The 72089-nt window shown below is 41.4% G+C and overlaps 2 protein-coding genes and 1 long non-coding RNA gene across 6 annotated transcripts; 2 read left to right on the top strand and 1 right to left on the bottom strand.

The window, feature by feature from the left end:
- Window positions 1-15152: 15152 nt before the first annotated feature.
- LOC311122381 (NLR family CARD domain-containing protein 3-like) lies at window positions 15153-22031 on the top strand. Of its 4 annotated transcripts, XM_084196746.1 has the most exons (7): window positions 15153-15238; window positions 15422-15509; window positions 18820-18939; window positions 19546-19662; window positions 19946-20030; window positions 20160-20388; window positions 20780-22031. In XM_084196746.1, the coding sequence occupies exons 1-7, from the start codon at window positions 15217-15219 to the stop codon at window positions 21751-21753; spliced, it is 1635 nt and encodes a 544-aa protein (XP_084052872.1). In that variant the 5' UTR covers window positions 15153-15216; the 3' UTR covers window positions 21754-22031. The 4 variants fall into 4 exon arrangements, with proteins under 4 accessions (XP_084052872.1, XP_084052875.1, XP_084052874.1 ...); XM_084196748.1 differs by lacking the exons at window positions 15153-15238; window positions 15422-15509 and adding an exon at window positions 17425-17462; XM_084196747.1 differs by lacking the exons at window positions 15153-15238; window positions 15422-15509 and adding an exon at window positions 18564-18708.
- Window positions 22032-33099: 11068 nt separating this feature from the next.
- Window positions 33100-34559, top strand: LOC311122388. The gene is made up of 3 exons (XR_014612425.1): window positions 33100-33115; window positions 34090-34252; window positions 34344-34559. It is a non-coding gene; the product is annotated as an uncharacterized lncRNA (long non-coding RNA).
- A 24989-nt stretch (window positions 34560-59548) lies between these two features.
- LOC311122387 (NLR family CARD domain-containing protein 3-like) lies at window positions 59549-71010 on the bottom strand (the record flags this gene model as incomplete). The annotated part of the gene is made up of 6 exons (XM_084196754.1): window positions 70788-71010; window positions 62860-62976; window positions 62425-62498; window positions 60042-61797; window positions 59685-59776; window positions 59549-59571 (listed from the first exon to the last, which is right to left on the bottom strand). The coding sequence occupies exons 1-6, from the start codon at window positions 71003-71005 to the stop codon at window positions 59549-59551; spliced, it is 2280 nt and encodes a 759-aa protein (XP_084052880.1). The 5' UTR covers window positions 71006-71010.
- Between the last annotated feature and the right edge of the window lie 1079 nt (window positions 71011-72089).

Genomic DNA, 72089 nt, shown 5'->3' with positions numbered 1-72089 from the left:
ACTGATGGTTGCTGATAATGGGCCTCTGTACGCCTATGTAGATATTCCATAAAAAATCCGCCGTTTCCAGCTACAATAGCCATTTACAACATGAACAATGTCTACACTGTATTTCTGATCAATTTGATGTTATTTTAATGGACAACAAAATTGCTTTTCTTTCGAAAACAAGGAAATTCCTAGGTGACCCCAAACGTTTGAACGGTGGTGTATATTTTACCGAACAGGCACTCAGGGCACGTGCTCCGGAGTCGCTTACTACGACGGTTGGTTTACTGTCTCAATGTTAGGTCCATTAATACAAGGTTTGCTTTACTGTCTCAATGTTAGGTCCATTAATACAAGGTTTGGTTTACTGTCTCAATGTTAGGTCCATTAATACAAGGTTTGGTTTACTGTCTCAATGTTAGGTCCATTAATACAAGGTTTGGTTTACTGTCTCAATGTTAGGTCCATTAATACAAGGGTTGGTTTACTGTCTCAATGTTAGGTCCATTAATACAAGGTTTGGTTTACTGTCTCAATGTTAGGTCCCTTACTACGACGGTTGGTTTACTGTCTCAATGTTAGGTCCATTAATACAAGGTTTGGTTTACTGTCTCAATGTTAGGTCCCTTAATACAAGGGTTGGTTTACTGTCTCAATGTTAGGTCCCTTAATACGACGGTTGGTTTACTGTCTCAATGTTAGGTCCATTAATACAAGGTTTGGTTTACTGTCTCAATGTTAGGTCCATTAATACAAGGGTTGGTTTACTGTCTCAATGTTAGGTCCCTTAATACAAGGGTTGGTTTACTGTCTCAATGTTAGGTCCCTTAATACGACGGTTGGTTTACTGTCTCAATGTTACGTCCATTAATACAAGGTTTGGTTTACTGTCTCAATGTTACGTCCATTAATACAAGGTTTGGTTTACTGTCTCAATGTTAGGTCCCTTAATACGACGGTTGGTTTACTGTGTCAATGTTAGGTCCATTAATACAAGGGTTGGTTTACTGTCTTTAAAAAATAAGTGTATTTTGAACAGAAAAGGATTGAATCCCTATGATAAGGTCCAAAAATACACAAACCTCTTTGCAAAGGTATTTGGCCTTGGTAAAACATGGTGAGAGAGAGACCAACCATTTATCGCTTTCCCTACCGGAACTCTTAAAGGAGGAAGAGCATAGAGAGAGGCCTGCCCTGGTAATGCCTGGACCGGAGACCTTACAGGTTGAAGATCAAATACATGTTGAAGATAATGTTCTGCATGACATGTTGACACATGTTCCAGCACGTAACCGGAGAAATGTTAGATACATTATGAACAAAATAAAAGACTCACCAGTCGTGGGGTCTATGTCTTCCATAGAAGCTCCAGCAGTATCCTTGCTAAACAGCCCAGCGCTGAACTGTGTCTTCAAAGTGTCTTCGGAGTAGTTTAGTAAACATTCCAGGATAGCCCTGTAAGGATAGGTGGCACTGCTTTGACTGATAAGGCGTTCACCCAAAGTCACATCCACTTGGGAGAAGATGGTAGCCAAGGGGTAATTAACGAGGCTCACCTTGGCATCATTTGCGATATTGGTCCCATCTCTTTAGGCCACTCTGAGACGCAAAGGTAATAAGGTGTTGTTGAGGTCCAGGTAGTTGTCACCATGGCCTGGGATGAACAACTCTATAGGTCCATTGTCTGTGTTGTTGAGGTCCAGGTAGTTGTCACCATGGCCTGGGGTGAACAACTCTATAGGTCCATTGTCTGTGTTGTTGAGGTCCAGGTAGTTGTCACCATGGCCTGCGGTGAACAACTCTATAAGTCCATTGTCTGTGTTGTTGAGGTCCAGGTAGTTGTCACCATGGCCTGGGATGAACAACTCTATAGGTCCATTGTCTGTGTTGTTGAGGTCCAGGTAGTTGTCACCATGGCCTGGGATGAACAACTCTATAGGTCCATTGTCTGTGTTGTTGAGGTCCAGGTAGTTGTCACCATGGCCTGGGATGAACAACTCTATAGGTCCGTTGTCTGTGTTGTTGAGGTCCAGGTAGTTGTCACCATGGCCTGAGATGAACAACTCTATAGGTCCATTGTCTGTGTTGTTGAGGTCCAGGTAGTTGTCACCATGGCCTGAGATGAACAACTCTATAGGTCCATTGTCTGTGTTGTTGAGGTCCAGGTAGTTGTCACCATGGCCTGAGATGAACAACTCTATAGGTCCATTGTCTGTGTTGTTGAGGTCCAGGTAGTTGTCACCATGGCCTGGGATGAACAACTCTATAGGTCCATTGTCTGTGTTGTTGAGGTCCAGGTAGTTGTCACCATGGCCTGGGATGAACAACTCTATAGGTCCATTGTCTGTGTTGTTGAGGTCCAGGTAGTTGTCACCATGGCCTGGGATGAACAACTCTATAGGTCCATTGTCTGTGTTGTTGAGGTCCAGGTAGTTGTCACCATGGCCTGGGGTGAACAACTCTATAGGTCCATTGTCTGTGTTGTTGAGGTCCAGGTAGTTGTCACCATGGCCTGGGGTGAACAACTCTATAGGTCCATTGTCTGTGTTGTTGAGGTCCAGGTAGTTGTCACCATGGCCTGGGATGGACAACTCTATAGGTCCATTGTCTGTGTTGTTGAGGTCCAGGTAGTTGTCACCATGGCCTGGGATGGACAACTCTATAGGTCCATTGTCTGTGTTGTTGAGGTCCAGGTAGTTGTCACCATGGCCTGGGATGAACAACTCTATAGGTCCATTGTCTGTGTTGTTGAGGTCCAGGTAGTTGTCACCATGGCCTGGGATGGACAACTCTATAGGTCCATTGTCTGTAATGGCAGAGAGTGGGGCTATCTCCACATAACAGGACCTATCTATTGGAAACTGGGTTAAGGGGTCCGTGAAAAGATGGAGCTCTGTCTTTAGAGCTTCAGAGGACATGCGGTGTAAAAGAGACATGTTGATTGTTCTTTTAGCAGTTTTTGGTCGAGACCTCCTCACTTTACGTCGTCTTTGACTTACTGACTTTCTTCCAGCGGTTAACCTCCGCTTTTTAAGGGAGGACATACGTCTTCTACCCAGAGGTCTCTTTTTAAGGGAGGACATACGTCTTATACCCAGAGGTCTCTTTTTAAGGGAGGACATACGTCTTCTACCCAGAGGTCTCTTTTTAAGGGAGGACATACGTCTTCTACCCAGAGGTCTCTTTTTAAGGGAGGACATACGTCTTATACCCAGAGGTCTCTTTTTAAGGGAGGACATACGTCTTCTACCCAGAGGTCTCTTTTTAAGGGAGGACATACGTCTTCTACCCAGAGGTCTCTTTTTAAGGGAGGACATACGTCTTCTACCCAGAGGTCTCTTTTTAAGGGAGGACATACGTCTTCTACCCAGAGGTCTCTTTTTAAGGGAGGACATACGTCTTCTACCCAGAGGTCTTTTTTTAAGGGAGGACATACGTCTTCTACCCAGAGGTCTCTTTTTAAGGGAGGACATACGTCTTCTACCCAGAGGTCTCTTTTTAAGGGAGCACATACGTCTTCTACCCAGAGGTCTCTTTTTAAGGGAGGACATACGTCTTCTACCCAGAGGTCTCTTTTTTTAAAGGGAGCACATACGTCTTCTACCCAGAGGTCTCTTTTTAAGGGAGGACATACGTCTTCTACCCAGAGGTCTCTTTTTAAGGGAGGACATACGTCTTCTACCCCATACGTATGTTCTACCCAGAGGTCTCTTTTTAAGGGAGGCCATACGTCTTCTACCCAGAGGTCTCTTTTTAAGGGAGGACATACGTCTTCTACCCAGAGGTCTCTTTTTAAGGGAGGACATACGTCTTCTACCCAGAGGTCTCTTTTTAAGGGTGGGCATACGTCTTATACCCAGAGGTCTCTTTTTAAGGGAGGACATACGTCTTATACGCAGAGGTCTCTTTTTAAGGGAGGACATACGTCTTCTACCCAGAGGTCTCTTTTTAAGGGAGGACATACGTCTTATACCTAGAGGTCTCTTTTTAAGGGAGGACATACGTCTTATACCCAGAGGTCTCTTTTTAAGGGAGGACATACGTCTTATACCCAGAGGTCTCTTTTTAAGGGAGGACATACGTCTTCTACCCAGAGGCCTCTTTTTAAGGGAGGACATACGTCTTATACCCAGAGGTCTCTTTTTTGGTCTTTGAGACAACAGCATGAGGCCTGAGCCTTCTTGATGGTCAGGATCTTATGACCCACGTCTAGTCATAGCATTAGCCACCACTTCACTTACTATGTTTTTGGCTGCTGATTTTAAATGAGGTTTGGCTATGCTAATGCCTCTCTTCATAAAGGGTATAACCATCCTAAAGAGGTTACGATATATACCCCCTATCCCCGAACCATACATGGTCTGGGTTCCATAATAACCAGGAAATCCATTACCCACTTGATCAACATAGTATGATACATAGTGGTTAGGATCGAGATGGTATTTGTCTACCATAACCATTTTATTTTTGTATTGAAATATATATATTTTATTATTATTATTATTATTATTATTCTTTTTGTTTTTTATTAGATATGTAGAGAAGCTTTGACAGGTCTAAAGTGGAGTTTTACAATCACTTTTCCAGAAGTAAACTCTATATTTTTACACAGGAAGCGGCACAGGTCCTAATCCAGGCACTTGTCATCTCCCGTCTGGACTACTGCAACTCGCTGTTGGCTGGCCTCCCTGCCTGTGCCATTAAACCCCTACAACTCATCCAGAATGCCGCAGCCCGTCTGGTGTTCAACCTTCCCAAGTTCTCTCACGTCACCCCCCTCCTCCGCACACTCCACTGGCTTCCAGTTGAAGCTCGCATCCGTTATAAGACCATGGTGCTTGCCTATGGAGCAGTGAGGGGAACGGCACCTCTGTACCTTCGGGCTCTGATCAGTCCCTACACCCAAACGAGGGCATTGCGTTCATCCACCTCTGGCCTGCTGGCTCCCCTACCTCTACGGAAGCACAGTTCCCGCTCAGCCCAGTCAAAACTGTTCGCTGCTCTGGCACCCCAATGGTGGAACAAGTTCCCTCACGACGCCAGGACAGCGGAGTCACTCACCACCTTCCGGAGACATTTGAAACCCCACCTCTTTAAGGATTACCTGGGATAGGATAAAGTAATCCTTCTACCCCCCCCCCCCCCCAAAATTGTAAAGTGGTTTTCCCACTGGCTATAGGGTGAATGCACCAATTTGTGAGTCGCTCTGGATAAGAGCGTCTGCTAAATGACGTAAATGTGCCCTTGAGCAAGGCACTTAACCCTAATTGCTCCTGTAAGTCGCTCTGGATAAGAGCATCTGCTAAATGACTAAAATGTAAATGTAAATGTAATGTAAAATGTTCTGATCCGTTTTGATCTCAAGCTGAATGTTTTCAATATATTTCTTGCTTACAGGTACGTAGTGTGGCTTGTCATAGTTAACACTGACTACATCCCCATCCTTGCCATCTATATGAACTGTTCTCAGGAGGGGTACATAACTGTCTCCTACCCTTTGATAGGATATGATGTCGGTATGCACAAACATGGTGTAAAGCCCTGCATGTATATCCACAGGGTATGGGAATAATCTATCTGTCACAGCCACCCCTTTATTGGGCGTCGTCCCCAACATGGTGTAAAGCCCTGCATGTATATCCACAGGGTATGGGAATAATCTATCTGTCCCAGCCACCCCTTTATTGGGCGTCGTCCCCAACATGGTGTAAAGCCCTGCATGTATATCCACAGGGTATGGGAATAATCTATCTGTCACAGCCACCCCTTTATTGGGCGTCGTCCCCAACATGGTGTAAAGCCCTGCATGTATATCCACAGGGTATGGGAATAATCTATCTGTCCCAGCCACCCCTTTATTGGGCGTCGTCCCCAACATGGTGTAAAGCCCTGCATGTATATCCACAGGGTATGGGAATAATCTATCAGTCACAGCCACCCCTTTATTGGGCGTCGTCCCCAACATGGTGTAAAGCCCTGCATGTATATCCACAGGGTATGGGAATAATCTATCTGTCCCAGCCACCCCTTTATTGGGCGTCGTCCCCAACATGGTGTAAAGCCCTGCATGTATATCCACAGGGTATGGGAATAATCTATCTGTCCCAGCCACCCCTTTATTGGGCGTCGTCCCCAACATGGAGGATAAATGACCACTGGTCTGTATAGCTAGCTCATCACCCCCTGTGATTTATACACGTTGTTGAATAGGGTTGTAGGTCAACACTATTTTCATATGGTTCAGGGCTAGGAGGCCGTTCATCTCAAAGACCATCCTCTCTACAGTTCTACAGAATCCTTTTTTTTAAGCTTAACAGGTTTTTGGGGGTTCAGATATCTTTTAAAAATAAAAATCACAGTCTTTTTTCTTGACATTATACCAACTATGGGGGTATGTAATCTCGCTGAGACATACTTCCCAGGCCTCTGATAACTCGATAGGTTTTGGAAAATTGGTTGTAAAATCCAAACTTATGTTATTCCTATATATATCTGCAGACGAATTACTGGGGAGAGTCGGGTAAAATCCACTGTGCTCCATGATGCACTCCAGTGTACACTGGAATGGAAGTGTGTTTATCATGCGTGAGGGGTTAAGTTTACGCCCCCTGCCTCCACGACCTCTTCCTCTAAAACCCATGTTTTCCCCTTTTCTCTCTTTTGATCCAGAATCTTCTCCACATGAACGACTTTGTCTATACCCATCTTTACCTTCTGGAGTTCCTTCTCGTAAAAGGACCCCTCTATATGCTCCCCATCATAATCTTTTAACTTGTAGACAGGAGGTATACGGGGTGAAGATTCTGTAACTGTGAACAGCTCATCGCTGTAACCTTGCTCATATGTTTTGTCTAAAAACACCCCTCAACTTGGAGATACATACCAAGTCACCAACTATAACTTTAAAATCAATGTCTTTCTTACGGTGAAGGGGATCAACCCATACAGATTTTTAAAGACATGAAAAGAGTTATCCAAAGACACCTCATAGGGCTTCATACGGACACTCTTGTGGTAGCTGTAGTTATACCCCTTTACTAAATCTTGAACTATTGCCACATATCTACGGGTGTTGTGAGCCGTAAAGTATTTCCCCATCCTCTCCTTCAAAGTCCTATTAAAGCGGGTCTCCTCTGCCCCACTCTTATTTTTTAAGACCCTTACAAAAGCTATTTTAGAGTAAAACGTCTATAACCGTTAGCATGTATCGATCTCCATCATTTTTATCGGCAAGTGCCTGCATGTCACATAGATCAGCCTGAAACTGTGACAAGGGATGAATAGAAAAAAACTATATTTCGATGAAAATTGTTTTTCGCACAGGTTTATGCAAAGTGTAAGCATCCTGCTCTGCTAGCCAATCGGTCACTTGGTCATCGTTTAACCTGCGGCCTGTTTCTTCAGCTGTAGCTGTCTGGAACCTCTCCTTCCCACCCAAAGACCCTGGGTTAGAGGGGGTATAATACGTGACCCTGGGTTAGAGGGGGTATAATACATGACCCTGGGTTAGAGGGGGTATAATACATGACCCTGGGTTAGAGGGGGTATAATACATGACCCTGGGTTAGAGGGGGTATAATACATGGCCCTGGGTTAGAGGGGGTATAATACATGACCCTGGGTTAGAGGGGGTATAATACATGACCCTGGGTTAGAGGGGGTATAATACATGTTTTTAATCAACTGCTCAGCCATCCTTCTGGCCTCTTTGATAACCATAACAATAATTTACCCATTTCAAATAACGAGAACATTTCATTTGCATTTTTGCATTTTATTTTTGCGTACATTTTTATGTATTATCCTTATCCATCTCAGTACAATAAGCTCTCAACAAAGACTTAAGCGTTTGATGGAAACGTTCCAGTGCTCCTTGACTTTGGGCATGATAAGCGCTAGACAAGTTGTGTTTAATATGGAGTTGTTGGAGAACCTGTCCAAAGAGATTAGAGGTGAAATTAGATCCTTGATCACTTTGAATGACCTTAGGGATTCCAAACAGTGAGAAAAACTGAGTCAAAGCTTTTAACACAGACTTAGTCGTGATAGACCGGAGAGGATAGGCAGCAGGAAACCTAGTGGTCTGACACATCACAGTCAACAAATAATTACTACCCTTTCTGGAACGAGGCAGAGGACCAACACAGTCAATAATCAGATACTCAAAAGGTTTACTGAGTACAGGAATAGGGAACAGTGGTACCGGCTTAATAGCTTGATTAGGTTTACCAGTTAATTGACAGGTGTGACAAGTTTTGATGAAATCAGAAACATCCCTCTTTAATCTTGGCCAAAAGAAATGTCGTAATATGCGATTGTAGGTTTTTCTCACACCCATATGCCCAGCAACGTCGTTGTGAGAAGTTGTCAGCACCAACTCACGAAGCTTAACTGGTACCACAACCTGACTAATCGCCTCCCCCAGAAAACAACTACCATGAGACATCCACTTTCTCATCAGGACCTCCTCTTGGAGAAAATAGCCCTGTGCGACATCTCCCAACTGTTCCACAGGCACAATTTGGTCCCGCAACTCTTCTAATGTAGGGTCAGTCCGTTGCGCCTCGATTAAATCGGAACGGGATACAGATAACGGGATAACAGGGAAAACAGTAACAGACTTCTTTATGGTATTCTCGTTAGCCAGCTCCGTGACCAGGTCGTCATGGATCATAGAACGCGTCACTGCACACGCAGAAAACACCTCTGGGAAATTCTGCGCACTCTCATCAGGAATCCCTACAATTGTCGGCTTAGTGGAAACCACTAAAGATGGAGACACGATAGGCCACACACGCTCCCCAGCCAAGTTATTTCCAAGGATCACGTCAATACCCTCAATAGGCAATGAAGGACGCACCCCCACAACAACCTCACCTTTCACCAGTCCACAATCCAACATCAGTTTATGCAATGGAACTGACAGAGTGTTCAAACCTATTCCCCTAATTATAACACTATTCCCCGAATCAGTCTCCGCAGAGAAGGGTAACACAGATTCCAACACAAATGATTCAGAGGCACCTGTGTCTCTTAGGATCTTTACTGGCACTAGGTTCTTACTTCCTACCATAGACACAAAACCCTCCGTAACGAAAGGTAAATAGTCGGGATCAATATAACCCTTCACCTGGCTCCGGGCATGAGACAATGCGTCATGAGTGAACTGATGTGGAACAGGCGCGGCTAACGCTGCAGGCCTCGATTTACCATAAGCACCTGTACTGAATTTACCCCTAGACCTAAGAATCGGACATTCATTTTTCCAATGACCTAATTCTTGACAGTAGTGACACTCCTGACCAACGTCAGTTTTACCACGGGTATCAGGCTCAACCCTAGTTGAATGAAACTCTGCCCGGGAACCGAAGTATCTCGGCGAGCGAGGCCCAAATCTCTGCGAACGCCCCCACTCACTCCGAATACGGGGTTCTGCAAAAACATTTTTGTGAGTCAACACATATTCATCTGCCAAAACCGCAGCTTCAGCAACAGTCTTTATTTTTCGTTCGTTAATGTACGTCGCTATACGATCAGGGATTGTGTCCTTAAATTGTTCTAACATAATCAGATCACACAGCCCTTGAAAAGTCATAACTGCAGAGGCAGAACACCAGCGATTGAACTGTGAAGATAATATTTGCGCAAACTCAACATGAGTCTGCTGATCATCCCTTTTTAAAGTTCTAAATCGTTGGCGGTAAGCCTCAGGGACCAATTCGTAACTCTGTAACACAGCCGTTTTAACCTTCTCATAACTAACACTGTCTGCTACACTAAGAGCTGAATATGCTTCTTGCGCTTTACCAGTCAGCACACACTGCAACATCAAAGTGCGATCAGAATCAGGCCAACTCCTAGCGTCAGCAACACGCTCAAACAACGAAAATAATGTCTCCGGGTCCTTTTCATTAAACTGGGGCAACAACCGTAAATTCCCAACAATATCAAATGTGTCTGGATTACGACCAAAAGAGGAACGACCCCTAGGTAACTCTGGGTCACCTTCCCAGAGCAAACTCTCCCCTGAGAGCTTTCCTTCCCTAACCAACTCTAGTCGCTCTTGTTGCAGCTTGATTTTAGCATGCTCCATATCCTGTTTAAATTCCAATTCCCTTTCATATTTTACACGATCATGCTCCATTTTAGCTCTTTGTCCATTTTTTTCATGCTCTAGCTGTAACAGAAGCAGTTCTTTCTGCTGTTCAAAAAGAAGACCACTATGACTAACCGATGGAGCGGTCATTGTAACATATCGGGGAGACAACGTGTCCTCAGCAGAGGCTGCCCCAGTGGTAACATCCAGAATACCACTCTCCATCAAATTGGCCTTCAATATTAACCTAATAGAATTTTTTTGGCGTTTATCACTAATTTCAACCTTGTAGTGTTCAGCAACCTTCAACAGCTGTTCTTTAGTACATAATTCTAACAGTTCTTCTGATGGAAAGCGAATGAACTCGTCTACATTAGACGCCATAATCAGGAAAATAAATAAATATATATATATCATAGTAATTTTGCTCAACCCCTCTGCTGAACACACCAGACACCAGAGAAATGACAATCACACCGAGCACCACAGAAGAGAGCTGGGATATGGAGCTTCCCCAAAACCTACAATAACTCAACCCTAGTCTTCGTGCAGATTCGCGGTGGGTAATTACGCACTGTAGCCCGCTGGCAAGGAATGAAACCCCCCAGCACGCTGGTAGATTCCCCCAAGCCACGGATGTGCCCCCGAGACAACTGCTCAGTCCACAGACACCACACAAAAATAACAAACATTTAACCATGCCCAACGTATCCCAAAACAAAACACGTCACTAAGCCTATCAGGGGAAAAGCTATAGCTCCGGGTAGCAAATGTCACTACCCTACCCAATCTCCCACTGAGGTACACAGCCGATTGTACTCACCTCCTCAGCCCGATGTCCCAACAGCGAGTAGAGCAAGAGTTTCCAAGCTGGGCAGGGACTGGAAACTAACCAATGTATTCTCTCCAACGCAGTACACAACCCAAAGACAACCAATACTGGGCCTATCAAACTCAACCAAACTAACAAAATTTACCAAAAAAAAAACTACAGAATTGGACATTAACTCCACGTTCTCCCAAACACAACCAGTTCAATATCCCAGACGAGCCCCCACTTGTCACGAACCGGCTCAAGTTCGTAACAAAAGGGAGACACGTGGAGACAAGGAGTACTCAAAGTATATATTTATTAATTAAAGTAAACTAACTGAAATAACAATGGGGTGTGTAATCAGTAATCAGTAGTGTAAGTGAGTGTTTGCTTGCATAAATGTAATATAGAAAAGTGTTGAGAAGTGCAAAAGCAAACAACCCAAAAAGGCCACAAAAATATCACAACCAAAATCAAAGTATCTGCCTGGAGAGAGTTTTCTTAATGAATGTGGAAGAGGTCCATTTATGCTGGGACACACCCGGCCCAGGTGTTTCCCATGTAGCTGACGACCCTCCCAACTCCGCCCACCGGCATCCTAATAAGGAAACAAGAGCAAAGAGAGAATACGGCAGACAGAGTGGGAGGGTCGTCACAATTACGTATCCATTCAGTTTAGGTTGTAAAGACTTATCTAGGATGATCAATGGAAACAGGATGCATATGAGCTCAATTTCCAGTCTCAAAGCAAAGGGTCTGAATACATCTGTAAATAAGGCATTTCAGTTTTTATTTTTATACATTTGCAAACATTTCTAAAAACCTGTTTTCGCTTCATCATTATGGGGTATTGTGTGTAGATATATGATGATTTTTTTTTTTTTTTTTTTTATAAGGCTGTAATGTAACAAAATGTGGAAAAAGGGAAGAGGTCAGAATACTTTCCGAATGCACTGTTAATGGGAAATGCCATTTGGAAGATATATATTCTTGTTTTACTGAACTATCACAATAATACATAGAATGTTAGACCACACATTTTGGACATGCATGGACATTGTCCCAGGTCATTGAGAACGTTCCGTACATCACAGTTTCCTCCTGTGAATAGGCGAGTCTCCTCTTAAATATCTTAGTCTGGAATTAACATTGACATTACTGACATACACGTAATAACCAGTCATTGTACTCATAAATAAGGTAGCCTGTGTAATCACCTTGAAATAATATAATTATGAAATAGGCTGAATCAGATTGTGTTTACATATGTTTAAGACTCACACTTACCTCAGCCTGTTTCTTCCACTTCATGATCTGGGTATCATTGCCGACCCTCAACCTGTTAACATGTCCTCTAGTGCCATCAGAACATAGGCAGATGGCCATGGAGTTCAGAGTGATGAATATCTTCTCACAGCATCCTCCCCTCCACAGCTCCATCTCCAGGCATGTTGGTACAAACTTTTCATTTTATTTTGCCTGCTGGTGAACAAGGCCATTGACAGCACCATCCATGTCCCTCTGTCAAGGAGGTCTCTGAAAAGAGGAGACATTAGAAGGTTTCTTCTCTTAGTTTAGTCTTTTGTCTCGGACAAGGCTTACATGTCAGAGGCGTACTTACTTTACTAAGTTACTTGTAGAAACGGTACAACTATATACAACATGTCAATTGTGAAATGATTGATATTGGACATCTAGTGTTTGGATGATATTGGGTTAATCCTCACATTGTGGTGATTCCTTTGATGAGGTCTACTTTGAGGTTTCTGGCCTGGGGAAGGGTTGCCCTCTAACAGGTGGTCATCAAAGGTGCCTTCTCCTCTGCCCACGCCAGAGTCTCACTCCAGGAAAAGGTCTGAAAGACCTCTGTCTCCACCGGTTGGGACAAGGGACCATTTTTTTTCCTGCACTAACTCCTTTTCTCTGAAAGTACATAGAAATCACACAAACCTATGATCCTACATTGTAGATGTATGGTATGGCATATCAACTGAATTATAATCTCAAGTCTAAAAAACAATCACTCTTATCACATACTTCTACTACCTTCCCTCTTGATGATGACCTCTTTGTACCTCTTCACGTGTGACCTCATAAACAAAGCATGGAGGTATTGATGGCAATCCAGGAAATATCTGACCCTGGCAAGGGGACCAGACCCATAGACTGGAGGTGTCCTCTTCACCTCGGGGACAGGGGACTTTGTTGGTCTTCCAGACAATCTCACCTTCTTCACCTTAGCTGGTGTTTCAGCCAATCTCACCTTCTTCACCTTAGCTGGTGTAACAGCCAATCTCACCTTCTTCACCTTAGCTGGTGTAACAGCCAATCTCACCTTCTTCTCCTTAGCTGGTGTAACAGCCAATCTCACCTTCTTCTCCTTAGCTGGTGTAACAGCCAATCTCACCTTCTTCTCCTTAGCTGGTGTAACAGCCAATGTCCTCTTCTTACCCTTCTTCTGGGTCTTGGTTCTTAGTGTGGCCAAGCACGGCCGGCACAGAAATGAGGTTTTAGATGGAGACACAGGATCCAGTGGTCTGGCAGTAGGAGGACTGGTCAGGGACAAAACACTTGTCCTATTGTACCCTCCTCTGCCTTTAACTCATTCTAAACTACAACCTACATATTGATTCTCAGACATATTGTCCTCACAACTGTCTGTCTCTCCCTATCTCTCAATACTCTATGTATGTGTGTGTGTGTGTGTGTGTGTGTGTCTATATAGTAAATGCTATATATCTATTATATGGTTATATATTGATAATTATATATTATATTTATATAAATGACTGTAGTGTGTATATATATATAAATATAATGTGTAAAACTAGCAGTGTGAATGTTAAAACAATAAATGTTATAGAATAAGAGTTTACTGAAAATAATAAGTAATTTAGTGAATAATGGAACAAATGTAGTGAATGTGTCTGTTTGTAAATGAAACCTAGGCTATACGATTATTGTAATATGTAAAATAAACATATCTTTCTATGATTTATCTTTCCTGGTTGTTATTTCTCAGTGTCTCTGGACAGAAAATGTGCCAAGTCAATAAAGTTATGCGCTCAATTTTGTGTTTACTGACGCCTGTAATGATCTGCAAAATGTTGATTGGTTGACAGCCCATCTGTAGATTGTGTGATTTGATTGGACAACGAGTATTTGGAGCCCTTGGTCTAAGTCATTGGATATTCAATTGATACAGTTGCAAAAAAAAGGAGCAAAAAGTTGGTGGTTGCATTTCATTAACGTTTAATGAAAAAGTATGGATTTCAGCAAAAAAAGAAAGACACGCAACTACAGAGGACAAACATTTTATGATTCATTATTTTTTGAAGTATTGACCTTGGGAGAATAAATAGCCTTTTTAGTGTTTTTCAAAATTGTTATTAAACGACAAGTTCAAGCCAATTTTGTCTGCATTTTCTAATGATATATACTTATGTCTTCTGCCTTAATTGTAGTAGCGTAACTGTGTTGTGAGATTTTAACTAGAACAATAAGAAACTATTACTGGATATAGTCAATGGGATAGTTGTTGTCATGGTAGACTTTTAAAACTAATCATGTGGCTGGCCACCCCTTTACAACTCGGAAGGCATGGTTTTGCAGATAAATGAGTAAACGTGAACTACACTCTTAAAAGAAAAGCTTCCTGTAGGATCCTTTAGGATAATATAAGGTTAAAAAATATACCTTAAGATTAATTCCCAAGCCTATACTCTGCCATCAGCTCGTTGTTGAACCGTTGTAGACTTCAGGGGTTCTTTGAAGAAGCCTTTTCAAAAGAGGGGTTCGGTTTGGAACCAGCAGCGCCCTCGTGAGTAAAGGGCGCGCGAGCGCAGAATTCAAATTGAGACCGTTGGTCAAAAGACAACTGGAAGCGGGAAGCGCGCGGATGGTTGGAGAGACGCGACCAGTAAGAGATGACTTGCAACGGATTGACGTGAAAGGTGAGTGAACCTTAGCTATTCGCTAGCTAAGGTAATAATTCATCAAACTACTATCAAATAACTTAAAAACAATACATCATGTAATGTACTCCAAGCTACATAGCCTGTAATGTTAGCTGGTAATTGTTGTATAAATGTTGGTACGTTTTAGCTAACGTTAGCTACAGTAGCTAGCTAGTTAAAGTTACTGTAACGTTAGCTAACTTTAGCTAGCTAGACTCAATATTGAGGAATTGTAGTCATTTAAACCCATGATATACTTTCTCACCATCTCCTTCCATCCTCCTCCCTTTAGTACCTGGCTTATCCTGCCCCTGTCCAGTTAAGTGGTGGAGAGTTTGGGAGCTGTGAGCTCTGATAGAGAAATGTATCAACCACCACGAACAGGTAAGACACACACACACACACACACACACACACACACACACACACACACAGATGACCCAATGTAGATTATGTTCGACTTGACAAAAAGAAGAATACATAAAGCAGATCAGATTAGTTAGATGCATTTGATATTGAATACTCATGTTGTTTATGTTGTGTTTGTGTCTAATTGATGTCTTTCAGGTTGGTGTATTGGGGCGGATTGTTCTGTCCTCTGTATTTCAGACCAAAGCAAGACAACGTTTAAAGCTCACTATGGATCTACTAACAGGTTAGCCTCTAAGTATTTGGATGTATTTGAAGTGTGATTATAGTGTGTTCTGTGTTACTCCTTTGTCTATCCAATACTAACTGAATGGTGAATGAATGTATTTACAGTGAATCAATCAATCAATACAGTTTGATTATTGTGTGTTTTATGTCATTCCTTCATCTTTTCCAACACTAACTGAATGGTGAATGAATGTATTTGGAGTCATCAATCAATCAATCAATACAGTGTTTGAACAAAATTCAACTCCAGTTGAAGAACTGGGACAAGCTACAAATCTCATTGTGGGGTAGACCACATGTTATGAAGATGGTTAAAGCTCCTAAACGGAATTACGTCATCAGCATGTTTCCACTGTCCATACCTGCCTACACCCTTAACACCATAGACAAAATGATTCATTTGGACTATTAAAAGGGCGAGGATGAACCAAGCTAGATTACAGGTAAAGACTTAGAAGGGAGGATTAAAGCTCCCTAACATGTAATTATAGCAAGAAGCCTTTATAACTGCCCAAATAGGCTCTTTATTGAGAACTCTAATAGGCCAATTTGGGTTGACGTGGAAGAATAACTTAATGCCCCATTTGGAGCATCATATTATCTGAGTCAACACTTAAATGTGGGGCTGCAGAATCCCATAATGTCCCATACTAAGAAATATGGCGTCAGATAAATAAGAGACAGACATCTTCACCTTTCCTGACAAGCTCTGCTTCTTTATGGAACAACCATAAATACAAATGAGGAGGAAAGGTGGTTGTCTGGAAAGACACATTTATTTTTCACTTTTGCTTCATGTATCAACTTTAATTTGAGTGTGGCTGTGGAAGACTGGTCCCTTGATGATGTCTGCAAGTGGCTGAGTACCAATGATCTCCATGATTCCATCCCATCATTCCAAGGTTCACAATCTTTCTGAAGAATGCCAACTCTCTTCAATTGTCCACTTTGCAACGAGCATACTGTCTTTGTGTCCAGACGACTCACACATATTGGCCTCAATCACCAGCATGAACCACATTTTCTAATTACCTGTGGAATTAATGGGTGTGGGAAAGCAAATATATGTTTTAGCGCCTATCGGTCACACATCTACCAAAACCACAGAGCTTTTAAGCCCCAACTTAGATGAGAATTGCCCTCATGATGAATTTGAGACGGGGACTGATCCCATTGAAGATGACATGAGCGATGTAGAGAGTCTGCCAGAGGCTGAATATGTTCAAGCCACAGAGATCAACACTGAGCAGCTAATTGAAGGTCTCAAAAAGAATATCTATTTTTTGATTTTGGAAATCAGGAAAGAACACTGCATTCCAGCTACGGTACAGAATAGCATTGTTGAGGACCTCAGAACCATTTTTGATGCATTTATGACACACTACAGTGATCCTCTCAGGTTTCATCTTACAAATAAGCGAATAAACGTGGATGAACATGACGATCTCAGGGACTTGCTTAACAACTCTGCAGTATTTGAGGAATGCTTTAGATGCATAAGCTCTGAGTGGATGCTGGAGCATTACTGTGTGAAAGAATTGGGCATGGTCCGGCCAATTGAAGTACCACTGAGCAACAAAGAAGGTTATAAAACAAGGTGATTTCAATCCAGCTACATGGTACCCAGGCTATATTAATATAAAGAGACATGAGACAAAACAATCATAATGAATCAGATTACATGGACAGGGGGACCTGATCCTGGGTCAGCACTCCTCCTCTGGGACACTTCCCAGGAGTCACCAGGACCAAGAAACAGAACACTTACTGTTGGAAAGTCTAGTTACAGCAGGTGTTTACTGCCATCTAGTGGAAGATACCAATAAAACACTTTATTATCAGGGTGTGGAGACGGTTGAGCTGAAACAGAAAGTAAAGTTGTTCTTTTGTACAGGATCCATTTTGAGACGACAGAGCAGAAAACACTATATGGAGAGAACTAAAAAATAAAGTGAGTATTTCTAAGTATTTCTGAACAATAATCTGTTTTAAAGGACAGAGTAAGAGAATGAATACCTGGAATGCGATATTACTAGTTAGCAGAACTGCCACTTGAGCTGAGTTGCTGACAGACAGCAGTTTTCAAAGTGGAAACTAATCAGTAGGCCTACATGTTATTTAGATTGTCATTAAGGAGACACCTATTTTACAACCCTTTTTCCATAAAACATATTAACGCTGTAGAACTGATGCGCATCAAGAAATAAGTTGACAAAGCACAGGAAAACTACTTTAGGCGCTCTAGAGCACGTTAGATACATTCTGTCGGAGGTGGTTTAAACTGCATTCTAATGTCGACTTTGCTTATGGAAAACCATATCATACGAAGGTTTTTACACATGCTCAGTTGTTGGGTCTCTCGAGTGGAAATTTGAAATGAAAGTTATGGAACTTCCTCATGTGCTTCTGTTATGAGGAAAACTCCACAATGAAACTGACATGAAATGTGGAGAATGATAGATCTGTTGGCCATCAAGTAGCCTATTAATTGTTATGCCTGTCTAGGCTACTGTAGCCTGCCATTTTATACTATAAATATGTTGAATTGACTGGAGTCGTTGCAAATCATTTTGTGCCACTTGTGTAGCCAACCTGGAGCTGGCAAACAGATGTAATAAATAGCCTTTAACTTCAGTTTATTGTTGTTGTAGCCTTGTGTTATTATGTAATTAATAATGGCTGTGTTTAGTTAATTCAATTGGAAGTTAAAGTGTCACCATGGTCACAGTTATATCGCAATTGCTGATCAGATGTTAGAATGCATTAGATTGAAGGTAACAGTCAGCCAGATTAGGCTACAGGTATAAAAATAACCTGGCTGTTGTTGACAAGCATGGACCTATTCAGTTCATATCCATATTATTAATATTTGATTCATTGATTGAAATTACGACCCCATCCTCAGTAGCCTATTCCAGCAGGCTACTGGGCAACAGAAGCACTTCCTACCTCAAAATCGCCTTGCTATTCATGTTAAATAAATTAGTCTGTCTACTTGAACTAAGCAAGCTGCTAAATCATTCAGCTTACATCTTGCCTACATCTTGCCCAGGCTACTGGAGGCTATCTGAAATAAGATGTAGGCCTATCAGGGTCTATGTTTTGGCCTAGTTTTCAGGTCTTGTTGGTGGGTTTGGCGGAGTCATTGGGCTAGAAAAAGTCATTGCATTAAATCATCTGACTGTTTGGATGTGTCTGTAAGTAAACTGTTTTATTTCTAAGAGATAATGAATAAAATAGAACAATTGACCTTCAATAATTAGTTGTCACTGTGTTAAAGACAACCAACATGCTGCATCTCTGTTTAGGGGTCAGTGGTCTAAAATGAGTCTCTCTGTGGAGAGAGAGGAGGGGGGCCCTGCCTCTAAAATGAGTCTCTCTGGGGAGAGAGAGGAGGGGGGCCCTGCCTCTAAAATGAGTCTCTTTGGGTGAGTTGACAATATTGTTTAAGAATTTATATTCCAAAACGCTATATGCAAAAAAAAAATAATACATTTGTGTTTTTTCATCAGAAATGATTGCTTCAATATAATGTTCTAGATTTTAGATGTGCATGAAAATGAGTTTTTTCCCAAAACGCTTTATATCCAATTTTATCCAATGTTTAGCTGGAATGTAATGTTCGTATCCTGTATGTTTGACTGTGATATGCGGTTGTCTCACCTAGATATTTTAAGATGAATGCACTTACAGATGCAATATCTTAATTTGACCCTGTTTCTCACAGCAGGAACATAATCCTGCAGCAACAGCAAATGTGCATTTTTATGTGGATTATAATTAAGGGGCATTTTTTTGTAAGGCTGATCAATTTTTCATTAGGGCAAATCAAGTCCGAAACTTTAAGTGGAATTTACCCACTTTAGAAGCCTTTATAAAGCCTTGTAGTGGTTTAATAATTTATTTAAACAATAAAAGCTAATTTACGAACATTTCTGAAAATGGATATATAGCGTTTTGGAATGAAACTCTTGTTTCCCCATCTGAGCTCAGAGTAGATGAGAGATGTAATGTTTGTCTCTGTTGTGTTGAAGCCCAATCAAGCAGGAGAGACCAGCCTCCCCTGTACCCAGCTGTGTGTCCATGAAGAGTGACCGGTCTATGCATCTACCTATACTGTTTAGAGAGGGAGACTTTTCTAGTGAACAAAGGTAAGAAGAACTCATGGGTCATGGTCAGTGAGTTAAACAACACTGTCTCTAGTCATTTCTCCTCTCCCATTTTCCCATTTATTTTTGTTGTTTTCATAATCCATAGGCTAATTCTTTTTTCCATTTTCATAGTCCTGAATCAATATTAAACTAACACAACATTCCCTCCCTGTGTGTATGTGTGTGTGTGTGTGTGTGTGTGTGTGTTTGTGTGTGTGTGTGTGTGTGTGTGTGTGTGTGCACTCCCTGGATGAGGAGATGTAATCTCATGTTTTGTCCACAGAAACCAACAGGAGAGATCAGAGTCAGAGATGCTCAGTGGTCAGTCTTCCCAGAGTCATCAAACAGACCTGGCCTCCATATTCAGTGTATGTGGTCCTGTTATGTACATTTGTTTTTTTTTACCTCAAGTAAAGTTGTTCTGTCAATCATTCATTCATGTGTTAATGAGAAAGCATTTAGTCTCTTGCTTAACTTATTTACTTGATTTATTTCAGTTGCTTGAAGAGAATATTATGACATTTGTGAAGAACGAGCTGAAGATGTTCAAGAGGATTCTTAGTCCAGAACTCCCAGAAGGCTTTGAGAGTCAGAAGCAGGATAAGGAAGTGGTGGATGCTGAAGATGAGAAGCAGGAGAGCAGTGCCAGAGAGGGGGCTCTGAAGATCACACTGCACGTCCTGAGGAAAATGAACCAGAAGGAGCTTGCTGACACACTGGAGAAAAGTAAGAGCTGTCTGCCTCATGTTGAATGCTGTTTTAGAACATTTAAAAGCTGTAGCTAAAGTACAGCTAAAGTAGCTGTGTAACTCAATGATATTGTAGCAGCCTTAACACAACACCTAGTGACCTCATCAAGTAGCAGCAGGGATGTGTTGTGTGGATTCATTTAGACAGAGGAGAGAGAGAGAGAGAGAGAGACAACATTATTAATGCCATCAATAATACCAATAATGATATAAATCAGTCAAACCAGTGTGTAATAAATTATGAACATATTTACAGATTTATACAGACAAGAGAATAAATGATTATAATTTAAACTTTATAAGACAGTCTTAGAATACTGTAGGCATTAAAACAGATGTAATATTAGTATCCTCTGTGTTATTTCTAGATTCAGATGAGCTTGCTGTGATTTGCCAACGTGAACTCAAATCTAATCTAAAGAAGAAGTTTCAATGTGTATTTGAGGGGATCGCTAAACCAGGAAACCCAACACTTCTCAATAAGATCTACACAGAGCTCTACATCACAGAGGGTGGAACAGGAGATGTCAATAATGAACATGAGCTGAGACAGATTGAGACAACAACCAGGAAACAAGCAAGACCAGAGACTGCAGTCAAATGTAACGACATCTTCAAACCCTTAACTGGACAAGACAAACTTATCAGAACTGTGCTGACAAAGGGAGTCGCTGGCATTGGAAAAACAGTCTCTGTGCAGAAGTTCATTCTGGACTGGGCTGAAGGAAAAGCAAATCAGGATGTCCAATTTGTATTTTCATTCCCTTTTCGGGAGCTGAATTTGATGAAAAAGGACAAACACACTTTCATTGAACTTCTCAGTCACTTCTCAATGGAAACCAAAGAATCAAGAATCTCCAACTACGACAAGTACAAAGTTCTGTTCATCTTTGATGGTCTGGATGAGTGCCGACTGCCCCTAGACTTCCAGAAGAACAAGATGTGTTGTGACGTCACAGAGTCAACCTCAGTGGATGTTCTGCTGACAAATCTCATCAAGGGAAATCTGCTTCCCTCTGCTCTCCTCTGGATAACTACCCGACCTGCAGCAGCCAATCAGATCCCTTCAGGGTGTGTTGACCAGGTGACAGATGTACGAGGGTTCAATGACCCACAGAAGGAGGAGTATTTCAGGAAGAGATTCAGTGATGAGGACCTGGCCAGCAGAATCATCGCACACATAAAGACATCAAGGAGCCTCCACATCATGTGCCATATTCCAGTCTTCTGTTGGATTTCTGCAATAGTCCTTGAACACATGTTGAGTACAGACCAGAGAGAAGAGATGCCCAAGACTCTGACTGAGTGTCACACTCTGGCTCCCTTTGACTGTGTAGTTTGAGCCAGGGTGTATTCATTTGGTTGTTGGGTATAGGGTGTGTTCATTTGTTGTGTTTGGTTTTGGTTTGTTTCCTTATTTGGTCAATGACTCCCAATCGGAGGTAACGAGTGTCAGCTGTCGGCTCGTTATCTCTGATTGGGAGCCATATTTATACTGTGTGTTTTCCTGTGGGTGTTGTGGGTTTTTGTTCCAGGTTCAGTCTTAGTCACTGTTGGACTTCACTATCGTCTTTTGTTTTGTTTTACGTGCTTTATCAATTAAAGTCATCATGTTCACTCAACGCGCTGCGTATTGGTCTGCTCTCTTTATAGACGATCGTGACAGAAAAACCCACCATAAAAGGACCAAGCGGCGTGTCAAGCGGCAACAGGATCCACCTACACAGGATTTATATCCACCCATAAAAGATTCATGGACATGGGAGGAGATTCTGGATGGTAAGGGGCCTTGGGCACAACCGGGAGAATATCGCCGTCCTCGTGAAGAGCTGGAGGCAGCTAAAGCCGAGAGGCGGCGATATGAGGAGGCAGCACGGAGGCAAGACTGGAAGCCTGTGGGTACTACCCAAGAATTTCTTGGGGGGGGGCTAAGAGGGAGTGTGGCGAAGTCAGGTAGGAGACCTGCGCCTACTCCCTGGACTGACCGTGGAGAGCGAGAGTACGGGCAGACACCGTGTTACGCAGTTGAGCGCATGGTGTCTCCTGTACGCAGGCATAGCCCGGTTCGGTACATTCCGGCTCCACGTATCGGCCGGGCTAGACTGAGCATTGAGCCAGATGTCATGAGGCCGGCCCCACGCATCCGGTCACCAGTGCGTCTCCTCGGGCCGGCTTACATGGCACCAGCCTTACGCATGGTGTTCCCGGTTCGCCCACATAGGCCGGTGCGGGTTATTCCACCTCCCCGTACTGGTCGGGCGACGGGGAGCATCAACCGAGGTAAGGTTGGGCAGGCTCAGTGCTCAAGGGAGCCAGTACGCCTGCACGGTCCGGTATTTCCGGCGCCACCTCCTCGCTCCAGCCCAGTACCACCAGTACCTACACCACGCACCAGGTTTCCTGTGCGTCTTCAGAGCCCTGTGTCTCCTCCACGCACTGGCTCTATGGTGCGTGTCTCCAGCCCTTTACCACCAGTGCATACACCACGCACCAAGCCTCCTGTGTGTCCCCAGAGTCCTGTGCGTCCTGTTGCTGCTTCCCGCACTAGCCCTGAGATGCGTGTCCTCAGCCCGGTACCTCCAGTTCCGGCATCACGCATCACGCCTACGGTGCGTCCCCAGGGTCCAGCATGCCCTGTTGCTTCTCCCCGCACTAGCCCTGAGATGCGTGTCCTCAGCCCGGTACCTCCTGTTCCGGCACCACGCACCAGGCCTACGATGCGCCTCAGACGGCCAGAGTCTGCCGTCTGCCCAACGGGGCCTGAACTGTCCGTCTGCCCAACGCCGTCTGAACTGCCCGTCTGCCCTACGGCGCCTGAACTGCCCGTCTGCCCAACGCCGGCTGAACTGCCCGTCTGCCCAACGGCGCCTGAACTGCCCGTCTGCCCAACGCCGTCTGAACTGTCCGTCTGCCAAGCGCCGCAGGAACTGCCCGTCTGTACTGAGCCTGCAAAGCCGCCCGTCTGCCATGAGCCTTCAGAGCCGTCCGCCAGACCGGAGCCGCTAGAGCTCTCCGCCAGACAGGAGCAGCCAGAGCCTTCCGCCAGACAGGATCAGCCAGAGCCTTCCGCCAGACAGGAGCAGCCAGAGCCTTCCTTCAGACAGGAGCAGCCAGAGCCTTCCGCCAGACAGGATCAGCCAGAGCCTTCCGCCAGACAGGATCAGCCAGAGCCTTCCGCCAGACAGGATCAGCCAGAGCTTTCCGCCAGACAGGATCAGCCAGAGCCTTCTGCCAGACAGGATCAGCCAGAGCCTTCCGCCAGACAGGATCAGCCAGAGCCTTCTGCCAGACAGGATCAGCCAGAGCCTTCCGCCAGCCAGGATCCGCCAGAGCCGTCCAGCCAGGATCCGCCAGAGCCGTCCAGCCAGGATCCGCCAGAGCCAGCCAGCCAGGATCCGCCATTCAGTCCGGTGCTGCCCCTCAGGCCGGTGCTGCCCCTTAGTCAGGTACTGTCCCTTAGCCCGGTGCTGCCCCTTAGTCAGGTACTGTCCCTTAGTCCGGTGCTGCCCCTTAGTCAGGTACTGTCCCTTAGCCCGGTGCTGCCCCTTAGTCCGGTGCTGCCCCTTAGTCCGGTGCCGCCCCTAAATCCAGGTGGGGTAAGTTGGAGGGTGGTCATGTGGAGGAGGCTAGGGAAGCGGGTGGTGACTAAGGTGGGGGGGGGACCACGACCAGGGCCAGAACCGCCACCGTGGACAGACGCCCACCCAGACCCTCCCCTAGACTGTATGCTGGTGCGCCCGGAGTTCGCACCTTTAGGGGGGGGTACTGTCACACTCTGGCTCCCTTTGACTGTGTAGTTTGAGCCAGGGTGTATTCATTTGGTTGTTGGGTATAGGGTGTGTTCATTTGTTGTGTTTGGTTTTGGTTTGTTTCCTTATTTGGTCAATGACTCCCAATCGGAGGTAACGAGTGTCAGCTGTCGGCTCGTTATCTCTGATTGGGAGCCATATTTATACTGTGTGTTTTCCTGTGGGTGTTGTGGGTTTTTGTTCCAGGTTCAGTCTTAGTCACTGTTGGACTTCACTATCGTCTTTTGTTTTGTTTTACGTGCTTTATCAATTAAAGTCATCATGTTCACTCAACGCGCTGCGTATTGGTCTGCTCTCTTTATAGACGATCGTGACACTGAGATGTTCATACACCTTGTGGTGTTTCATACCAAACAGAAGAATGAAAAGTATCTTGGGAAAGAAGAGACAGTTCCACACTGGAATAAAGAGAGCATTCTGTCACTGGGAAAACTGGCTTTTCAACAGCTTATGAAGGGCAATCTGATTTTCTATGAAGAAGACCTGAAAGAGGCTGGCATTGATGTCAATGAAGCCTCAGTGTACTCAGGATTGTGCACACAGCTCTTTAAACAGGAATGTGGGCTGTACCAGGACAAGGTGTACTGCTTCGTGCATCTGAGCATTCAGGAGTTTCTGGCTGCTGTATATGTGTTCCTCTCATTCATCATCAACAATGAGAATCTAATGGCCAAACCTCAATCAATGTTCAGCTACTTTTTTGCGCTGTCAAGAGACAAGCCTGAAGTTACAGTCTTCAAGAGTGCTGTGGATAAAGCCTTACAAAGTGAGACAGGAAACCTGGACCTGTTCCTCCGCTTCCTTCTGGGCCTCTCACTGGAGTCCAATCAGAAGCACTTACGAGGTCTGCTGACAAAGACAAGAAGCAGCTCACAGAGCCATGAAGAAACAGTCAAGTACATCAAGGAGAAGATCAGGGAGAATCCCTCTCCAGAGAGGTGCATCAATCTGTTCCACTGTCTGAATGAACTGAATGACCATTCTCTAGTGGAGGAGATCCAAAGCTATCTGAGATCAGGAAGTCTCTCAGAAGAAGAACTGTCACCTGCACAGTGGTCAGCTCTGGTCTTTGTGTTGCTGACTTCAGAAAATGAGCTGGATGTGTTTGACCTGAAGAAATACTCCAGATCAGAGGAAGGTCTTCTGAGGCTGCTGCCAGTGGTCAAAGCCTCCAGAGCTGCTCTGTGAGTACATAAAATGACATTTAAGTACTAATCAACAGGAAGAAATATTCAGTTTAGAGAAATATATATGTATTATAATATGTATATAATGTATAATATTACATTGAAAAACTTACTGAATCAATGCATTGATGTTCACATTAGTATAACAATATGACCATACAATTCTAGGAGACGGAAGATGAATCTATATGTTGTTTAAGAGAATAAACCAAATGCATCTGCCATTGTCCTTCTACACTACTGGTGTTAAATTAACAGTGTGTTTGTGAAATCATGATGATCTATCTGTCAGGCTGTCAGGCTGTGGAGTCACAGAGAAAGGCTGTGCTTCTCTGGTCTCAGCTCTGAGTTCAAACCCCTCACACCTGAGAGAGCTGGACCTGAGCTACAATGACCTGAAGGATTCAGGAGTGAAGCTGCTCTCTGCTGGACTGGGGAATCACCACTGTAAACTGGAGACTCTGAGGTCAGTATTCCTGTAGTTGGTTAACAAGTGATAACTGTTCACCAGATCCATATGTGTTTACCAGGCACACATAGTCCACACCATATGTGTTTGGACAGTGAAGCTTACAGTTTTAAATTTGGCGCTATGCTCCAGCAATTTAGATTTGAGATAAAACGTTTCATATTAGGTTACAGTACAGAATGTCACCTTTTATTTGATGTTAATGGTGAGAGGTTAGCATGTTTTGTTGTATCCTCTGTAACTCTCTCACTCATAATTGTTCATGATTCATTCATGATTTTTATTAATCATGGCATTATCAGGATTAATTTAGTAGTGTTTAGAAACATGTTAATCTACTCACTTAGACAGAAGATTAATCCAGTCATCATCCACCATTCAGTTACTATTGGGCAAAACATAACCCAAAACACAACCAAAACAAACTGCAAATGCAACCAACGAGTTTGGGACCAAATACTAAACCTTTGACTACTTTAATACACTTGTAGTGAATTGGTCAGAATACTTATGACTTCTTCAAATGGGGGGACTAGATACATAAAGTGCTTTCATTTGAAATGTTAGCTTCTCTGTCAAAATAGATATGGTGTGGACTGTACACTCATACAATCTAAATCTGATACCTCACCGTCTGTCTTTTGACTGATAATGCTTTTTAAACTGCTCTGGTCAGTCTACTCAAATATTTGTACTATACAGTGAGGGAAAAAAGTATTTGATCCCCTGCTGATTTTGTACGTTTGCCCACTGACAAAGACATGATCAGTCCATAATTTTGATGATAGGTTTATTTGAACAGTGAGAGACAGAATAACAATAAAGAAATCCAGAAAAACGCATGTCAAAAATGTTATAAATTGATTTGCATTTTAATGAGGGAAATAAGTATTTGACCCCTTTGCAAAACATGACTTAGTACTTGGTGGCAAAACCCTTGTTGGCAATCAGAGGTCAGACGTTTCTTGTTGTTGGCCAGCAGGTTTGCACACATCTCAGGAGGGATTTTGTCCCACTCCTCTTTGCAGATCTTCTCCAAGTCATTAAGGTTTTGAGGCTGACGTTTGGCAACTCGAACCTTCAGCTCCCTCCACAGATTTTCTATGGGATTAAGGTCTGGAGACTGGCTTGGCCACTCCAGGACCTTAATGTGCTTCTTCTTGAGCCACTCCTTTGTTGCCTTGGCCATGTGTTTTGGGTCATTGTCATGCTGGAATACCCATCCACGACCCATTTTCAATGCCCTGACTGAGGGAAGGAGGTTCTCATCCAAGATTTGACGGTACATGGCCCCGTCCATCGTCCCTTTGATGCGGTGAAGTTGTCCTGTTCCCTTAGCAGAAAAACACCCCCAAAGCATAATGTTTCCACCTCCATGTTTGACGGTGGGGATGGTGTTCTTGGGGTCATAGGCAGCATTCCTCCTCCTCCAAACACGGCGAGTTGAGTTGATGCCAAAGACCTAGTTTTTGGTCTCATCTGACCACAATACTTTCACCCAGTTCTCCTCTGAATCATTCAGATTTTCATTGGCAAACTTCAGACGGGCCTGTATAAGTGCTTTCTTGAGCAGGGGGACCTTGCGGGCGCTGCAGGATTTCAGTCCTTTCACGGCATAGTGCAGGGTTCTTCAATTCCGGTCCTGGAGGGCCGAAACACTTGTGTTTTTTAAATTTCTACCTGGTAGTTAATTGCACTCACCTGGTGTCCCAGGTCTGAATTAGCCCCTGATTAGAAGGAGAGGATGAAAAACAGAGGTGTTTCGGCCCTCCAGGACCGGAATTGAAGAACCCTGGCATAGTGTGTTACCAATTGTTTTCTTGGTGACTATGGTCCCAGCTGCCTTGGGATCATTGACAAGATCCTCCCGTGTAGTTCTGGGCTGATTCCTCACTGTTCTCATAATTCCTGTAGTTCCTGTAGTTCCTGTAATTCCTGTAATTCTCCTGAGTGGCGCAGTGGTCTAAGGCACTGCATCACAGTGATAGCTGTGCCACTAGAGATCCTGGTTTGAATCCAGGCTCTGTCGTAACCGGCCGCGACCGGGAGACCCATGGGGCGGCGCACAATTGGTCCAGGTAGGGGAGGGTATGGCCGGCAGGGATGTAGCTCAGTTGGTAGAGCATGGCATTTGCAATGCCAGGGTTGTGGGTTCGATTCCCACAGGGGGCCAGTATGAAAAAAATAAAAAAAATAATGTATGCACTAAATGTAAGTCGCTTCGGATAAGAGCGTCTGCTAAAATGTAAATAAACATTGCAACTCCACGAGGTGATATCTTGCATGGAGCCCCAGGCCGAGGGAGATTGACAGTTATTTTGTGTTTCTTCCATTTGCGAATAATCGCACCAACTGTTGTCACCTTCTCACCAATTGTTTGGCGATGGTCTTGTAGCCCATTCCAGCCTTGTGTAGGTCTACAATCTTGTCCCTGACATCCTTGGAGAGCTCTTTGGTCTTGGCCATGGTGGAGAGTTTGGAATCTGATTGATTGATTGCTTCTGTGGACATGATGTACTGATATTAGGAGCACTCCCTTTAAGAGTGTGCTCCTAATCTCAGCTCGTTACCTGTATAAAAGACACCTGGGAGCCAGAAACCTTTCTGATTGAGAGGGGGTCAAATAATTATTTCCCTCATTAAAATGCAAATCAATTTATAACATTTTTGACATGCGTTTTTCTGGATTTTGTTGTTGTTATTCTGTCTCTCACTGTTCAAATAAACCTACCATTAAAATGATAGACTGATCATTTCTTTGTCAGTGGGCAAACGTACAAAATCAGCAGGGGATCAAATACTTTTTTCCCTCACTGTACATGTTCTATCTAGAAGCAATAATCTGATAATTTCTAATAATGATACATTCATTTATGAATAGATATGGCAGGTTTCAGGACACTGATGTATCTGAATATGTTGAAAAAATATACTGCCACTATTTTCACCGCCAAAGAATAGCTGTGTGGTTTTAATATGATTTGACTCTTTGAAGGCTGTCAGGCTGTCTAGTCACAGAGGAAGGCTGTGCTTCTCTGGTCTCAGCTCTGAAGTCAAACCCCTCACACCTGAGAGAGCTGGATCTGATTAACAATGACCTGAAGGATTCAGGAGTGAAGCTGCTCTCTGCTGGACTGGGGAATCCCCACTGTAAACTGGAGACTCTGAGGTCAGTATTCCTGTAGTTGGTCAACAAGTGATAACTGTTCACCAGATCCACATGTGTTTACCAGGCACAGATATTTTCATACCTATCTGTTTTACTGTTTAGAAATGAAAGCACTTTATGTATCTAGTTCTCCCATTTGAAAAAGTCATAATAATTTGGACATATTCTCTTATATTGTATTAAAGTAGTCATAAGTTTAGTATTTGGTCCCATATTCCTTACCCACGGTGATTACATCAAGCCTGTGATTCTACAAACTTGTTGAATACATTTTCAGTTTGTTTTAGTTGTGTTTTACATTATATTTTTCCCAATAGAAACTGAATGGTGAATAATGTCCTGTCATTTTGGAGTTACTTCACTTGTATTGTCAGTAAGAATAGAATATGTTTCTGAACACTTCTACATTCATGTGGATGCTACCATGATTATGAATAATCATGAATGAATCGTGAATGATGATGAATGAGAAAGTTACAGAGGAACAAGGATCATACCCCCTCTGTTATTGGTAATGGTGAAAGGTTAGCATGATTTGTTGTAGCATGTCACTGATGTATCTCAACATGTAGAAAAAATATACTGTCACTATTTTCACCACCAAAGAACAACAGTGTGGTTTTAATATGATTTGACTCTTTGCAGGCTGTCAGGCTGTCTAGTCACAGAGGAGGGCTGTGCTTCTCTGGTCTCAGCTCTGAAGTCAAACCCCTCACACCTGAGAGAGCTGGATCTGAGTAACAATGACCTGAAGGATTCAGGAGTGAAGCTGCTCTCTGCTGTCCTGGGGAATCCCCACTGTAAACTGGAGACTCTGAGGTCAGTATTCCTGTAGTTGGTCAACAAGTGATAACTGTTCACCAGATCCACATGTGTTTACCAGGCACACATAGTCCACACTATATGTGTTCGGACAGTGAAGCTTACAGTTTTACATTTGGTGCTATGCTCCAGCAATTTGGATTTGAGATAGAATGTTTAATATTAGGCAACAGTACAGAATGTCACCTTTTATTTTATGTTAATGGTGAGAGGTTAGCATGTTTTGTTGTAGCCTCTGTAACTTTCTCACTCATAATTATTCATGATTCATTCATGATCTTTCTCAATCATGGCAGTCACAGGCTTGATTTAGTCATTGCATTCAAAGAATATGGGACCAAATACTAAACTTTTGACTACTTTAATACACTATAAGTTAATTGGTCAGAATACTTGACTTCTTGAAAAAGGGGGACTAGATACATAAAGGGCTTGTATTTTTCTAAATGGTGAAACAGATATGTATAAAAATTCCCTCAAATTAAAGGTAATATTATATACTGTCACCTCATATAAAACATTTGATCTCAAATCCAAAATGTTGGAGTATAGAGCCACATTTAAAATGTTAGCTTTACTGTCAAACTAGATATGGTGTGGACTGTATACTCAATACAATCTAAATCTGATACCTCACTGTCTGTCTTTTGACTGATACTGCTTTTTAAACTGCTCTGGTCAGTCTACTCAAATATTTGTAATATACATTTTTCTCTCTACAAGCAATACTTCGATCATTTATCATTGTTAATAATGATACATTCATTTATGAATAGATATGGCAGGTTTCAGGACACTGATATATCTTAATATGTAGAAAAACTATACTGCCACTATTTTCACCACCAAAGAATAGCAGTGTGGTTTTAATATGATTTGACTCTTTGCAGGCTGTCAGGCTGTCTAGTCACAGAGGAAGGCTGTGCTTCTCTGGTCTCAGCTCTGAAGTCAAACCCCTCACACCTGAGAGAGCTGGACCTGAGCTACAATCACCCAGGAGACTCAGGAGTCAGACTGCTCTCTGCTGGACTGGAGGATCCACACTGCAGACTGGAGAAACTCAAGTATGTAGAGGGTTTATGTCAATGTTCATATCAGACATGTTGGAGTTATCAGGCTAGTTAAGACAAACATTCTGACCACCACTTGGACTAAGTTATATAAAGACTGTGTGTGTGTGTGTGTGTGTGTGTGTGTGTGTGTGTGTGTGTGTCCAGTGTGTGTGTGTGTGTGTGTGTGTGTGTGTGTGTGTGTGTGTCCAGTGTGTGTGTGTGTGTGTGTGTGTGTGTGTGTGTGTGTGTCCAGTGTGTGTGTGTGTGCACGTGTATCAGTACACACACTGGACACACACACACACTGGACACACATACACACTGGACACACACACACACACTGGACACACACACACACACACACTGTAAACACACACACTGGACACATACACACAAAGGACACACACACACACAAAGGACACACACACACACACACACTGGACAAACACACACACTGGACACACACGCACTCACACTGGACACACACACACTAGACACACACACACACACACACACACACTAGACATACACACACACACACTGGACACACACACACAATGGACACACACACACACACTGGACAAACACACACACACACACACACACACACACACACACTGGACACACACGCACACACACACATTGGACAAACACACACACACCGGACACACACACACACACACACAAACACTGGACACACACACACACACTGGACACACACACACAAATGTATATACTGACTGTGTGTGTGTGTGTGTGTGTGTGTGTGTGTGTGTGTGTGTGTGTGTGTGTGTGTGTGTGTGTGTGTGTGTGTGTGTGTGTGTACTCGTTTTAGTGACATATGAAGACAATTTTATGAAATCTCACCTTCATTGTCAGGACGCTCGGAAATATGAGGACATTTTTGGAGTCCTCATTTTTCCGAGCTCACTACAGTGTTCTAGACGACCATAGAATGCCCCTAAACCAAAAATCTGAAAAGTCTTTAAATGTCACAATCTCATGATTTGAAGTGTGTGTGTGTGTTTACGCTTTTTGCTCACCTGTGAATACGCCACCTAGTGGTCAGTTTTGGAACATTAACACACTTTAAACACACTTTAGTCACGTGACACACTTTAGTCACGTGACACACTTTAGTTACGTGACATATCCTGATTTTGTTTGAGCACATTTTCCAACTATTCAAGATAGATTTACTTGAATACACATAATACATGTCATCATAGTCAACTATAACTAAGCTTTGGATAAAAGCGTCTGCTAAATGGCATATTATTTGTAGCTCAGCTGGTAGAGCACGGCGCTTGTAACGCCAAGGTAGTGGGTTCGATCCCCGGGACCACCCATACACAAAAAAATGTATGCACGCATGACTGTAAGTCGCTTTGGATAAAAGCGTCTGCTAAATGGCATATTATTTTTATTTATTATTTATTATTTATTTATTATTATAAAATCCCCCTAAATCCCTCAAATAAAAACGTAATTTAGCATCAATTAGCCAGATAAGCTAATGTTAGCAAATTAGCTGAAAGGAATGAAAAGGACTTTTGCCACATGGAAAATTCAGAACTGGAAGAAGTGCAAGAGAAATGAAGGTAATACATTTATTTTTCTTCATTTACAACTAAAGAGATAGTTATTATCTAAGCTGTTCTTACATTTAAGTGTTCTTGACCACAAATGTTACTTAGCACTATCATGTTTTTCCATTTAAAGCCAAAGTGATGAAATTGGTTGTTCAGTTCAGATAATGTTATTTGTAGAGTTTACAGTACTATACTTTTATAACAGTATTTATCTTTGAAGGTGTTAAGATTGCTTACTGTGCTTACTGTGAAAATATTGCTATTGTGATTGCAGTTGCATAAGGTTTGCACTGATCGGTTAGCCTAATAAGCTAACCAGATACTGCATTAGTAAGAACATGAGCACGATATGACTAAAGGCAGACTAATACCATTTGATATATCCTTATTCGATTCAAATCAAGTATTAGTCTTTTCTGTATTTGTCTCGCTGACTTTTTGTCATCTTCCAATGTAGATGTTTTCTAGTTGAGGAGCACATGGGCAATTGAAGAGCATGTCAAAACGAAGAGCCAGACTTAGTCCTGAGGCTGAGGCTATTCATTTTATTATTTCTGGAAGTGACAAGCCTTGTATAAAGTCAAATGGATCAATGACTATAAAGGTATGTTATACACACACGCTACTCATACCATATTGGGATGTCATTTGAAACACATTCAAGTCTTACACAAGTGAAAAAATCACTGCGTACCGCTGCATTAGACACATACGGCTTTAACATCCAATTTCAGAAGTTATGTTGTGATTATTTTGCAAGCAGTTGGGGGATGGGGAAAAAGATTCAAGATTTATGAACTACACCTCCCAACTTCTATTAGAATGTGTGATATTGGTGGTAATTTCCTTGGCCAGTCGGCAGACCGTTCGTGCTATGTGTGAAAGCCGGTAATGTGATTTAAATTCAAAAAATGTTTTTAACATTTGATCATAACAACCCCATCGATAAACGGAATGTAGAAGCATTTGGGTGATAAAAATGTACAATACATGTGAATGATGCGTATCAGCGCGTAGAACAAATACGGCACCATTCAAGTTAACAGAACAGGGAAAATGCACCGCCGAGTAGGCCTACCGACAGAGTGTTCACAACATGAGTGGGTGTGTGCGTAATCCCTGCCTGTTATGATTTGGGATTTTTTTGTGTACGCTGATGTCCTTAAATACAAAGTCTGCAATAAAGCGGTCTAAAGCGAGGAGTCAAAGGCAGACTCAGCGGTGCAAGTCACTGCAGGTCTAGCGGTGATAACTGCTGGAACCTGACCGGGGATCACATCTCTTTTTGCCCCGCTTTAACGCCATTGTTTCGGCGTTTCCGTTTTTAGCTGTAGATCTGTCATTAAATCCAACATAAAATACGTCTCCTCGTGATTTCATAGTTTTCAGACCAAATTTATTTTGAATGATGTCACCTTTTTGGGTCCTTACCAGTTTGCACCCCTGCAATGGATCTTTCCCCTAAATATTAAATCATACACATTGATAAGCAGGCTAAATGGGTCTGATCAACTGCAATTCATTAACCTAATTTGAACTGTATTACTTGATACTAAGTTCTTAACTTTGTTACATCAGGACGTGGTGTATTTGCCTCAGCACCAATTGAAAAGGGATCCTTTGTCCTCGAGTACCGTGGGGAGTTTATATCGCAATATGAACGGGACAAGAGGCAGGGGAAGTATACGGAAAAGCAAAATGCTTTCTTGTTTGATTTTGAATGGAACAATGGCTCATGGTGGTAAGTAAAACCCTATAAGACATCAGTTAATCTCTATATGTTTATATGTTTTGTGGAGAAAACGTAAATCTGTTTCCCTCTTCAATTTTAGCATAGATGCATCCTGCGAAGATGGTTCACTGGGGAGGCTGGTAAATGATGCCCACAGGTCCCCAAATTGCAAAATGAAAAAGATGATAGTCCAATGTAAACCTCATCTTTGCTTGTTTGCTATTGAAAACATCCAAGCAGAGAGTGAAATAACCTATGATTATGGATAATCTCAGTGGCCATGGCGTGCTCTGGTAAGTAAATCTGCTTTGATATATTATAATGTATAGGATCTGTCAAAGAATTATGAAATATATAAATACATGTCCCTTCTTGCATGTATGTTGTCACCGCTTTATATATATATATACAGTTGAAGTCGGAAGTTTACATACACCTTAGCCAAATACATTTAAACTCAGTTTTTCACAATTCCTGACATTTAATCCAAGTAAAAAATCCCTGTTTTAGGTCAGTTAGGATCACCACTTTATTTTAAGAATGTGAAATGTCAGAATAATAGTAGAGAGAATTATTTATTTCAGCTTTTATTTCTTTCATCACATTCCCAGTGGGTCAGAAGTTTACATACACTCAATTAGTATTTGGTAGCATTGCCTTTAAATTGTTTAACTTGGGTCAAACGTTTCGGGTAGCCTTCCACAAGCTTCCCACAATAAGTTGGGTGAATTTTGGCCGATTCCTCCTGACAGAGCTGGTGTAACTGAGTCAGGTTTGTAGGCCTCCTTGCTCGCACACGCTTTTTCAGTTCTGCCCACACATTTTCTATAGGATTGAGGTCAGGGCTTTTTGATGGCCACTCCAAAACCTTGACTTTGTTGTCCTTAAGCCATTTTGCCACAACTTTGGAAGTATGCTTGGGGTCATTGTCCATTTGGAAGACCCATTTGCGACCAAGCTTTAACTTCCTGACTGATGTCTTGAGATGTTGCTTCAATATATCCACATAATTTTCCTTCCTCATGATGCCATCTATTTTGTTAAGCGCACCAGTCCCTCCTGCAGCAAAACACCCCCACAGCATGATGCTGCCACCCCCGTGCTTCACGGTTGGGATGGTGTTCTTCGGCTTGCAAGCCTACCCCCTTTTTCCTCCAAACATATTGATGGTCATTAAGGCCAAACAGTTCTATTTTTGTTTCATCAGACCAGAGGACATTTCTCCAAAAAGTACGATCTTTGTCCCCATGTGCAGTTGCAAACCACAGTCTGGCTTTTTTATGGCGGTTTTGAAGCAGTGGCTTCTTCCTTGCTGAGCGGCCTTTCAGGTTATGTCGATATAGGACTCGTTTTACTGTGGAAATAGATACTTTTGTACCTGTTTCCTCCAGCATCATCACAAGGTCCTTTGCTGTTGTTCTGGGATTGATTTGCACCTTTCGCACCAAAGTACATTCATCTCTAGGAGACAGAACGCGTCTCCTTCCTGAGCGGTATGACGGCTTCGTGGTCCCATGGTGTTTATACTTGCGTACTATTGTTTGTACAGATGAACGTGGTACCTTCAGGCGTTTGGAAATTGCTCCCAAGGATGAACCAGACTTGTGGAGGTCTACACATTTTTTTCTGAGGTCTTGGCTGATTTATTTTGATTTTCCCATGATGTCAAGCAAAGAGGCACTGAGTTTGAAGGTAGGCCTTGAAATAGATCCACAGGTACACCTCCAATTGACTCAAATGATGTCAATTAACCTATCAGAAGCTTCTAAAGCCATGACATCATTTTCTGGAATTTTCCAAGCTGTTTAAAGGCACAGTCAACTTAGTGTATGTAAACTTCTGACCCACTGGAATTGTGATACAGTGAATTATAAGTGAAAAAATCTGTCTGTAAACAATTGTTGGAAAAATTACTTGTATCATGCACAAAGTAGATGTCCTAACCAACTTGCCAAAACTATAGTTTGTTAACAAGAAATTTGTGGAGTGGTTGAAAAACGAGTTTTAATGACTCCAACCTAAGTGTATGTAAACTTCCGACTTCAACTGTATACACTGATTAAATAGAGTATAATACAGAATATTTATTGTTGTGTTTCGTTGCAGACACCAAGTGACAAGATCCCAGCTCAACCTTCAGCAGACCCAGAAGTGAGACAGAGATCCACTTCATCCATCCAACAGGTTATTACACATTTATTGTACATCTTTTCTATTTAAATTAAATTGATGTCTCAGTTCATTCCTATATATGAATTAAATGGCTTTTTACTGTATTACAACCAACCTTTTGTGTAAAATGTTCACAATATCAAAATTCCCATAACTTGTTTCGATATCATAGCGTAAACAAAATTAGCCCGACCATTTGACAGAACTAACCGCCCCTCAAAACATAAAATTAATCTTTATTCTCTCTAATGCCTATGTTTGTTTGTTTTTTGGGCAATGTTTTTGCCCATTTAACATACTTCTTATTAATTTGTGTGATTTAATTTATATGGCAGTAGATCCATTTACATTACTTTTAAGGTTGTGAGCTTTATTTGACCACAAAAGGATAACTCAAAGTCAGGAACCTTGACTCTAGATGTGTTCAGTCGTCAAGTCCTCATTTGGTAATTAGGCTGTTCAAGACGTAAATGTGTTTCAGATGACGTCCCGATATGGTATGACCCAACCAGTGTAGAGTGTGTGTGTTACACGGTCCTCATATTGTTGGTTAGCAGATATTGTACAGTTTTAACCATTTCTATAGAGTCTTGCATAAAAAGCCCAGATCCACATATGAATTATCTTTCCTAACATCTGTGGTCAATGCAGCCCTTGACCTCAGCAATGAGTCTCACCCCAAAGGCGATTATGATAGACAGGTGGTAGGAATATATTGTGACTGAACTGAGTATGATCATTAGTTTACTAATTAGATATGATCTATATTATATAACACAATATTTCTGACATGTTATTGTTGTATTTTGTTGCAGACACCAAGTGACAAGATCCCAGCTCAACCTTCAGCAGACCCAGAAGTGAGACAGAAATCCACTTCATCCTTCCAACAGGTTATTAAACATTTATTGTAGATATTTTCTATTTAAATTAAATTGATGTCTCAGTTCATTCCAATATATAAATTAAATGGCTTTTTACTGTATTACAACCAACTTTTTGTGTAAAATGTTCACAATATCAACATCCCGTAACTTGTTTCGATATCATTGCGTAAACAAAATTAGCCCGACCATTTGACAAAACTAACCGCCCCTCAAAACATAAAATTAATCTTTATTCTCTCTAATGCCTATGTTTGTTTTGTTTTTTGGGCAATGTTTTTGCCCATTTAACATACTTCTTATCAATTTGCGTGATTTAATTGATATGGCAGTAGATCCATTTACATTACTTTTAAGGTTGTGAGCTTTCTTTGACCACAAAAGGATAACTCAAAGTCAGGAACCTTGACTCTAGATGTGTTCAGTCGTCATGTCCTCATTTCGTACTTAGTCTGTTCAAGACGTAAATGTGTTTCAGATGACGTCCCGATATGGTATGACCCAACCAGAGTAGAGTGTGTGTGTTACACGGTCCTCATATTGTTGGTTAGCAGATATTGTACAGCTTTAACCATTTCTATAGAGTCTTGCATAAAAAGCCCAGAACCACATATGAATTATCTTTCCTAACATCTGTGGTCAATGCAGCCCTTGACCTCAGCAATGAGTCTCACCCCAAAGGCGATTATGATTGACAGGTGGTAGGAATATATTGTGACTGAACTGAGTATGATCATTAGTTTACTAAATAGATATGATCTATATTATAAAACACAATATTTCTGACATGTTATTGTTGTATTTTGTTGCAGACACCAAGTGACAAGATCCCAGCTCAACCTTCAGCAGACCCAGAAGTGAGACAGAGATCCACTTCATCCATCCAACAGGTTATTACACATTTATTGTACATATTTTCTATTTAAATTAAATTGATGTCTCAGTTCATTCCTATATATGAATTAAATGGCTTTTTACTGTATTACAACCAACCTTTTATGTAAAATGTTCACAATATCAAAATTCCCATAACTTGTTTCGATATCATAGCGTAAACAAAATTAGCCCGACCATTTGAAAGAACTAACCGCCCCTCAAAACATAAAATTAATCTTTATTCTCTCTAATGCCTATGTTTTTTGTATTTTTGGGGCAATGTTTTTGCCCATTTAACATATTTCTTGTCAATTTGCGTGATTTAATTTATATGGCAGTTGATCCATTTACATTACTTTTAAGGTTGTGAGCTTTCTTTGACAACAAAAGGATAACTCAAAGTCAGGAACCTTGACTCTAGATGTGTTCAGTCGTCAAGTCCTCATTTGGTAATTAGGCTGTTCAAGACGTAAATGTGTTTCAGATGACGTCCCGATATGGTATGACCCAACCAGAGTAGAGTGTGTGTGTTACACGGTCCTCATATTGTTGGTTAGCAGATATTGTACAGTTTTAACCATTTCTATAGAGTCTTGCATAAAAAGCCCAGATCCACATATGAATGATCTTTCCTAACATCTGTGGTCAATGCAGCCCTTGACCTCAGCAATGAGTCTCACCCCAAAGGCGATTATGATAGACAGGTGGTAGGAATATATTGTGACTGAACTGAGTATGATCATTAGTTTACTAATTAGATATGATCTATATTATATAACACAATATTTCTGACATGTTATTGTTGTATTTTGTTGCAGACACCAAGTGACAAGATCCCAGCTCAACCTTCAGCAGACCCAGAAGTGAGACAGAAATCCACTTCATCCTTCCAACAGGTTATTACACATTTATTGTAGATATTTTCTATTTAAATTTAATTGATGTCTCAGTTCATTCCAGTATATAAATTAAATGGCTTTTTACTGTATTACAACCAACTTTTTGTGTAAAATGTTCACAATATTAACATCCCGTAACTTGTTTCGATATCATTGCATAAACAAAATTAGCCCGACCATTTGACAGAACTAACCGCCCCTCAAAACATAAAATTAATCTTTATTCTCTCTAATACCTATGTTTGTTTGTTTTTTGGGCAATGTTTTTGCCCATTTAACATACTTCTTATTAATTTGTGTGATTTAATTTATATGGCAGTAGATCCATTTACATTACTTTTAAGGTTGTGAGCTTTATTTGACCACAAAAGGATAACTCAAAGTCAGGAACCTTGACTCTAGATGTGTTCAGTCGTCAAGTCCTCATTTGGTAATTAGGCTGTTCAAGACGTAAATGTGTTTCAGATGACGTCCCGATATGGTATGACCCAACCAGTGTAGAGTGTGTGTGTTACACGGTCCTCATATTGTTGGTTAGCAGATATTGTACAGTTTTAACCATTTCTATAGAGTCTTGCATAAAAAGCCCAGATCCACCTATGAATTATCATTCCTAACATCTGTGGTCAATGCAGCCCTTGACCTCAGCAATGAGTCTCACCCCAAAGGCGATTATGATAGACAGGTGGTAGGAATATATTGTGACTGAACTGAGTATGATCATTAGTTTACTAATTAGATATGATCTGTATTATATAACACAATATTTCTGACATGTTATTGTTGTATTTTGTTGCAGACACCAAGTGACAAGATCCCAGCTCAACCTTCAGCAGACCCAGAAGTGAGACAGAAATCCACTTCATCCTTCCAACAGGTTATTAAACATTTATTGTGGATATTTTCTATTTAAATTAAATTGATGTCTCAGTTCATTCCAATATATAAATTAAATGGCTTTTTACTGTATTACAACCAACTTTTTGTGTAAAATGTTCACAATATCAACATCCCGTAACTTGTTTCGATATCATTGCGTAAACAAAATTAGCCCGACCATTTGACAAAACTAACCGCCCCTCAAAACATAAAATTCATCTTTATTCTCTCTAATGCCTGTTTTTTGTTTTGGGGGGGGTGGGGCAATGTTTTTGCCCATTTAACATACTTCTTATCAATTTGCGTGATTTAATTTATATGGCAGTAGATCCATTTACATTACTTTTCAGGTTGTGAGCTTTCTTTGACCACAAAAGGATAACTCAAAGTCAGGATCCTTGACTCTAGAAGTGTTCAGTCGTCATGTCCTCATTTCGTACTTAGTCTGTTCAAGACGTAAATGTGTTTCAGATGACGTCCCGATATGGTATGACCCAACCAGAGTAGAGTGTGTGTTTTACACGGTCCTCATATTGTTGGTTAGCAGATATTGTACAGTTTTAACCATTTCTATAGAGTCTTGCATAAAAAGCCCAGATCCACATATGAATTATCTTTCCTAACATCTGTGGTCAGTGCAGCCCTTGACCTCAGCAATGAGTCTCACCCCAAAGGCGATTATGATAGACAGGTGGTAGGAATATATTGTGACTGAACTGAGTACGATCATTAGTTTACTAATTAGATATGATCTATATTATATAACACAATATTTCTGACATGTTATTGTTGTATTTCGTTGCAGACACCAAGTGACAAGATCCCAGCTCAACCTTCAGCAGACCCAGAAGTGAGACAGAAATCCACTTCATCCTTCCAACAGGTTATTAAACATTTATTGTAGATATTTTCTATTTAAATTAAATTGATGTCTCAGTTCATTCCAATTTAATATAAATTAAATGGCTTTTTACTGTATTACAACCAACTTTTTGTGTAAAATGTTCACAATATCAACATCCCGTAACTTGTTTCGATATCATTGCATAAACAAAATTAGCCCAACCATTTGACAGAACTAACCGCCCCTCAAAACATAAAATTAATCTTTATTCTCTCTAATGCCTATGTTTGTTTGTTTTTTGGGCAATGTTTTTGCCCATTTAACATACTTCTTATCAATTTGCGTGATTTAATTTATATGGCAGTAGATCCATTTACATTACTTTTAAGGTTGTGAGCTTTCTTTGACCACAAAAGGATAACTCAAAGTCAGGAACCTTGACTCTAGATGTGTTCAGTCGTCATGTCCTCATTTCGTACTTAGTCTGTTCAAGACGTAAATGTGTTTCAGATGACGTCCCGATATGGTATGACCCAACCAGAGTAGAGTGTGTGTGTTACACGGTCCTCATATTGTTGGTTAGCAGATATTGTACAGTTTTAACCATTTCTATAGAGTCTTGCATAAAAAGCCCAGATCCACCTATGAATTATCATTCCTAACATCTGTGGTCAATGCAGCCCTTGACCTCAGCAATGAGTCTCACCCCAAAGGCGATTATGATAGACAGGTGGTAGGAATATATTGTGACTGAACTGAGTATGATCATTAGTTTACTAATTAGATATGATCTATATTATATAACACAATATTTCTGACATGTTATTGTTGTATTTTGTTGCAGACACCAAGTGACAAGATCCCAGCTCAACCTTCAGCAGACCCAGAAGTGAGACAGAGATCCACTTCATCCTTCCAACAGGTTATTACACATTTATTGTAGATCTTTTCTATTTAAATTAAATTGTTGTCTCAGTTCATTCCAATATATATAAATTACATGGCTTTTTACTATATTACAACCAACCTTTTGTGTAAAATGTTCACAAAATCAACATTCCCATAACTTGTTTCGATATCATAGCGTAAACAAAATTAGCCCGACCATTTGACAGAACTAACCGCCCCTCAAAACATAAAATTAATCTTTATTCTCTCTAATGCCTATGTTTTTTGTATTTTTGGGGCAATGTTTTTGCCCATTTAACATATTTCTTGTCAATTTGCGTGATTTAATTTATATGGCAGTTGATCCATTTACATTACTTTTAAGGTTGTGAGCTTTCTTTGACAACAAAAGGATAACTCAAAGTCAGGAACCTTGACTCTAGATGTGTTCAGTCGTCAAGTCCTCATTTGGTACTAAGGCTGTTCAAGACGTAAATGTGTTTCAGATGACGTCCCGATATGGTATGACCCAACCAGAGTAGAGTGTGTGTGTTACACGGTCCTCATATTGTTGGTTAGCAGATATTGTACAGTTTTAACCATTTCTATAGAGTCTTGCATAAAAAGCCCAGATCCACATATGAATTATCTTTCCTAACATCTGTGGTCAATGCAGCCCTTGAGCTCAGCAATGAGTCTCACCCCAAAGGCGATTATGATAGACAGGTGGTAGGAATATATTGTGACTGAACTGAGTATGATCATTAGTTTACGAAATAGATATGATCTATATTATAAAACACTATATTTCTGACATGTTATTGTTGTATTTCGTTGCAGACACCAAGTGACAAGATCCCAGCTCAACCTTCAGCAGACCCAGAAGTGAGACAGAGATCCACTTCATCCTTCCAACAGGTTATTACACATTTATTGTAGATCTTTTCTATTTAAATTAAATTGTTGTCTCAGTTCATTCCAAAATATGAATTAAATGGCTTTTTACTGTATTACAACCAACCTTTTGTGTAAAATGTTCACAAAATCAACATTCCCATAACTTGTTTCGATATCATAGCGTAAACAAAATTAGCCCGACCATTTGACAGAACTAACCGCCCCTCAAAATATAAAATTAATCTTTATTCTCTCTAATGCCTATGTTTTTGTATTTTTGGGGCAATGTTTTTGCCCATTTAACATATTTCTTATCAATTTGCGTGATTTAATTCATATGGCAGTTGATCCATTTACATTACTTTTAAGGTTGTGAGCTTTCTTTGACAACAAAAGGATAACTCAAAGTCAGGAACCTTGACTCTAGATGTTGTGACGACCCTCCCACTCTGTCTGCCGTATTCTCTCTTTGCTCTTGTTTCCTTATTAGGATACCGGTGGGCGGAGTTGGGAGGGTTGTCCGCTACATGGGAAACACCTGGGCCGGGTGTGTCCCAGCATAAATGGACCTCTTCCACATTCATTGAGGAGACTCTCTCCAGGCAGATACTTTGACTTTGGTTGTGGTATTTTTGTGGCCTTTTTGGTTGTTTGCTTTGGCACCTCTCAACACTTTTCCATATTACATTTATGAATGCAAACACTCACTTACACTACTGATTACTGATTACACACACCATTGTTATTTGATTTAGTTTACTTTAGTTAATAAATATATACTTTGAGTATTCCTTGTCTCCACGTGTCTCCCTTTTGTTACGAACTTGAGCCGGTTCGTGACAATGTGTTCAGTCGTCAAGTCCTCATTTGGTACTTAGTCTGTTCAAGACGTAAATGTGTTTCAGATGACGTCCCGATATGGTATGACCCAACCAGAGTAGAGTGTGTGTGTTACACGGTCCTCATATTGTTGGTTAGCAGATATTGTACAGTTTTTACCATATTTATATAGTCTTGCATAAAAAGCCCAGATCCATTTATGAATTATCTTTCCTAACATCTGTGGTCAATGCAGCCCTTGACCTCAGATCCACATATTCATTTTTTCATTTATAGGTCATCTATAAAACAGTATTGTCAATTTCTTAACCCAAATTATTTTCACATACAGTATAATGTATAATATCCTAATTTACTGTTACGGTACTGTGTTATTACAAACAAATATTTATTCTTCATAATTTCATTCAAGGCAAGCAAGTCCAGTGGAATTGTACCCTTCCAGTATCCTACTACAAAGCAGGTAAGAAAGCTGCATTCTTGTCATTAGATAAAATAGTTAATGTTCTTTGTTAACGCATTGTGGTATTTTTGATGTGAGGAAACATTGTAGAAATTTGTACAGCTTAGAAAAAGCCGCCATCTGCAAAATCTGAGGCGCCGTGTGAGGATCGTTATGAGAAGGCTAAAAAAGAGATAGCTGAGAGACAGAGGTCTTTCAATCAGTTTACTAGAATACATTTTTCTGTGAGTATGTAGGTGTTATGCACAATGTGATGGTACTGTAGGGAGTTTGATACCATAGGTATTAATACATGTATAAAATAATTGACAGAATTAGATGCTTTTTTTTCTCCATTTTCCTTCAGACCTTGATGAATCTTCGGATGCTGCAGACTATCTTCCAGACTCATGTGGCAATTCCTCGGATGCTTCTATTATAAGTACTACAAGTTCTTGTAGTAAGGAATATAAAACCACAGAAAAGAATCTCCACCACAAATTGTCAGAGAACACACCATTAGGGAATGTTACAGCACACAGTGGGGATAGTACCACCAGTTCAAAGAAGCCAAGAACATTAAGTTATTCAAAGATGCGCAGCAATCCTTCTACTTCAGTAATAAGCTGCAGTGCCAATTCATCAGAGAACACATCACACCAGAAAAGCTCCATAAATGTCACACCTTTGTCAATAACAGCAAAAGGAAGCAAGTACAACAAGAAGCAATTTTGTCTTTATTGTAAAAAGGCCATTTACAGTGGGGAAAAAAAGTATTTAGTCAGCCACCAATTGTGCAAGTTCTCCCACTTAAAAAGATGAGAGAGGCCTGTAATTTTCATCATAGGTACACGTCAACTATGACAGACAAATTGAGGAAAAAAAATCCAGAAAATCCCATTGTAGGATTTTTAATGAATTTATTTGCAAATTATGGTGGAAAATAAGTATTTGGTCACCTACAAACAAGCAAGATTTCTGGCTCTCACAGACCTGTAACTTCTTCTTTCAGAGGCTCCTCTGTCCTCCACTTGTTACCTGTATTAATGGCACCTGTTTGAACTTGTTATCAGTATAAAATACACCTGTCCACAACCTCAAACAGTCACACTCCAAACTTCACAATGGCCAAGACCAAAGAGCTGTCAAAGGACACCAAAAACAAAATTGTAGACCTGCACCAGGCTGGGAAGACTGAATCTGCAATAGGTAAGCAGCTTGGTTTGAAGAAATCAACTGTGGGAGCAATTATTAGGAAATGGAAGACATACAAGACCACTGATAATCTCCCTCGATCTGGGGCTCCACGCAAGATCTCACCCCGTGGGGTCAAAATGATCACAAGAACGGTGAGCAAAAATCCCAGAACCACACGGGGGGACCTAGTGAATGACCTGCAGAGAGCTGGGACCAAAGTAACAAAGCCAACCATCAGTAACACACTACGCCGCCAGGGACTCAAATCCTGCAGTGCGAGACGTGTCCCCCTGCTTAAGCCAGTACATGTCCAGGCCCATCTGAAGTGCATTTGGATGATCCAGAAGAGGATTGGGAGAATGTCATATGGTCAGATGAAACCAAAATATAACTTTTTGGTAAAAACTCAACTCGTCATGTTTGGAGGACAAAGAATGCTGAGTTGCATCCAAAGAACACCATACCTACTGTGAAGCATGGGGGTGGAAACATCATGCTTTGGGGCTGTTTTTCTGCAAAGGGACCAGGACGACTGATCCGTGTAAAGGAAAGAATGAATGGGGCCATGTATCGTGAGATTTTGAGTGAAACCCTCCTTCCATCAGCAAGGGCATTGAAGATGAAACGTGGCTGGGTCTTTCAGCATGACAATGATCCCAAACACACCGCCCGGGCAACGAAGGAGTGGCTTCGTAAGAAGCATTTCAAGGTCCTGGAGTGGCCTAGCCAGTCTCCAGATCTCAACCCCATAGAAAATCTTTGGAGGGAGTTGAAAGTTTGTGTTGCCCAGCGACAGCCCCAAAACATCACTGCTCTAGAGGAGATCTGCATGGAGGAATGGGACAAAATACCAGCAACAGTGTGTGAAAACCTTGTGAAGACTTACAGAAAACGTTTGACCTGTGTCATTGCCAACAAAGGGTATATAACAAAGTATTGAGAAACTTTTGTTATTGACCAAATACTTATTTTCCACCATCATATGCCAATAAATTCATAAAAAATCCTACAATGTGATTTTCTGGATTTTTTTTCCTCATTTTGTCTGTCATAGTTGACGTGTACCTATGATGAAAATTACAGGCCTCTCTCATCTTTTTAAGTGGGAGAACTTGCACAATTGGTGGCTGACTAAATACTTTTTTCCCCCACTGTATAAATTGGCAAGACACCTCGAATCCATCCACAGTGAAAAGCCTGATGTTGCAATGGCTTTCAGTTTTAATAAAGGATCCCGCAAAAGAAGAGAGTTGTTACGCTCTCTTAAGAAGAGATGAAACTTTGACCATAATACTGAAGTGGCAAGCTGTGGCACTGGAGAGATGGTTGCCTGTAAAAGACCTAGTACTGCAAAACCATCTGATGACTACCGTCACTGCACATTTTGCGAAGGACTGTATGCAAGAAATTCCCTATGGAGACATGTGAGAAACTGCCTGAAGAAGTCTGTTGAGGGAGAGCCTCAAGTTGGGCGAAAACGGATTCAACTGCACTTACCAAGACCTGACTCAGTTAAGGAAACTGTTTGGAAGATTGCTTGTGAAATGAACCAGGATGACGTTTCCTCGGTTGTAAGGAGTGAAACTGAATTCCTTTGTATCGGCGAGTCACTGTTGAATTCCAGGAAACCATATGAGAGAAGGAATGACTACATACGCCAAAAAATGAGAGAGATGGCAAGACTATTGATAACGGCAAGGGCTTAACACCTTTGAAGAGCACCGAAGTCCTTGTTATGCCCTGTAACTTTCCCCATGTGATACAGGCAGTAAGATCTGTTGCTGGTTATGATGTCGAAAGCAACTCGTATAAAATCCCATCATTGGCTTTGAAATTGGGACACAGTTTAGCCAAAGTTGCAGGCATTGTGCAATGCAATGCCATCATTGCAAATCGCCCTGCTGTTGCAGAGTCTGCAAAGCAATTTGCCACTTTACATCAGAAAAAGTGGACAGAGTCTATTTCAGCTGCCACATTGGGTACACTTCAACAAGCCAAATGGAATAAACCACAGGTTTTACCCTTTACAGAGGATGTGTCGGTGCTGCACACGTTTCTTGCTACTGAGCGTGCTAAGTGTATGAAGGACCTTGAGGAAGAACCCAACAGCAAAAGCTTTGGAAATCTTGCTAAAGTGACTTTGACGCAGGTAGTACTATTTAACAGAAGGAGGGAAGGGGAAGTTAAAAAATTGGAGCTTCAGTCTTTCACATCCAGGGATCTTACGGAGCTGAATCCAGACATTGTGAGGGGCCTTACTGACTTCGAGAGGAAGCTTGCAGAGCACTTTGAGAGAGTTGAGATTCGAGGTAAAAGGTCAAGAAAGGTTCCAGTGCTTCTAACCCCTGACATGATCGCTGCTATGGACCTCCTCATGATAAGCAGGAAAGAGTGTCCACAAAGAAAATGTGTACATGTTTGCACGGCCAGGTGTCCTTTCCCATTACAGAGGCTCCGACTGCTTTCGCAAGTATGCAAACAATGTGGTGCAAAGAACCCAGAGGCACTCACCTCAACAAGATTGCGGAAACAAGTCGCCACTTTGTCCACACTACTAAACCTCAAAGAAAATGAAATGGATCAACTTGCCACCTTTCTAGGACATGACATCCGTGTCCATAGAGAATTCTATCGGCTTCCAGAGAGTACCCTGCAGCTCGCAAAAGTCAGCAAACTGTTGATAGCAATCGAAAAAGGAAGACTGCCTTACCTGCAGGGGAAAGGGCTGGATGACATTGAGGTCAATCCTGAAGGTAAAATTTTGTTTGAAATATAGTTTTTAGCCACTTCAAATATAACTATTATAAGTGTTGTTAGTCCTTAATTTAAATAATTGGCCGTAAATATTTTTTACCCAACCAGATGAAGTAGAAATGAGTGATGATGATTCCAGCGAAGAAACCATTGCTGACCTACATCAATGCAAAGGTATCCTGACTTGTATATATGTGGTAATATCTTTAAGTTATGTCACATAAATGCAAATTTCTGTGGGGATTATCGAAATGATCCTCTATCTGTTTTTAAACAATCACATTGGTGGTGATAAGTAATTCCACATTTATGGATTTGCAATCAGTTTATGTTTATATCTCAAATATCAGTTAATATCTAATGTAGAATTGCATATTGCCTGACATTGAGGTTGTTTACAGTGAATAATACAAGCAAGCAAACGTATTGTCATAAAGCTCATAGAACATAATCACATTCATTATTACTTTGCAAAGGCTCAACAACAGAGACTTCTAGGGACCAGACACTTCTGAGGCAAACACCAGAGTCAACCACCCTGGACAACATGGAGGGCACTTCTGAGTCAACCACCTGGACAACATGGAGGGCACTTCTGAGTCAACCACCCTGGACAACATGGAGGGCACTTCTGAGTCAACCACCCTGGACAACATGGAGGGCACTACTGAGTCAACCACCCTGGACAACATGGAGGGCACTTCTGAGTCAACCACCCTGGACAACATGGAGGGCACTACTGAGTCAACCACCCTGGACAACATGGAGGGCACTTCTGAGTCAACCACCCTGGACAACATGGAGGGCACTCCTGAGTCAACCACCTTGGATAACGTACACATGAGCAACACACAACCAAGACATGGTAAAATAGTCACATCCCAAGCATCCTCAAAGTGCTCCAAAGGAAAGCAAGGTTAGTAAGCATTTTGTATTCACATGTATTGATAACATCATATAACTACTAACTAGAATCCTTTGTATCATATCCTCCATTTGTCACTTTAGCAGAGCTCATTGTTAATCAGTTGTATTTTGTTTCCATTTATGATAACCTGCCTAAATGACTACCGACCCGTAGCACTGACGTCTGTAGCCATGAAGTGCTTTGAAAGACTGGTCATGGCTCACATCAACAGCATAATCCCAGAAACCCTAGACCCACTCCAATTTGCATACCGCCCCAACAGATCCACAGATGATGCAATCTCTATCGCACTCCACACTGCCCTTTCCCACCTGGACAAGAGGAACACCTACGTGAGAATGCTATTCATTGACTACAGCTCAGCATTCAACACCATAGTGCCCTCTAAGCTCATCACTAAGCTAAGGATCCTGGGACTAAACACCTCCCTCTGCAACTGGATCCTGGACTTCCTGACGGGCCGCCCCCAGGTGGTAAGGGTAGGTAACAACACATCTGCCACACTGATCCTCAACACGGGGGCCCCTCAGGGGTGCGTGCTCAGTCCCCTCCTGTACTCTCTGTTCACCCATGACTGCATGGCCAGGCACGACTCCAACACCATCATTAAGTTTGCCGACGACACAACAGTGGTAGGCCTGATCACCGACAACGATGAGACAGCCTATAGGGAGGAGGTCAGAGATATGGCCGTGTGGTGCCAGGACAACAACCTCTCCCTCAACGTGACCAAGACAAAGGAGATGATTGTGGACTACAGAAAAAAAAAGAGGACTGAGCACGCCCCCATTCTCATCGACGGGGCTGTAGTGGAACAGGTTGAGAGCTTCAAGTTCCTTGGTGTCCACAACACCAACGAACTATCATGGTCCAAACACACCAAGACAGTCGTGAAGAGGGCACGACAAAGCCTATTCCCCCTCAGGAGACTAAAAAGATTTGGCATGGGTCCTCAGATCCTCAAAAAATTCTACAGCTGCACCATCGAGAGCATCCTGACTGGTTGCATCACCGCCTGGTATGGCAACTGCTTGGCCTCTGACCGCAAGGCACTACAGAGGGTAGTGCGTACGGCCCAGTACATCACTGGGGCAAAGCTCCCTGCCATCCAGGACCTCTATACCAGGCGGTGTCAGAGGAAGGCCCTCAAAATTGTCAAAGACTCCAGCCACCCTAGTCATAGACTGTTCTCTCTGCTACCGCACGGCAAGCGGTACCGGAGTGCCAAGTCTAGGTCCAAAAGACTTCTCAACAGCTTCTACCCCCAAGCCATAAGACTCCTGAACAGCTAATCATGGCTACCCGGACTATTTGCACTGCCCCCCCACCCCATCCTTTTTACGCTGCTGCTACTCTGTTAAGTATTTATGCATAGTCACTTTAACTCTACCCACATGTACATATTACCTCAACTACCTCAACTAGCCGGTGCCCCCGCACATTGACTCTGCAACGGTACCCCCCTGTATATATAGCCCCCCTACTGTCACTTTATTTTACTTCTGCTCTTTTTTTCTCAACACTTTTTTTTGTTGTTGTTTTATTCTTACTTTTTTTGTTTAAAATAAATGCACTGTTGGTTAAGGGCTGTAAGTAAGCATTTCACTGTAATGTCTGCACCTGTTGTATTCGGCGCATGTGACCAATAAAATTTGATTTGATTTGATTTGAAAGCTGTGAAGGTGAGAAGCAAGTGGACAGGTGATGAAGTGAAAGCTGTTGAGCGGCATTTGCTTAATTTCATAACAAGCTGCAGAATACCAGATAAAAAGGACTGTGACTCCTGCCTCCAAGCAGAGCCAGTAGCTCTGAAAGACAGACTGGGTTGCTATTGTAGTGTATGAAGAATTATGACTTTGCTAATTTTTTCAAGTGGAACCTGAGAGGAGGTTTATTCAGTTTTAGAGGGAGCGGTTTTAGAGTGACACCATAGAACAGAGGAAGTCTGTTGTGTGAAGATAGGTGATTGGTCTGTAGGGAAACCACCCATATCCTGGTAAAGATTATATATACTTGGTAAAGACAAAAGAGGTCAGAATAATCAGATTTGAGATGGGGCGATTATTCTCCAGGTATCTGTAAATCGACGCTGTAACCCTTTGTTATGAATAAACCTTATGATAAAATTACAGCGTCAGTGGGTTCTCCTTGTCACACAGCATAATTAGCAACATTGCTCGACACTACACTATCAAATACTACATCCACAACAGAAACGTAGCATTAAAAAGGAAGATGAATAGATAGAACTAGAGCATGCCAACTGTAGCTCAGGTACCATTCAATTCCAATTTCAATCAGCTTCTCCTCAGATAGTGTTAATATCTGTGGGTTTCATGTTCATATTATTTTATTTTCCTTAAATGATTTATATTGTTGGTTCTTGTACAAACATACCACATAGGCTCGACTGTAGATCCCACATGTTCGTATGTTTATGTATAATTGAGGGCTATTAATAAGCATATGTTTGCCACTTATGGTCAAATTTTTTTGGGATAACAGTTGATGATATAGGTTAATACTCTGCTCTCATTGACAGGGAAAAGAGATAAACAGTACTTAAAGGGATTGTTATTGTTCCCAAGTTTTCAGCAGCACTTTGTTCTTAACCACAAGTTGTTGAATGTGGCAAGGTGTTTAAATTACTGTTAAACTATTACCATTTCAATGGGTGCTTGTAACAGGCCTCGTGTATGGTAACTTGCACTATGTAAATATGATGTAAATCCCTATGTTATTTAGACAGGTTAGCTGAATGTACACTGTCATGTTTCATAGAAGCTGGATGCTTTAATAGAGAGTTTCTCATTCATTTCAAACATGCAATTTCTACTGCCTTGTGCATAGCAGGGAAGGAGGCAAAGTGTAGGTGGTCTATTCTGGGTGTTCAATTGATTTGTTAATTTGCATATTTTCGCTGGCACTCAATAAAAGTAAGAAAGGCATAAAGTGTTCCCTCTTTTTTTACATGAATATTGACTGTAAATGTATATATATATATATATATATATATATATATATATATATATATATATATATATATATATATTATTGTTATAAATAACAATAATACGACTTAAACAGTAGACTGAGAATATATTATATTTATGTGAACATGGATAGGCATTTCTGTTGAAGGTTACCTGTCTGGTGAGCATGATTATTATTATCATTTTTTAAAAAAGCTTTAGTTAAGTATTGTACACCTATGATTCTTATGCAGACATTTCAACATGTAACCGGAACCACGTTCAAATACAGACCCTATTTTTTGTATTACAGGGTCTTCATAAGTCACATAAACCTGAAAGTCGAGTGTGTATCTATGGGGTGCTGTTGCTATGGGCCTTATAAGTCACATTAACCCGAAAAAGTCCTCATATATACTATTAAAATCAGGTCTGAACAAAATATAGCCCTAGACAATATCTCAACAGATGGATGTATTCCTATAATCATGGGATGGAACTATTCTGATTCCCAGGTCTCTTGGACCTTGGGAAAGGCATGTCCCCACATTTTTTCCTGATATAGTCTATAAACACGTGTGTGTGTGTGTGTCCAGCGTGTGTGTGTGTGTGTGTGTGTGTGTGTATCCAGTGTGGGTAGGTCCAGTGTGTGTGTGTGTATCCAGTGTGTGTTTGTGTGTGTGTGAATCCAGTGCATGTGTGTGTGTGTGTCCAGTGTGTGTGTGTGTGTGTGTCCATTGTGTGTGTGTCCATTGTGTGTGTGTCCAGTGTGTGTGTGTGTGTGTGTGTGTGTGTGTATCCAGTGTGTGTGTGTGTGTCCAGTGTGTGTGTGTCCAGTGTGTGTTTGTGTCCAATGTGTGTGTGTGTGTGTGTGTCTAGTGTGTGTGTGTGTCCAGTGTGTGTGTGTACGTCCAGTGTGTGTGTGTGTGTGTCCAGTGTGTGTGTCCAATGTGTGTGTGTCCATTGCGTGTGTGTCTAATGTGTGTGTGTGTGTGTGTGTGTGTGTGTACAGTGTGTGTGTCCTGTGCGTGTGTGTGTCCAGTGTGTGTCTAGTGTGTGTGTGTACGTAAAGTGTGTGTGTGTATGTGTCCAGTGTGTGTTTGACTGAGGACACCAAACCCCAAAATTAATCATGAACCCTGTTACCATGGTTATTATTTACAGGGACACTGAGTCATCAACATGATGAACCCCAAACCCTGGATAGAGGGGCTCAGTGAATGTGGAGTGGAATGTGTACAGGTGGGTCAGTGTGTCAGAGGAGACTCTGTAGAAGGACAGAGTGCCGGCTGGCCAGTCCAGATACACTCCTACTCTGTGGGAGCGGGAGGAGGGGACGTCTATGGTAGTGAACTTATTATTGTGACAGGCTAAGTATATGTTGATGATGCAGTTCAGACTCCAAGACTTGTCATTGGATCCAATCCCACAGCCATTACCCCTTCCTCTCCTGCTGATTCCTTTATATGCCACTCCTATACCAGCCCCAATCCCACTCCACTCTACCTCCCAGTAACAGCGCCCAGTCAGACCCTCTCTACACAGCACCTGTCCAAGGATCTCAAATCTCTCTGGGTGATCAGGATACGGCTGCTCCTCTCTCCTCCGTGTCACCTTTCTGTTCTTCTTAGACAGAGAGAGGCGTCTGTTTACTGTGTTTAGGTCCAGTCTGAGATCACAGACATCTGATGGATGAAACCAGACACAATATTAGAAATCATCATCATCCTGAACACACACACACACTGAACATACACATCCTGAACACACACACACACACACACACATCCTGAACACACACACACTGGATACACACTGGATAAACACTCACATCTGTATGCATGAACACACACACCCTGAACACACACACACCTTCATGCATGCATGAACACACACACACATTTCTAACGTAACAGGAACACGCCACACACATACACAGACACACACATTGTCAAAGCAACTCTTTGTGAACTTTGGTGTCCCTGATTTGTGCTTTTGTAGAACTACAGCTGATATTTAATATGACCAAGTAAGTAATGATGGTGGTCTTTGACTTTTACTTCACTTGAATTAAGACTTATTCTTAGTCATATTCTTCACAGCAGTCAACACTCACATTTTCTAAGTCCAGGTTTCATTGTGTTCTCTCCACCATGTTCCACACTGTAGCGGTAAGCAGAAGAACAGACAGTCATTGAGGGATACACGTGAACTCACACACACACTGGACACACACACACATACACACACACACACACACACACACTGGACACACACACACACACACAGTCAGCATATAACTTTGTCCAAGTGTGTGTGTGTGTGTTTGTGTCCAGTGTTTGTGTCCTGTTTGTGTGTGTGTGTGTGTGTGTCCAGTGTTTATGTGGGTCCAGTGTGTGTGTGTGTGTGTGTGTCCAGTGTGTGTGTGTGTGTGTGTGTGTGTGTTTGTCCAGTGTGTGTGTGTTTGTCCAGTGTGTTTGTGTGTGTCCAGTGTGCTTGTGTGTGTCCAGTGTGCTTGTGTGTGTCCAGTGTGTGTGTGTTTGTCCAGTGTGTCCATTGTGTGTGTATGTGTGTCCAGTGGGAGTGTGTGTATGTGTGTCCAGTGGGAGTGTGTGTGAGTGTGTGTCCAGTGTGTGTGAGTGTGTCCAGTGTGTGTGTGTGTGTGTGTCCAGTGTGTGTGTGTGTGTGTGTCCAGTGTGTGTGTGTGTGTGTGTCCAGTGTGTGTGTGTTTCCTTTTTGTGTATGTGTGTGTGTCCAGTGTGTGTGTGTGTGTGTGTCCAGTGTGTGTGTGTGTGTGTGTCCTTTGTGTGTATGTGTCCAGTGTGTTTGTACAGTGTGTGCGTGTCCAGTGTGTGTGTGTGTGTCCAGTGTGAGTGAGTGTGTGTGTGTGTCGAGTGTGTGTGTGTGTGTGTGTGTGTGTGTATGTGTGTGTGTGTTCAGTGTATGTGTGGGTCCAGTGTGTGTCTGTGTCCAGTGTGTGTTTGTGTGTGTGTGTGTGTGTGTGTCCAATGTGTGTCCAGTGTGTGTGTATGTGTGTCTAGTGTGTGTTTGTGTGTGTGTGTGTGTGTTTGTCCAGTGTGTGTCTAGTGTGTTTGTGTGTGTCCAGTGTGTGTGTGTCCAGTGTGTGTTTGTGTGTGTGTTTGTCCAGTGTGTGTCTAGTGTGTTTGTGTGTGTCCAGTGTGTGTGTCCAGTGTGTGTGTATGTGTGTCCAGTGTGTGTTTGTGTGTGTGTGTGTGTGTGTGTTTGTCCAGTGTGTGTCTAGTGTGTTTGTGTGTGTCCAGTGTGTGTCTAGTGTGTTTGTGTGTCCAGTGGGAGTGTGTGTGTGTCCAGTGTGTGTGTGTCCAGTGTGTGTGTGTGTCCAGTGTGTGTGAGTGTGTGTCCAGTGTGTGTGTGTGTGTGTCCAGCGTGTGTGTGTGTGCATATCCAGTGTGTGTCCACACACACACACACACACACACACACACACTGGACAAACACACACAAACTGGACACACACACACACACACACACACACACACACACTTGACAAACAGACACACACTGGACACACATACACACACTCCCACTGGACTCACACACACACAATGGACACACTGGACACACACAAACACACTAGACACACACTGGACAAACACACACACACACTGGACAAACACACACACACACACACACATACACACACACATTGGACACACACACACACACACACACACACACACACACACAGGACACAAACACTGGACACCAACACATACAAAAACACACTGGACACACACACACACAGTCAGCATATAACTTTGTCCAAGTGTGTGTGTGTGTGTGTTTGTGTCCAGTGTTTGTGTCCTGTTTGTGTGTGTGTGTGTGTGTCCAGTGTATATGTGGGTCCAGTGTGTGTGTGTGTGTGTGTGTGTGTGTGTGTCCAGTGTGTGTGTGTGTGTCCAGTGTGTGTGTGTGTGCATATCCAGTGTGTGTGTGTGTCCAGTGTGTGTGTGTGTGTGTCCAGTGTGTGTGTGTGTATCCAGTGTGTGTGTGTGTTTCCTTTTTGTGTATGTGTGTGTGTCCAGTGTGTGTGTGTCCAGTGTGTGTGTGTGTCCAGTGTGTGTGTGTGTGTCCTTTGTGTGTATGTGTCCAGTGTGTTTGTACAGTGTGTGCGTGTGTGTGTGTCCAGTGTGTGTTTGTGTGTGTGTGTCCAGTGTGAGTGAGTGTGTGTGTGTGTGTGTGTCGAGTGTGTTTGTGTGTGTGTATGTGTGTCCAGTGTATGTGTGTGTCCAGTGTGTGTCTGTGTCCAGTGTGTGTTTGTGTGTGTGTGTGTGTGTGTCCAATGTGTGTCCAGTGTGTGTGTATGTGTGTCCAGTGTGTGTTTGTGTGTGTGTGTGTGTGTGTGTGTGTGTGTGTGTGTGTGTGTGTGTGTGTGTGTGTGTGTTTGTCATGTGTGTCTAGTGTGTTTGTGTGTGTCCAGTGTGTGTGTGTCCAGTGTGTGTTTGTGTGTCCAGTGTGTGTCTGTTTGTCAAGTGTGTATGTGTGTGTGTGTGTGTGTGTGTGTGTCCAGTTTGTCTGTGTTTGTCCATTGTGTGTGTGTGTGTGTGTGTGTGTCCAGTGTGAGTGTGTGTGTGTGTGTCCAGTGTGAGTGTGTGTGTGTGTGTGTGTGTGTGTGTGTGTGTGTGTGTGTCCAGTGTGAGTGTGTGTGTGTGTGTGTCCAGTGTGTGTGTGTCCAGTTTGTGTGTTTGTGTGTGTGTCCTGTGTGTGTGTGTCAAGTGTGTGTGTTTGTCCAGTGTGTGTGTGTGTCCAGTGTGTGTGTGTGTATCCAGTGTGTGTGTGTGGATCCAGTGTGTGTGTGTGGATCCAGTGTGTGTGTGTGTATCCAGTGTGTGTGTGTGGATCCAGTGTGTGTAGGTGTGGGTCCAGTGTGTGTGTGTGAGTCCTGTATGTATGTGTGTGTCCAGTGTGTATGTGTGTCCAGTGTGTGTGTGTGTGTCGTGTGTGTGTGTGTGTGTTCAGTGTGAGTGTCCAGTGTGTGTGTGTGTGTGTGTGTGTGTGTGTGTGTTTGTGTGTGTGTGTGGACACACACACACACATACACACTGGACACACACACACTGGACACACACACACTGGACACACACACACACACAGTCTTTATATAACTTAGTCCAAGTGGTGGTCAGAATGTTTGTCTTAACTAGCCTGATAACTCCAACATGTCTGATATGAACATTGACATAAACCCTCTACATACTTGAGTTTCTCCAGTCTGCAGTGTGGATCCTCCAGTCCAGCAGAGAGCAGTCTGACTCCTGAGTCTCCTGGGTGATTGTAGCTCAGGTCCAGCTCTCTCAGGTGTGAGGGGTTTGACTTCAGAGCTGAGACCAGAGAAGCACAGCCTTCCTCTGTGACTAGACAGCCTGACAGCCTGCAAAGAGTCATATCATATTAAAACCACACTGCTATTCTTTGGTGGTGAAAATAGTGGCAGTATATTTTTTCAACATTTTAATTTATACCAGTGTCCTGAAACCTGCCATATATATATCATTATTAGAAAAAATCATAATATTGTGTGTAGAGAGAAAAATGTATAGTACAAATATTTGAGTAGACTGACCAGAGCAGTTTAAAAAGCAGTATCAGTCAAAACACAGACAGTGAGGTATCAGATTTAGATTGTATTGAGTATACAGTCCACACTATATATATTTTGACAGCGAAGATAACATTTTAAATGTGGCTCTATGCTCCAGCATTTTGGATTTGTGATCAAATGTTTCATATGAGGTGACAGTATATAATGTCACCTTTTATTTGAGGGTATTTTAATACATATCTGTTTCACCGTTTAGAAATGAAAACACTTCATGCATCTAGTCCCCCTATTTGAAGAAGTCATAAGTATTCTGACCAATTCACTTATAGTGTATCAACGTAGTCAAAAGTTTAGTATTTGGTCCCAAACTCGTTGGTTACATTTGCAGTTTGTTTTGGTTGTGTTTTGGGTTATGTTTTGCCCGATAGTAACTGAATGGTGGATGATTACTGGATTAATCTTCTGTCTAAGTGAGTAGATAACATGTTTCTAAACACTACTGAATGAATCCTGATGATGCCATGATTAAGAATAATCATGAATGAATCATGAATAAAAATGAATGAGAAAGTTACAGAGGCTACAACAAAACAAACTAACCTCTCACCATTAACATCAAATAAAAGGTGACATTATATACTGTCACCTAATATGAAACATTCTATCTCAAATCCAAAATGCTGGAGCATAGCACCAAATGTAAAACGGTAAGCTTCACTGTCCAAACACATATGGTGTGGACTATGTGTGCCTGGTAAACACATGTGGATCTGGTGAAAAGTTATCACTTGTTGACCAACTACAGGAATACTGACCTCAGAGTCTCCAGTTTACAGTGGGGATTCCCCAGTCCAGCAGAGAGCAGCTTCACTCCTGAATCCTTCAGGTCATTGTTACTCAGATCCAGCTCTCTCAGGTGTGAGGGGTTTGACTTCAGAGCTGAGACCAGAGAAGCACAACCTTCCTCTGTGACTAGACAGCCTGACAGCCTGCAAAGAGTCAAATCATATTAAAACCACACTGCTATTCTTTGGTGGTGAAAATAGTGGCAGTATATTTTTTCAACATATTCAGATATATCAGTGTCCTGAAACCTGCCATATCTATTCATAAATTAATGTATCATTATTAGAAATTATCATAATATTGCTTGTAGAGAGAAACATGTATAATACAAATATTTGAGTAGACTGACCAGAGCAGTTTAAAAAGCAGTATCAGTCAAAAGACAGACAGTGAGGTATCAGATTTAGATTGTATTGAGTATACAGTCCACACCATATCTATTTTGACAAAGATAACATTTTAAATGTGGCTCTATACTCCAGCATTTTGGATTTGAGATCAAATGTTTTATATGAGGTGACAGTATATAATGTCACCTTTTATTTGAGGGTATTTTAATACATATCTGTTTCACCGTTTAGAAATTAAAGCACTTTATGTATCTAGTCCCCCATTTGAAGAAGTCATAACTATTTTGACCAATTCACTTACAGTGTATTAAAGTAGTCAAAAGTTGAGTATTTGGTCCCAAACTCGTTGGTTGCATTTGCAGTTTGTTTTGGTTGTGTTTTGGGTTATGTTTTGCCTATTAGTAACTGAATGGTGGATGATGACTGGAGTAATTTTCTGTCGAAGTGAGTAGATAACATGTTTCTAAACACTACTAAATTAATCCTGATAATGCCATGATTAAGAAAAATCATGAATGAATCATGAATAATAATGAGTGAGAAAGTTACAGAGGCTACAACAAAACATGCTAACTCTCACCATTACCAATAACAGAGGGGGTATGATCCTTGTTCCTCTGTAACTTTCTCATTCATCATCATTCATGATTCATTCATGATTATTCATAATCATGGTAGCATCCACATGAATGTAGAAGTGTTCAGAAACATCTTCTATTCTTACTGACAATACAAGTGAAGTGACTCCAAAATGACAGGACATTTTTCACCATTCAGTTTCTATTGGGAAAAACATAATCCAAAACACAACCAAGACTAACTGCAAATGTATTCAACAAGTTTATAGAATCACAAGCTTGATGTAATCACTGCAGGCAAAGAATATTGGACCAAATACTAAACTTATGACTACTTTAATACAATATAAATGAATATGTCCAAATTATTATGACTTTTTCAAATGGGAGAACTAGATACATAAAGTGCTTTCATTTCTAAACAGTAACACAGATATGTATGAAAATATCCTCAAATAAAAGGTGACATTATGTACTGTCACCTAATATGAAACATTTCATCTGAAATCAGACCAACTACAGGAATACTGACCTCAGAGTCTCCAGTTTACAGTGGGGATTCCCCAGTCCAGCAGAGAGCAGCTTCACTCCTGAATCCTTCAGGTCATTGTTACTCAGATCCAGCTCTCTCAGGTGTGAGGGGTTTGACTTCAGAGCTGAGACCAGAGAAGCACAGCCTTCCTCTGTGACTCCACAGCCTGACAGCCTGACAGAGAGATCATCATGATTTCACAAACACACTGTTAATGGACAATGGCAGATGCATTTGGTTTATTCTCTTAAACAACATATAGATTCATCTTCCGTCTCCTAGAATTGTATGGTCATATTGTTATACTAATGTGAACATCAATGCATTGATTCAATATGTTTTTCAATATATATTATCTACATATTATAATTCATATTTTTCTCTAAACTGAATATTTCTTCCTGATGATTAGTACTTAAATGTCATTTTATGTACTCACAGAGCAGCTCTGGAGGCTTTGACCACTGGCAGCAGCCTTAGAAGACCTTCCTCTGATCTGGAGTATTTCTTCAGGTCAAACACATCCAGCTCCTTTTCTGAAGTCAGCAACACTAAGAACAGAGCTGACCACTGTGCAGGTGACAGTTTGGCTTCTGAGAGACTTCCTGAGCTCAGGTAGCTTTGGATCTCCTTCACTAGAGAATGGTCATTCAGTTCATTCAGGCAGTGGAACAGATTGATGCACCTCTCTGGAGAGGGATTCTCCCTGATCTTCTCCTTGATGTACTTCACTGTTTCTTCATGGCTCTGTGAGCTGCTTCTTGTTGTTGTCAGTAGACCTCGTAAGTGCTTCTGATTGGACTCCAGTGAGAGGCCCAGAAGGAAGCGGAGGAAAAGGTCCAGGTTTCCTGTCTCACTTTGTAAGGCTTTATCCACAGCACTCTTGTAGACAGTAACTTCAGTAACTTGAGGTTCGGCCATTAGATTCTCATTGTTGTTGATGAATGAGAGGAACACATATACAGCAGCCAGAAACTCCTGAATGCTCAGATGCACGAAGCAGTACACCTTGTCCTGGTACAGCCCACATTCCTCTTTAAAGATCCTAGTGCACAATCCGGAGTACACTGAGGCTTCATTGACATCAATGCCAGCCTCTTTCAGGTCTTCTTCATAGAAAATCAGATTGCCCTTCACAAGCTGTTGAAAAGCCAGTTTTCCCAGTGACAGAATGCTCTCTTTATTCCAGTGTGGACCTGTCTCTTCTTTCCCAAGATACTCTTCATTCTTCTGTTTGGTATGAAACTCCACAAGGTGTATGAACATCTCAGTCAGAGTCTTGGGCATCTCTTCTCTCTTATGTTTCAGCATGTGTTCAAGGACTATTGCAGAAATCCAACAGAAGACTGGAATGTGGCACATGATGTGGAGGCTCCTTGATGTCTTTATGTGTGAGATGATTCTGCTGGCCAGGTCCTCATCATTGAATCTCTTCCTGAAGTACTCCTCCTTCTGTGGGTCATTGAACCCTCGTACCTCTGTCACCTGGTCAACACACCTTGAAGGGATCTTATTGGCTGCTGCAGGTCGGGTAGTTATCCAGAGGAGAGCAGAGGGAAGCAGATTTCCCTTGATGAGATTTGTCAGCAGAACATCCACTGAGGTTGACTCTGTGACGTCACAACAGATCTTGTTCTTCTGGAAGTCTAGGGGCAGTCGGCACTCATCCAGACCATCAAAGATGAACATAACTTTGTACTTGTCGTAGTTGGAGATTCTTGATTCTTTGGTTTCCATTGAGAAGTGATTGAGAAGTTCAATGAAAGTGTGTTTTTCCTTTTTCATCAAATTCAGCTCCCGAAAAGGGAATGAAAATACAAATTGGACATCCTGATTTGCTTTTCCTTCAGCCCAGTCCAGAATGAACTTCTGCACAGAGACTGATTTTCCAATGCCAGAGACTCCCTTTGTCAGCACAGTTCTGATGAGTTTGTCTTGTCCAGTTAAGGGTTTGAAGATGTCGTTACATTTGATTGCAGTCTCTGGTCTTGCTTGTTTCCTGGTTGTTGTCTCAATCTGTCTCAGCTCATGTTCATTATTGACCTCTCCTTTTCCACCCTCTGTGATGTAGAGCTCTGTGAAGATCTTATTGAGAAGTGTTGGGTTTCCTTGTTTAGCGATCCCCTCAAATACACATTGAAACTTCTTCTTTAGATTCGATTTGAGTTCACGTTGGCAAATCACAGCAAGCTCATCTGAATGAAGAAATAACACAGAGGATATTAATATTAAGTCTGTTTTAATGCCTACAGTATTGTAAGGATGTTTTCTAAAGTTTAAATTGCAATCATTTATTCTCTTAACTGTTTTCATAATGCATTACAGACTGGTGTGACTGATTTATATCATTATTGATGGTATTATTAATGTTCTCTCTCTCTCTCTCTCTCTCTCTCTCTCTCTCTCTCTCTCTCTCTAAATTAATCACCACAACACATCCCTGCTGCTGTTATGTGACTGTATGAATGTGTAAATGTTAAATGATGCATTCCACACTGGAGTGACTGATTATATTATTATTATTCTTATTATTCTTATTATTCTTATTATTCTTAGGTATTACTGATGGTATCATTAATGTTGTCTATCTCTCTCTCTGTCAATCAGTGACTGATTCTATTACTATTATTAAAGTTGCCTATATTTCTCTCTCTGTCTAAATTAATCAACACAACACATTCCGCTGCTACTTGATGAGGTCACTAGGTGTTGTGTTAAGGCTACTACAATATCATTGAGTTACACAGCTACTTTAGCTGTACTTTAGCAACAGCTTTTAAATGTTATAAAACAGCATTCAACATGAGGCAGACAGCTCTTACTTTTCTCCAGTGTGTCAGCAAGCTCCTTCTGGTTCATTTTCAGAATCTCGGACTCTGATCTCTCCTGTTGGTTTCTGTGGACAAAACATGAGATTACATCTCCTCATCCAGGGAGTGCACACACACACACACACACACACACACACACACACACACACACACACACACACACACACACACACACACACACAGACACACACACACACACACACACACACACACACACATACACACACACACACACACACACACACACACACACACAGGGAGGGAATGTAGTGTTTGTTTAATATTGTTTTAGGACTATGAAAATGGAAAAAAGGATTAGCCTATGAATTATGAAAACAACTAAAATAAATGGTCAAATGGGAGAGGAGAAATGACTAGAGTCAGTGTTGTTTAACTCACTGACCATGACCCATGAGTTCTTCTTACCTTTGTTCACTAGAAAAGTCTCCCTCTCTGAAGAATATATGACGATTCATAGACTTGTCACTCTTCATGGACACACAGCTGGGTACAGGGGAGGCTGGTCTCTCCTGCTTGATTGGGCTTCAACACAACAGAGAAATACATTACGTCTCTCATCTACTCTGAGCTCAGATGGGGAAACTTAAGAAGAGTTTCATTCCAAAACGCTATATATCCATTTTCAGAAATGTTCGTAAATTAGCTTTTAGTGTTTAAAGAAATTATGAAAGAGATTGGTGTGTTTTTTCACTAGCTAATCATGGAATGCGATTGACAGATGTATTTGTTTAAAATGTATCACTTGATGGTTTCATTTCAGAGAGACAAATAATCATGTTTTTTTGCTAAATGCATGTATCTGCCTCACTCTCAGAGAAATAAGTAGTACTGCTAGGTTTTACACAGTAATAATATATATCTGCCTCACTCTCAGAGAAATAAGAAGTACTGCTAGGTTTTACACAGTATTAATATATATCTGCCTCACTCTCAGAGAAATAAGTAGTACTGCTAGGTTTTACACAGTAGTTATATATATCTGCCTCACTCTCAGAGAAATAAGAAGTACTGCTAGGTTTTACACAGTAATAATATATATATCTGCCTCACTCTCAGAGAAATAAGTAGTACTGCTAGGTTTTACACAGTAATAATATATATCTGCCTCACTCTCAGAGAAATAAGTAGTACTGCTAGGTTTTACATAGTAATAAGATATCTGCCTCACTCTCAGAGAAATAAGTAGTACTGCTAGGTTTTACACAGTATTAATGTATATCTGCCTCACTCTCAGAGAAATAAGTAGTACTGCTAGGTTTTACACAGTAATAATATATATCTGCCTCACTCTCAGAGAAATAAGTAGTACTGCTAGGTTTTACACAGTCAAATGTGACCGACCGGCTCGATTCGGTCTTCTGTAGCAAAATTTGAAATTGTGTTTTTTTACATTGGATAAAAGTAGAGACTCAGCTAGAAAAAGGTATATCATACACTACAGTTGAGGAACAATGGGAAAGTAATTCTGCTTTGAAAGATGATAAACTTGTAACCACACTTTTGAGAAATTGGCCTTTGAATGTTTTGGTTAACCTACTGGAGAGCTCTTCTTTATCTACAGTGGTGTTACTTTGGCAGATAATGTCACCCATCTAAATAAATAATATATATACAGTTAACTAAATGTATGGTGTTTTTGGTTTATGTCAGTTTCATTGTTTGTTATGCTATAAATTGTTATTTTATGGTTGTAAGTATTAAAATGAACTAGAAAATGTCATATTTTGCAATTCTGAGTAATTACTACTTTAGTAAGGATATACTTTATTCAGTACTACTGCAGTTGCTAAATAATTCCAATAGATGGCAGCATAAGACCACGAATGACATTTCAGAAGGTTAATTTCATTTTCTCCCTGGATACATCACTTCTCCCCCTCACAGGAAAACTCCTGCACACGCTTTTTACTGTCCCTTTCCACACTGCTAACGCAAGAGGAACGACTGAAAAAGCAATTAACAGATTACTGTGAAATAATATAATGATGATTCATGTTTATTATTACCTGTTTTTATGCTCATGTTTTGAAATTATACTTCATTACTATAACAATTATCAATAAGCCTGAACATTAATTTAGTCACCTCTGGTCGAGAAAAACGTATTTTCCTAGTACATTCATTGTCAGATTCATCAACCAGCAGCGAGCACTCTGCCTTCAGGGAAAACTACCCGCCCTCCAAGACACATACAGCACCCGATGTCACAGGAAGGCCAAAAATATCATCAAGGACATCAACCACCCGAGCCACTGCCTGTTCACCCCGCTATCATCCAGAAGGCGAGGTCAGTACAGGTGCATCAAAGGTGGGACCGAGAGACTGAAAAACAGCTTCTATCTCAAGGCCATCAGACTGTTAAATAGCCATCACTAGCACATTAGAGGCTGCTGCTGCCTATTGAAATCACTGGCCACTTTAAGAAATGGAACACTGGTCACTTTAATAATGTTTACATATCTTGCACTACTCATCTCAAATGTATATACTGTATTCTATAATATAATATTCTACTGTATCTTAGTCCATGCCGCTCTGTCATTGCTTGTCCATATATGTATATATTCTTAAATTCCATTCCTTACTAGATGTGTCTGTATTGGGCATATGTTGTGAAATTGTTAGATATTACTTGTTAGATATTACTGCACTGTCGGAGCTAGAAGCACAAGCATTTCGCTACACCCGCTATAACATCTGCTAAACACGTGTATGTGACAAATAACATTTGATTTGATTTGATGTAATTTATTGGCGGGCTGGAAGATGCATTCTTGTCTTTTCTATTCCGAGGTTATTTACTCCCAATATCAGATATTAAGATTATTTTCTATAATGCATGTAAACTAGGGTTGAGGTTAGTGAATCTGACTAGTGATTATTTACCTGGGGTTCAACACCTGCTATAGGCACTATTTTATTGCTCTTCCAAAAGCATCACAGGCCTAATACGAGATATATAGCTAACTAAAGTAATGAGTGACCATCTTAGAAAATCATGGGACATATAGTATTTGGTGGCATAATATTTTATGTCAATCATATTGCTGCTTGTAGCCTATAACTGATGCTTCGTTGTCTTATGCTGCAATCTATTGGAAATATTTAGCAATTACAAGTTATTAATTCACGTACAGACATTGGTGAGGCAGCTGAGAAATAAAGTGTATTAGATCAGTCTCAAACCTGCCCCACGCCAATTGCTGGACTTTCACACAGAGGTTACTAGGTCACCAAATTCAAACCACATTTGAAAAATAAAACAAAATTGTCTTATTTATCAAGTGTTCTGTCTTGCAATTATACATATAATAAAACAACAACAAAATAATCAAAACGCTATTTAATACTATAATTGTATTTACTAAGATAATATTATTACTAAAATAGTTTCTAAAAGTGTTCTAGGCTACCCTACCCTAGAATTAGGGGTTAGGGTTACGGCTAAAATAGGTTATAAGTAGGGTAAGAGTTTCTGTATAGCACTTTGTGACATCTGCTGGTGTAAAAAGAGCTTTATAAATACATTTGATTGATTGTTAGGTTTAGGGTTTATATGGCAAAAAACAGTATGGGTTTATGGCACTCTTGCTCCTCCTTGTGGCCGTATGTGGGTACTAAATAACTCATTCATTACATTTACGTCATTTAGCAGACACTCTTATCCAGAGCGACTTACAGTTAGTGAGTGCATACATTATTTATTTATTTTTTCATACTGGCCCACAGTGGGAAGCGAACCCACGGGTCTCCCGGTCGCGGACGGCTACGACAACAAGGATCTCTAGTGGCACCTTAGACCACTGCACCACTCGGGAGACCTGACACTTCATGACACTTGCTAGGCTCATAATCTGAGGTAGCAACTGTGTCAGATCTACAAATCCATTAGCTAGACCACCCGATTAGACAACAATCACCCCATTATACCCATTTGGTTTGCAACTCAGTGAACCTGCGCAGCATTCGTAACCTTGTTAATAATAAGTTACCTGAGATAAACCTACAGGGTTAACGCTCACCAAGTAGCCGTGACCTTGTTAATAATAAGTTACCTGAGGTAAACCTACAGGGTTAACGCTCACCAAGTAGCCGGAACCTTGTTAATAATCAGTTACCTGAGGTAAACCTACAGGGTTAACGCTCACCAAGTAGCCATAACCTTGTTAATAATAAGTTACCTGAGGTAAACCTACAGGGTTAACGCTCACCAAGTAGCCATAACCTTGTTAATAATAAGTTACCAGAGGAAAACCTACAGGGTTAACGCTCACCAAGTAGCCGTGACCTTGTTAATAATAAGTTACCTGAGGTAAACCTACAGGGTTAACGCTCACCAAGTAGCAGTAACCTTGTTAATAATAAGTTACCTGAGGTAAACCTACAGGGTTAACGCTCACCAAGTAGCCGTAACCTTGTTAATAATAAGTTACCTGAGGTAAACCTACAGGGTAAACGCAGGCAGGTCTCATTGATAACAATAGTGAAGCTGGCATTGTGACGCAGAACAATGGGCTGGGAATAGAACGTTCTGAAGGCGAGTCGGTGCCACGGAGCTCAATAGAACTAATAGGAGCTGGTAGGGTGAAAAATGCCCAAACATAAGGCCTGTTTTTTCGCGATTACTTCATAACCAGGGACAGAAGGTAATATTATGAAACTGGGCTCCATGGCGGATGCAATGAACTAATTGTATCGGAAATAAACGTTGTAAAAAATGTAACTTGAGGCGCCCCGTATTTTCCTAGTACATTCATTGTCAGATTCATCAACCAGCAGCAAGCACTCTGCCTTCTAGCACAAGCGAGGGGCATGTTGAGGTACATTTGCTAACCGCGAGGGTTGCATGATGTAATTTATTGGTGGGCTGGAAGACGCACTCTTGTCTTATCTATTCCGAGGTTGTTTACTCACAATATCAGATATTAAGATCATGTTTTATAATGCATGTATACTAGGGTTGAGGTTGGAGCATCTGACTAGTGATTATTTACCCGGGGTTCAACACCTGCTATAGTCACTATTTAATTGCTCTTCCAAAAGCAACACAAGCCTAATACGAGATATATAGTTTACTAAAGTAATGAGTGACCATTTTTGAAAATCATGGGACATATAGTATTTGGTTGCATGCTATTTTATGTCAATCATATTGCTGCTTGTAGCCTACAACTGATGCTTCGTGGTCTTATGCTGCCATCTATTGGAAATATTTAGCAATTAAAAGTGATTAATTCAAGTACAGACATTGGTGAGGCAGCTGAGAAATAAAGTGTATTTTTCTTGTTAATTCCTTAGATCAGTCTCAAACCTGCCCCACCTATCCCGCTCCAATTGCTGGACTTTCACATAGAGGTTACAAGGTCACCCAGTTCAAACCACATTTGAAAAATAAAAACTAATGTGGGGTTTTAAGGCAAAAAAAACAGTATGGGTTTATGGCACTATTGCTCCTCCTTGTGGCCGTATGTGGTTACTACATAACTCATTCATGACACTTCCTAGGCTCATAATCTGAGGTAGCAACTGCGTCAGATCTACAAATCCATTAGCTAGACCACCCGATTAGACAACAATCACCCCATTATACCCATTCGGTTTGCAACTCAGTGAACCTGCACAGCATTCGCTCAATTTGATGCCTACGAACGAAGATTTTGATGCATATCAAATTACCCAGCAGCAATATAGAAACAACAAGTCATCAAAAACATTGTTATTTCTTAATTTAAAAATGTCTTCTGGCTGTTTAAATCGGCCACATCTTGAAAAAGAGGACAGGGACATTCGTTTTGTTTAGATTGTACACTTTTTTCTTAAAATAAATATGGTTAACCATAACCAGAAAATGTTTAATGTTTGATGGCAATCCGCCAGCCATCACTTCTTAGACTGTGGATCACCACAACATGTACTTAGGCGAACAGTGAGCGCGGTCACAAAGTATCTGTAACCTTGCTAATTGTAACTTACCTGAGGTAAACCTACAGGGATAACACAGGCAGGTCTCATTGATAACAATAGTGAAGCTGGTGTTTAGCCGCAGAACAATGGGCTGGGAATAGAACTTTCGGAAAGAGAGTCGGTGCCACGGAGCTCAATAGAACTAATAGGAGCTGGTAGGGTGAAAATTAAATTAAATTGAAAATAAAAACCTAAAATAAGGTCATGTTTTTTCGCGATTACTTCATTACGAGGGACATAATGTAATTTTATGAAACTGGGCGCCATGGCGGACGCAATTAACTAGTTTTTATCAGGAAAAAAAGTGTTAAAAATGTAATGGAGCCCAGTTGAGGCGCCCTGAAAATAATATTCAAAAGTTTGGTCCTTGGACACTAAAGTTACAGTCCATCTAGTGAAGAGAGGAGAACCGGACAGAGGGAGCGTAGGAAGCAAGCATCTGTCAACGAGAGAGGGAGAAGCCCTCCACGGTATTTAACAGGTGGAAGAAACAACCAGGGAGCTCCATCGGTCCACAAGAAATGCAGGCAGCCGGTGATGATGTAGTGATAGCCAGGATAACTAGGATGCTGCTGGTAGAGTAGCTAGCTTAGCTAGCTGTACCGACTAGCTTGGCTAGCTAGCAGATCGTTCGTCTGTCCCTCGAGGATGATGACGAATCCGGTGAACCACAAGATGAAACAAGGATAGCGAGTGAAAAGGATCTGGCTACACTCATACTGTCACTGACCATTACGCAAAAAAGCAAATTGAACAATAAACTTCGGCGTCTCAACACTGTAACGAACTCCGTCGTTATTCCCCAACATCACCTTGTCCACTCAGCGCGTAAATGGACAATATGCTTGGCGCCAAACCGTACATGGACGCGGACAGTTCTGTACGGGGACGCGGACAGTTCCAGAACGCGGACATGAGCAGAGGAACACAATAAACTAAACCCAGTCTTTACAGTGGCTTACTTTAGTAATATTATTTTATTTATTTTTATATGTAAAACAAACATTCAAAGTTTTTTTTATAACAATATTTTGAGATCTGGGCCCATATCCACAAAGTATCTCAGATTAGAACATTGGTCGTATAAGTGCTGAGAATAAAGACATTTTACTCTTATGGGTATAAATTAAAGCTATGCATGAAGCCTCTAGTCCCACCTAGTCGGTAGATATTTAGGACACATCATGAGCTGTCCTAACCAGTTAAGAATTAACAGCAGGTGTCTTGATAATACTATAGAATAATGCAGCGAGTCAGTGGTTCCTGCGCCACATGTAATTGCTTTGGAGTAGTTAAAAATAATATTTTTATACTTCTATATGATCAATCCATAAATAATATAGACCTACATGCAACCGTATGTCTTGTGCTTTTGGCAATGATTTCTTTATAATAATTATGTATAAGTGATACCATTAATGTCTGCATAGCATGTTGTCTTCATTTTGGCATTTTAACTCATGCTTATTTCTGAAGAGTAACTCAGGTTTTCGCCCAGCGGCTAAGGAGTTGGAGCTGTGGCAGGAGTTGGACCTATGGCAGAAAGGTGGCTGGTTCGAATCCCGGGCCGGGCGCTGGAAAAAACGGGCGGGGTTGATCTGACCACTGGAAGGCTGCTGGGTTCACATCCTCAAAACAATCACTTTTCGTTGATCAGAACTCTAGAGGTTCTTCTTCACTGAACCCAAAAATATATATAACTTTTAGTGGTTCCATATATTAAGGAAGTGATAGAAGCATTTCTGGTTCTATAAGGAACCTTATTTTCTAAGTGTATAATAAACACGTTTTTCTTTTGATTATTTAATTACCTACATCATGTTATTTCAAGTTATCCCTTTGGAGCGCAACATCACGTTGTTAAAAAATAATCCTAAATTGGCCATGGCTATAAATTGGGCAATTGAAGGCATCTAGGGCGAAATATGTGTTCGATGAAAACGAACATTGTATGCAACGTTGTAGGCAACATTTTTGACAAGGGACTTGATGCCTACTATGCCAAAGCTATTTAGAGTTGTTAAACGGATGTGAAGAGTGTGTTGGTATAACGGTAATATTGTCAAAATTCCGCTTGTAACAACCATCAGAATTGGTTAAAGAAATATGCATTCCATTATATTAGGCAATAATGAAGAGTAGGCAAAGTGGTTGTGTCGTATTAAAATTCTATCAAATGTCTTCCATTGCAACGAGTCCAGTCAGGGTGCTGCAGAACCCCTGCAGTACCTCCACTGACCCCGGATTGAGAACTCCTGATTTAGCAGATACTCTAATCCAGAGTGATTTACAGTAAGTGCATTCATCTTAAGATAGCTATTTATTTTGTAAATAAAATTAATATATTCTTCATAAAAATGTCATCTCACCTCTTAGCTTTGGTGTCATGTTCCCCAGACAGACTCATTTTATAGGCAGGGCCCCCCTCCTCTCTCTCCCCAGAGAGACTCATTTTAGAGGCAGGGACCCCCTCCTCTCTCTCCCCAGACAGACTCATTTTAGAGGCAGGGACCCCCTCCTCTCTCTCTCCAGAGAGACTCATTTTAGAGGCAGGGCCCCCCTCCTCTCTCTCCCCAGAGAGACTCATTTTAGACCACTGACCCCTAAACAGAGATGCAGAATGTTGGTTGTGGTTAACACAGTGACAACTCATTCTAGAATGTAAATTGTTCTCTTTTACTCATGATCTCTTAGAAATAAAACATTTACTAACAGACATATCCAAACAGTCGGGTGATTTAATTCAATCACATGAACATTGTTACGTTCCTCAACAAGAAATAAAACATTGTCTCTCAAACAGAAGAAGGAACTAACAAATAGTCACTAACAACAACCAAAACGAAACAGGTGGTTTTAGGAGGGGTTCTGAAAGACACTCATTGGGGTGTCCACTAGTGATGGGAATCAGAGGCTTTCTGAACGCTTTGGGGCTTTCACCAAATTGTGCCGAAAATGCCATTGATAGATTTGAGTGCTAATAAACAACATTTAGTTAGAATGTGGGGTTCGCTTTTTGCCTCCAGGTTCACTATGTTTTGAAAAACGATGCATATGTGACTTTCAACGTGGCACCGTCATAGGATGCCACCTTTCCAACAAGTCAGTTTGTCAAATTCCTGCCCTGCTAGAGCTGCATGTTTGTTGCTTCATGTAATGGCATATATTTTAATGCTTTATGTCATGTATTTGATCTATTGAAATATAATTTTGATATAGTTTAAAATTTAGTTTCATGGTCATTTATTATGTTTTCCAGAATCTCCAACCAAACTCTGAGATCAGTCTCTCCAGTACCAAGTCATCTGTCCATGAGGAGTGACATCTCTATGGATCATCCTATACATTTTAGTGATAAATCAGGGACCTTTGACCCCAGGTAAGTTACTGTACTTTACTATTTATATTTTTAACAACTTTTACTTTTACTTCACTACATTCATAAAGAAAATGATGTACTTTTTACTCCATAAATTTCCCTGACACCCAAAAGTACTTGTTACATTCAGAAAATTGTCCAATTCGCACTTATCAAGAGAACATCCCTGGTCATCCCTACTGCCTCTGATCTGGCAGACTCACTAAACACAAATGCGTTTTTTAAATGATGTCTGAGTGTTGGAATGTGACCCTGGCTATCCGTAAATGAAAATAACAAGAAAAATTGTGCC

This window comes from Coregonus lavaretus, assembly GCF_964263955.1.
Source record: "Coregonus lavaretus genome assembly, contig: HAP1_SCAFFOLD_626, whole genome shotgun sequence".
Classification (NCBI taxonomy): Eukaryota; Metazoa; Chordata; class Actinopteri; order Salmoniformes; family Salmonidae; genus Coregonus; species Coregonus lavaretus.
This window is presented reverse-complemented; position numbering and strand designations above follow the sequence as displayed.

Excerpts from the sequence above, each read along its gene's own strand:
- LOC311122381 (XM_084196746.1), top strand. The coding sequence starts at position 15,217 with ATGTATCAACCACCACGAACAG. Across the intron at positions 15,239-15,421 it reads GTATCAACCACCACGAACAG|GTTGGTGTATTGGGGCGGAT; the intron begins GTAAGACACACA and ends GATGTCTTTCAG. Across the intron at positions 19,663-19,945 it reads GACTTTTCTAGTGAACAAAG|AAACCAACAGGAGAGATCAG; the intron begins GTAAGAAGAACT and ends TTTTGTCCACAG.